The 59,296-nt window shown below is 43.7% G+C and overlaps 1 protein-coding gene across 1 annotated transcript; it reads left to right on the top strand.

The window, feature by feature from the left end:
• Nucleotides 1–7,639: 7,639 nt before the first annotated feature.
• On the top strand, nucleotides 7,640–51,105 carry ITIH6 (inter-alpha-trypsin inhibitor heavy chain family member 6). The gene is made up of 13 exons (XM_032757011.2): nucleotides 7,640–7,786; nucleotides 8,799–8,953; nucleotides 13,796–13,906; nucleotides 14,748–14,995; nucleotides 17,179–17,348; nucleotides 31,666–31,782; nucleotides 40,098–40,269; nucleotides 41,030–43,063; nucleotides 44,911–45,003; nucleotides 46,053–46,088; nucleotides 46,254–46,367; nucleotides 48,639–49,016; nucleotides 49,915–51,105. The coding sequence occupies exons 1-13, from the start codon at nucleotides 7,685–7,687 to the stop codon at nucleotides 50,124–50,126; spliced, it is 3,942 nt and encodes a 1,313-aa protein (XP_032612902.1). The 5' UTR covers nucleotides 7,640–7,684; the 3' UTR covers nucleotides 50,127–51,105.
• The last annotated feature ends 8,191 nt before the right edge of the window (nucleotides 51,106–59,296 follow it).

The raw sequence follows: 59,296 nt of genomic DNA, 5'->3' as shown, positions 1-59,296 counted from the left end.
GCAGATAGTGAGAAGTGATTGAATCGAGGAGATAGTAAAGAAGTAAAAAGTAACTGGACTTGAGTAACTGGATTGTGAAGAGAAGGGCAAGGAGGAGGGGAGTGTCAAAGGGAACTCTTGGTGATCTGATTTGAGAGATTGTGTGAATGGTAACCCCTTTCACTGAGATCAGGAATACTGAAGGAAGAGCGGGTTTGAGGAGCAGGTTAGACGAGAGCTGAACATTGCTTTTGAGGCACCTGTGGCATGTCTAGGTGGAAATGTACCACAGGCAGTTGAATATACACGTCTGAAGCTCAGAGAAGTGGTCTAGGCTGAGGTTATAGATCTAGGAGTCATTAGTACATAAATAGTTCTTGAATTCATGAGAAAGGGTAACAGCACCCTGGTGAATGCATAGTGCTAGAAGAGACATGGGCCCACGGAAGAGCCCTGCAGCCCAACAGCATCTTTGGTATAGGTGGAGGAAAAGAAACTCATGAAAGAGGCTGATAAGGAGTGACCAAAGAGGCAGAGAGAAAAACAAGAGAGGGCCGGGCATGGTGGCTCACATCTGTAATCCCAGCACTTTGGGAGGCCAGGTGGGCGGATCACCTGAGGTCAGGAGTTCAGGACAAGCCTGGTCAACACGGTGAAACCCCATCTCTACTAAAAATACAAAAAATTAGCTGGGTGTGGTGGACCACACTTGTAGTCTCAGCTACTGGGGAAGCTGAGGCAGGAGAATCGCTTGAATCCGGGAGATAGAGGTTGCAGTGAGCCGAGATTGTGCCACTGCACTCCAGCCTGGGTGACAGAGTGAGACACCATCAAAAAAACAAACAAACAAACAAACAAAAAACAGGAGAAAGGAGTGTCACAAAAGTAAGGGAAGAGATTGTTTCAAAAGGAAGGAGGAGTCAAGGTCAATAGTGATGAATGCTGCCAAGAATCAAGAAAAGTAAGACTTGAAAAAATGTCCGGGGATTTTGATGATCAAGTGGTGGTCTCTGGTGACCTTGGAAGGAATAGTTTCAGTGCACATGTTTGTGGCATAGCTTGCTAATTGCTTACCCTGATATCCATCCTCCTCTTCTTCCTTAGTAATAAGCCATCTGATTTTTAGCTAGATACATAGCCTCCCAGAATAAAGGCCATGAGGACTAGGGTCACACTCTAAGGATACTGGATTAGTAAACTAAGAAGAACCTGGATCCGTAACAATTTCATGAAGCCAACGTGAACTGCCTACCTCTGGATTTCTTTTAGGTGCGGCAAATAGATGTATGTCTTATTTAAGCCATTGTTATTTCAGAGTCTATTCCATGCAGCAGTTTCCTGATTGCAGTGAGTTGAGATATGAATAGCAGTTGAGGTATACATGACAATGGGTATGGAATGCTTTCCCAAGAAACGCCTGAGCTTGATTTCAAGGCTTTCCCAAAATCCAGCCCTGACTGCTTTTCCAGCCCTTTTCCTGCTGTTTTTCTGAGAGTACTAGATATAGTTGCCTATATTCCACCTAAACAGAACACTTCACTATTACCAGATATGCCCTGCCTTCTCTTGCCTAGGAGCCTTTGTTATGCAATTTTGTCCCCATGGGGAACACCCTCTGCTACAACTACCCTTCTGGTATATCTACGCTCGGTTACAACCACCAACATTTTAAGTTTCACAATGTTTTAGGTCCCAGTTGTGGTCTTTGGGATCCTAGGGTAACTTAAAGGAATACAGAGTCAGAACATTAGGAGATATTATTGGATTCAGGAAGTCAGGAAAAATCTCAGTCCAAATCCATCAGAGAGGCATTCCCAAAGATTGTCAAACCCAAACTTCCCCAGACCCCTCTCAATTCCACCACCTTCATAACATAATACCATTAACACCCTTATCTTATGACCTGGGGATCAGAGGATAGGTGGCAACCTTATCGGGGGAGAAAAGACAAATTGGTTCTTAATCTTTACCCTTTGACCAGAGAGATTTCCTCCCAGCTTCTCCTTGTGAACTCTTGGAATCTTGATCTTCAGCATCCACCCATAAACTCTGATGAACCTAGGTCACTGGGTCTCAGGCCCATTTCTAGCACCCATAGATCAGTAGAGAAATATCTGAGACCATATAGATCCTACATATCAACTAAGAGGAAAGATGAAAGGCTGTTATCATCAGGCAGCTCTGTTCTGGAGATAAGGAAAGGCAGGCTAAGGATTGCTTAGTGCAGAATGTGGAGACGGAACTGTCTAGTCCCACAGGCATCCAAGACTCCAGACTCCTGAAGCTCAAATGGAAAGCCCAGAATATCCCCACCACCAATCCTATCCTAGTACATTTACCTTCTCCCAAACTATACAGAATCCGTATCTCTGAATTTTGGAAAATTTGGGAGAGGGTAGCAAAGGTTTCCTTTTAATAAAAGGCTGCCTGTCACTTCTTTAGTCATTTAAACCATGCAGCTCAGCATAGAAATCAACTTTAAATTGGACATCAGACTTTCTTGTTCTTCAGATTTCCATAACCATTCCCACCATTGGGAACGGCCTAATAATTGTTCCTTCTCCTACGGTCCATGCCCCACCCCTGTTGGACCCTTTCTGTCCCCCAACATGCTGGCAACTTCTCTCCTTTCCATTTCCAGGCTTCTATATCCTCTCTCACTCTCTCTCTCTCTCCCCCTCACCTCCCCCAGGGTCTCACTCCGTCACTCTGGTTGAAGTGCAGTGGTGTGATCCCAGCTCACTGCAACCTCCACCTCCTGGGCTCAAGTGATCCTCCCACCTCAGCCTCCAGAAGTAGCTGAGACTACAAGCACATGCCACCACGCCCTACTAATTTTTGGGGTTTTGTTTGTTTGTTTGTATTTTTGGTAGAGATGGGGTTTCACCATGTTGCCCAGGCTGGTCCCAAATTCTTGGACTCAGGCGATTCACCCGCCTCAGCCTCCCAAATTGTTGGGATTACAGGCATGAGCCACCATACCTGGCCTATGTCTTCTTTCTTGAGATGCTGGTGAAATCTCATTTTTTCCCCTTTTATATGTAGGGCAATTTAGTTAACTTTGTTTCACTCTAAGCCCTAAGGGTTACCTTTCCACAGCAAAAATGACATTTTGTCAAACAAAAGACAAATTTCCCATAGATGAGGAAACCTGCTACCCACTTTTGGACTAACCCTCATTCTCCCCTGTTCTCTGTATATTGAGTCCTTCCTCAGCACAAGCTTGTGAGCTATGATTAGGCCATTCAACAGAAAATGAGCACCAACTATGTATTAGACACCTCTACAGAGGTGACCCTTGCTCTTAAGGGGTTTATTTTTATACTGTGTGAACATTAGCCTCATTTCACAGATGGCAATATTAAAAGTGAGAGAGGTAACTTGCCCAAGGCAAGGCGACCAATGAGTGGCACAGAGAGGACTTGAACCCAAGTCAGTGGAATATCAAATACCAAAGACTTAACCACTACACTATACTTTGTCCAATGATTTAAGTCCCAGAATATCCTTTCCAACACTCTTCACAGACATATGCTAGGCACATTACAGTGTGTTTTTCATCTATGGAGGCATGTCCAACTGAATATCCATATGCCCATTTAGATATTGTCATAAGTGTCATAGGAAATATAACTATTTCATTGTTTTGAGATCAACATGCAGTTTTTAACATTTGATTTTTATGAATTTCATGCTTGTACATGACAACAAATGGAACAGTACAGAAGATCATATGATAAAAACGAATAGTCCCCTGCCTCAACCCTCCCCATCTCCATCCCACCCCCTCAAAGCCAACTTTTAACAGATTTTAGTTTTAGCTCTACTGTTGGTTCCCTTTACAACTCTAGATAATATGTATATAATGTTTCTTTTTTCAAAAAAATTAGACAATATCCTATTGACTCCCAGAGATGGCAGTAAGGATTTTGTTTATGTACTGTGCCTCACTTTTCCCTCTACTCCCCTGCAATGGTTAACACCGACGTTCTTTTTTTGTTTTTGGTTAATTTTATCACTTGAAAAAAATATACTGAGACCTCTATTTTGTATTCCATCCATTTTGACAGATAATTTTGATTCCCCATTTTTTAAGACAAGGATATTATGGCTACAACCCTCCTCCTGCCCATTCAGTGTCCCACGTTATCAGTTTTATCTTTCCTTTTACATTGCCCTGGTTATTAACGTTTACATTCTGTTCTGCTGCCACAATCAGATCTTCCCTGCTTTGTCTCCCCAGGTTGACTCTATGACCTGAAACCCAATAAACAGCATTCACATTATCATGGCTATGTAAATATTTTTCAAAATCTAGCCAAGTAGTGAGCCTGGAATACACTTCCTTCTCTTCAAGTTCAATGTCACAATCTTTGGGCCTCTCAGAGGAGAATGTTTCTAGCATCAAGGTCAAATGGACTCTTTCTTATACTCTTATCAGCTGCTCATAATCATATAACATTTTATTTTGCTTTGTATTTGGCCAAGACTTTCTTGAATAATTACACACACACACACACACACACACACACACACACACACACACACAGTTTCTAAAAGCCTTTCTTTTTTCCTTGAATTATATGCTTTTATTGTATTCACTCATTCAACAAGTATTTTTTGAGTGTCTGCTACGTGCCAGGTACTGTTCTAGGAGATTAAGCTAGGGCAGTGAAGAAGACAGACAGCAATCCTTAGCCCCCATAGAGCTGATTCTAGTAAGGGAGAGAGAAAAGATAATAAGATAAATCAGTAAAATGTATCCAAATTAAAATGTGTGATAAGTGCTATGGAGAAAAATTTCAGTTTTAAATAGGGTGGTCATAACAATGTTTTATATATTTCAAAATAGCTAGAAAAGGTAAGTTGAAATGTTCCCAACACATAGAAATGATAAATACTCAAGGCAACGGATACCCTAAATACTCTGACTTGATTATTACACATTCTATGCATGTAACAAAATATCAACGTATCCCATAAATTTGTACAAATATTATGTATCGATAACAAAAAAATTAAAAAATAAGTAAATAGGTTGGTCAGGGAAATACTGAAAAGGTAGCATGTGGGCAAATAAGGTGAGAGAACTAGCCAAGTGGATACTTGGTGAGAAAACATTCCAAGCAGAAAGAACAGTCATTGCAAAGGCCATGGGACAGGATCATGCCTGGCATTTTTTTCCCATGCCTGGCACTTTTGAAGAACATAATGGCCAGAGTTGCTAGAGTGATGGAGGAAGGCAGGAAGGGAAGTAATAGGAAATGGGGTCAAATGGGTAATGAGGGCTTGCCTCACCGACCCCTCTCACATAGGGCCATGTAAGCCACAAGCAGGATCCACAGGAGAGTTTTGAGCAAAAAGGGGACAGGATCTGACTTGGGTTTCAAAAGGATCCCTCTGGTTGTTGTAAAAATATACTGGTGGGAGGCAGAAAAGGGGATGATGAAGGCTGAAGCAGGAGGACCAGTAAGGAGGCTGCTGCAGTCATTGCTTGAATTGGATTCACTCTTTCCTGGATTCACTGTTCTGGGCACCTGTCTGGAGATCCTTCTTCAGGTGTAGGAAATTATTATAACTTCTAATATATCTAATTTTTTGAGACAGGGTCTCACTCTGTCTCCTAAGCTGGAGTACAGTGGCACAATCATGGCTCACTGTAACCTCAAACTCCTGGGCTCAAGCAATCCTCCCGCCTCTGCTTCCCAAGTAGCTGGGATTTACAGATGACAGCCATCACGATTGGCTATTTCTTTTTACTTTTTTTTGTAGAGTCAGGGTCTCACTGTGTTAGCCAGGCTGATCTCAAACTCCTGGCCTCAAGCGATCCTCCCGCCTCAACCTCCCAAAGTGCTGGGATTACAGATGTGAGCCAACACTTCTGGCCTAATATGTTTTCAATAAAGTTTCCTTCATTGTTTTGTTTTCTCTATCTAGAACTCCTATCATTTGAATGTCTAATTTGCTAGATTAATCCCTCTCTCTTAAATTTTCTCTCACATTTTCTGTTGCCTTGGCTTTTTTGCCCTGCATTCTGGGAGATTTCCTCATTTCCCGGTCCTGGGAAATTTATTATTTCAGTAACTTATTTTTAATTTCTAAGGAATCTCTGTTTTCTCTGATTGTTCCTGTTTTACGGCATCTAGTTCTTGTTTTATGCATGTTATATCTTCTTGAATCTTATTCAGAATAGTATCAATTTTTCCCCTGAAGTTCTCTTTTGTTTCCCAGATCCTCAAATTGCTCTAGGGTCAGTTGTTCTATTTGTTTCTTTTAGTATTTTGCTTTCATGCTACAGGCTTCCTTAATTTGCTTGAGGCTCCTTGGCTACTCATTCATATTTAAGAGAAAAGGACTGGGTAGCTGATGGGAGTTTTCTCTGTGGCTGTATAAGCAGAGCTGTTCTCTAGCTAGGACTCTCCCTCGTGAGGAAATCCTGAGAGGAAACCTGGTGCGGACTTGTGGGAGGTGGCAACTGACAGGTTTTGGGACCCACAGATGCCAGAATGAGAAGACTTTGTTGTGATGCCAAATGCCCTAGGACAAATCTGAGTGTTCCTGGGGCAGTTTGTAAAATGTCATCAGAGATTTTGCCCCTGAGAGTAAGTACTGGAGCTGTCTGTGCTCCCTGCGTGGATAGGTGGAGGTGGGAGGGCCGGGGCGGCAGGATTCTGACTGAGGCTGATAGTCCTTGTGCAGACCTTCAAGTACTTTCCTTTTTCTCAGCCCCATTCCTCACTCCTACCCTCCACAAGACCTGCAGATCCTGAGTCCAGAGCACCTCAGCTCCGCCCTTCTCCCTCCACTCAGGTCTCTGAGGACAGGGAGCTTTCCAGACTTTTGATCTCTGTCATGCCTCATCCTGCCCTCCTCCTAGCAGCTATTTACTGATCACTTACCATGTGCCAAGCATTCTAAAAGTACAAACTCACTTAATCTTCATAAGAACTTTATGAAGTAGGTGCTATTACTATTCTTATTTTATAGATGAAGAAACTGAGGCTACAGAGAGGTTAATTAACTTGCTCAATATTATACAGTCAGTAAGTGGCAGAACTGAGATTCAACCCAGGTGGTCTGAGTCTAGAGCCTGTATTTTGAAACCACTGTGTTATATTCTTTCTCAGTCCTGCCCCAGCCTGTCTTGGCCTCTGGCTATTCTAGAGATTGTAAGTCTTATTATGTCTATGGGATCCCTAAATTGTTATGGGATCCTGAGTAAGTCCCTCCCGGCACTAGGCTAAAGTCAATACCAGGGAAGACCAGTATTGGGGGCTTGCCTTGCCAATCCGTCTCTCATCGCCACTACCTTTTTAAGATGATCAATGCTAAGTGACCTTTCTCCGGCCCCAGTTACTGGGCTCCTGTGGATGTTTATAGGAAAGAAAAACCCCACCCTGAGCCAACACAGCAAACAGACAGACCCAGCACTCTGGTATGTTTAGTTTCCATTCATCTTACAGCTGGATGAGGGGAAAAAAGGAAGCATGGAACTGGCCCTTCTCCAGGCAAGATGCCAGCCCCAGCTCCTGGACAATCCTGGCTTGTGTGAGCCTCAATGCCACATTCAGAGCCTTCCCCACCCTTCAGGATGGTCCCTCCCTCTCAAGAGAAGGGGTACCTGGAGGTTTAAAAGAGCAAGGGTTTGGAGATCGGGCTCAGATCTTCTGGATGTGAACAACAGATCCAGGCCAGAGGTGGCATCATGTCTGGGTGGAGGTACCTCATCTGTGTCAGCTTTTTGCTGACCATTCTTCTTGAACTGACATACCAGGGACCCCCTGTCCCCGCTTCATCAAGCACAAAGGTCAGTTCTGGAATGAGGGAACAAAGCTTGGGGATTTGTGATAAAATTAGCTTCTTGGGGGAAATTTGGGAAGGTTATTCAGTGTGTTTCTTCAGTCCTATGACTGAGAAGCTAGAGCCAGAGAAAAGTGGTACTATTTGCTGAGCACATGTCAGGTGCTGCACCAGGGGTCCCAGAATTATTATTTCATTTAGTCCTCACAGCATCTCTGTGAGCTGGGCTATATTATTATCCCCATTATAGAGAAGAGAAAACAGAGGTTCCAAGGTTAAGACACAGTTAGGAAGTGGCAGAACCGTCTGATCTCAAATTGTCCTCATTTCCCACTGCCCCACACTGGGAAGGAACTAGCTCTGTGTCACATATGGGTAGATAGAGGGACCATTGTCTCAAGAAAGGAGAGGAAGAAGATAGATATTGTACTTGCTGTGTGCCCTCATCATGGATGCCAGATACTTACCATGCTTGCAGTGCATGATTGTGCTTATAAGTGCAATTCTTTACACCTGAGATCCTAAAGAAGAAAAAAATCAATATTTATCACAGTGCCTTGGACAGAGTAGGATTCAATGAATGGCGGCTGCTCTGCTATATTCTAAAGCCTTGCTACTCAAAGTGAAATCTGTGGACTAGCAGCAGCATCATCCCATGGGAGCTTTTTAGAAAGATAAAATCTCAGCCCTCGCCCTAGTCTTGCTGAATCAGAATCTTCATGTTAACAAGCTTTCCAGGAGATTCATGTGCACATCAAAGTTAGAGAAGTGCTTGTCCAGAGAGGTCCCTTGATCTCTAATCTTCTGTGAGTCTTGGGTTCTGAGACTTGATAAAGCTTGCTGAAGTAATCAGGCAGATCCTCCAAATGGATGACAGAGGCTGTTTTCCCTCTCTAGGCCTTAGTTTATCCACCTGTATATTTTGAGGCCTGTGTAGGAATCTTGGGTTCCCAAATACTAGCCCATCTAGGCTGAGGACATAGTCTACCTAAAACACCTCCTCCTGTCTTCTCTCTCAGCTGTTAATGACAAGCTATTCTATGCGCTCCACGGTGGTGTCTCGCTATGCCCACACCTTGGTCACCTCTGTCCTGTTTAATCCACATGCTGAAGCCCATGAAGCCATCTTTGACCTGGATCTGCCTCATCTTGCCTTTATCTCCAATTTCACTATGTAAGTCTGCTTCCAAAGTCACCACTTCATTCATTTGTGCATATATTTGTTCATTCTTGTGCTTATTCTGTCAGCAGAGCATAGTGATTAAGAGAATGCACTCTGAGATCAGACTTCTTGAGTCTGAATCCTGGCTCTGCCAATTTGGGACCCAGGGCAACTTACTTCATTTCTGGGAGTCTCATTTTACACATCTACAAAATGGGGATAAAATTAGAACCCACTTTCTTTTTTTCTTTCTTTCTTTTTTTTTTTCATTTTTTTTTTTTTTTTTTGACATGGAGTCTCGCTCTGTTGTGCAGGCTGGAGTGCAGTGGCACAATCTCAGCTCACTGCAACCTCCGCCTCCCAGGTTCAAGCGATTCTCCTGCCTCAGCTTCCCAAGTAGCTGGGACTACAGGCGCATGCCACCACGCCCAGCTAATTTTTTGTACTTCTAGTAGAGACAGGGTTTCACAGTGTTAGCCAGGATGGTCTCCATCTCCGACCTCGTGATCCGCCCACCTCAGCCTCCCAAAGTGCTGGGATTACAGGCGTGAGCCACCGCACCCGGCCAGAACTCACTTTCAAGGATTAAATGAACTAATATACATGGAAACATATGCTAAAATTAGCTCCAGGCACATATTAAGTAGTTGATAATATTAGCTTTATTGCTTTTTAAACGAACATTTCCTGGTGCTGAGTGTGTGACTTACACTGTGCTGAGTCCAACAGAAAGAGGAAGATGAACTGCATATAGTCCCTAGTCTCAGAGACTTCACAATTTAAGGGGGGATATAAAAAAGGAAACTGGCCCAGCACAGTGACTCACACCTGTAATCCCAGAGCTTCGGGAGGCTGAAGTGGGAGGATTGCTTGAGGCCAGGAGTTCAAGACTAGCCTAGGCAATATAGGGAGAACCCATCTCTAGAAAAAAAATGAAAATTAGCAGGGTGTGGTGGTGCATGCCTATCGTCTCAGCTACTCAGAAGACTGAGGCAGGAGGATTGCTTGAACATGGGAGGTTGAGGCTGCACTGTGCTATGATCTCTGCACTCCAGCTTGGGTGACAGAGTGAGACTGCCTCTAAAAAAGAGCATTGGGTTGGGAAGCAGTGAGTAGATTACTTTAATAAAGTATGCTGGGGAAAAAGAGAAGTCTGAATGTGGAATGGTTGGAATGGTGAGGTGGACCAGAAGACAATGGTGAGTTTCCTATTCCCAGGCTGGTGGAGAAAACCTCAGAGAGATAACACCTAAACTGAGGCTTGAAATAGGACATCTTCACCAGGCAACCAGGGTGAGGGCAGGACTGGAGGAATCCAGGAAAAAGGAATAAAGGCACAAATGTTCCCTCAATTAGGGGAACTGCAAGTACTTCTGTGTCACTGTACTGTCAGGGACAGACAAGAGGTAGAAGAGTGGTAAAAAAAAAAAAAAAATGAGAGGTGAGAGGCAGAGAAAGACTAGGCTGTGGAGGACTTCCAATGTTAGAGCACCTCCTTGGGTCTCACTTAATGGTCTCCAAACCATCTTATGTGTTTGCACACCTATCAGGAAAAACTTGATCCTATACTCCCAAAACATGTATACTTATTCATTTATGCATTATATGAATATACTGCTGAGCAAATATATTAGGTACATTATGAAGCATATAAATATTAATCCCTAAAGGATAAGGAAAAAGCCCTAAAATAGAGTATGAATATTATTTTTCCACTCCCTCTCGATTTGTCTCCAGCATCCCCTGTGACATGTGCACCCCTCTTTAGAAATAAGCGTGGGCCATAATAAGGAGACGTGGCAAGGTTTTAAGCAAGGAGAGGTGATTGTGAAGTGGTAGTAGACTGGAGGGGCCAGCTAGGTGGCCAGGAGCTGAGTAGGCAAACAGGGGCAGAATGTGTTTCAGGGGACAGCAAGTAGTTAAATTTGACTGGAGTGGAGGGGCAGGGAAGAGAGGTATGGAGAGAAAGTTGGAGTGGATGAGTGGGCCTAGAGAATAGGGGGCTGAAGTGGATGAGTGGGGGTTGGAGTGGATGAGTGGGGGTTGGAGTGGATGAGTGGGCCTAGAGAATAGGGCCACGTAGGGGATGCTGAAGGTGGGAGCAGGACAGTGGTGGTGGATCTGAGAGACTATCGAGGGAGAAACAACCTGATTGTAGTGGAGAGTAAGTAAATATAGATGGTGTTTACCTTTTTTCGGCTTGTTAGACCTGGTAGATGACAGTACCCTGTTGAGGTGATAAACAAGGGAGCTGGAGCAGATAAAGGGAAAGCTTAGTGGGGCCTCAGTAGCCAGTATCACACTTTAGTATGAATTACAAAAAGGCCCCTGGATTTGGGTAGAGGGACTATCAGATTTACCAGATAAGTGAGCCCAGCACAAATAGAATATCCACCCTTGTTCAGCCCCGCTTGTCCCTGGGGTGGGCCTAGGCTGTGCCATCAAGAGCCTCCTGGCACTTCCCCTGGAGAAGGATTGGGTTAGAGGAGAGGACTGGTATGGAGTCAGAGCCAAGGAATTTGGGGGAGAAGTGCTGAGGCAGTCAAGGAGGGCTCCCTGAAAGCAGGATTTTCACATGGGTAAGATTTGAAGGGACAAAGATCATTGCATGTTGGGACCCAGGGGAATCAAGGACCAAAAAGAGCAGGTGTGGGTTTGGAGTATGGGGGTCTAACCAGAGAAGCTGGCAGTCAAATGATGTAAGGGCCAAGTAGTCAGGCAGAATTTGGATTTTTGCTTCAATTGAAAAAAACACCAACAGATTTTTTTTTTAAAAAATTAAGCAAAGCTGGCTGGAGGAAATGTTCTTGGGCAGACTCTGTGGAAAGTATGCTGGCTGGAGGCAGCACACACACAGAGGCCCCAGTGTCCTGCTGCCAGACCAGCTCCACCCTACCCCCCTCACCCCCCAGGAGACCTTGGGGAGGTGCCAGCTCGGCCCACCCCCACACTAGCCCAGCCACAGCAACACTCTGTTTCAGCTGCCTAGAAACACTTCTTCCCTGAGTGGTCTCTTCTGCCACCAGCCTATCCTCCCCCAGTGTTCCTGGAAGCTGCTGCCTTGGTCAAGCAACTTTCCTGATACCTGTGCCTCAGTTACTCCACTTGTAAAATGGAAACTGTTGTACTTGCGTCCTACAGAGTTGCACTAACTTTCTCTAGGACACCCAACTATCACACCTCAAAGGCCAGCTCTGATCCATCCTTCCCCTTTTCAAGATTTGTCCAAGACTCTCCATTCTCCATGGCAAAAAGTCTTTGCTGCTGTATGAGCTCATTGAGTCTTGTGTTCAAAGCCCCCTATTCTCTAGGGCCACTCATCCACTCCAACTTTCTCTCCATACCTCCCTTCCCTGCCCCTCCACTCCAGTCAAATTTAACTACTTGCTGTCCCCTGAAACACATTCTGTGTTTTCCTGCTGTCTGTCCAGGATGTCCACTCCACAAATAATTGTTGAGTACCTCCTCTGTGCCAAGCCATATTCCAGGCACCAGGGGTACAGCAGCAAATAAAGTGGTAAGAAGTCAGTCAGATTGTGGATGTCTTCTAAAGATGGAGCTGAAAATCCCTGATGGATTGGATGTGGATTCTGAAACAAAGAGGAGAATCCAACATGACTCTAAGATTTTTAGCTGAGCAACTATGTCCTGAAACAAAGATACCAGAGGAGGAACAGATTTGGGAGGGGAGAGTTGTCAGGAGCTCAGTTTTGGATATGTTCAGCTTCAGGTGTCTATGGAATATTCTAGTGGAGATGCCAAGTAAGAAATTGGATGGGTCTAGAGTTCAGGGCACAAGTCCACACTGGAGATACAGATTTGGGAGGCATCTGTATATAAATGGTATTTAAGGCCATGGTGCTAAATGACATCACCTAGAGAGCCAATGTAGAAAGAGTAGAGGACAGAAGGGGAGAGGGAGGGAGGGGAGAGGATAAAAGGTTGACAACAGAGCCTTGGAGTGTTCCAAAGATTTGGAGGTTAGGAAGAGAAAGAGCCAACAGAGGAAACTGAGAAGGCATGGCCAGTGAGGATTATTTATCCATATCCTCCCTGTCTTTCAGGCCTAGCTTCAAGGCTACCTTCTCTAGGACCCTTTCCTGAAGACCTGGGCAAAAGTGTTCTCTCCCTTCTTTGAGCTTCTTTTCACTTTATTACCTTCCTTAGAGAAATGCGGAAAATGGGGGTAAGCAAGTCTGCTTGTAACTCATCAGTCTCTGAGCTCCCTGAGGACAAGGCCTCCTCCCTAGTCAGGCCCAGAAGACTTTGCAACAATTTGCACACTTCTTTCACAATTTTTACCACTTATACCACCCATAGTATTTACTTAATATATTTTTATATTAATATGGCCATATTATATACCCAATATATTTTTTCAATAGATATACTTTCTGAGATGATCTGAGTTAGCTTTATTCTGAGCAACAATATCTATGAGATCATGGGTTTAATGTGCTAGTTGTAATTTAATAAACATTACTGTAAATACATAACAATTATAATAAAAATATTCGGTTATATCGTACCTAAAATTATGTTGTGTGCCAAAAGGTAGAATTCATTCAACACTTTGGGAAACACAAAACTCTAACACCAGATCCACCATATGCTGTGTGGACTCTATTTCCCCATCTGACAAATGGAGATAATGATAACTACTTCACTCTGTTATCTCCCTCTCCTTTCCTCTTCTTCTCTTCTTGCCGCTCACACTGGGGCTTTATGGCACTGTGTTGTTCTTTCTCTTTCCCTATCTCTATCCTCCTCTTTCTACCTCATGTGTCTCTTTCTCTGTCTCTGACCAACTATTTTCTCTGTCTCTGCTGTCCCTCCTCTTTCCTGCCCCATTAGGACCATCAACAATAAAGTCTACATTGCAGAAGTCAAAGAGAAGCACCAGGCAAAGAAAATCTATGAAGAAGCCCATCAGCAGGGAAAGACAGCTGCTCACGTAGGCATCAGGTAAGACCCCATCCAGTCCAAAACATGACTTAATCATCTTAGCTGTGTGCTTAGGGGAGATGCACGTTCTCTCTGGTCCTCAGTCTCCATCTCTGCAGAGTGGGGACATGACCTCTACTTCATAGGATTATGTGAAGATGATGTGAGTTAATGAATATCAAAGCCTGTAACAGGGTGGGTGTTCAATAAATGGAAGTTTACTTCCCCATTTCCACTTTTCTACTGTCAGCAGATTGTGGCTTATTTAAGAACTGGCACCTTCCAGGAAGGTTACATGCAAGTGAGATTTTTCTAAATTGAATTTTGTTTCCTGAGTTCCATTCAGCGGGCAGAAATGTATTGTCTTCCTTCAGTGTTTCCTCCCAGCTTCCAAGAGAGTTTCATGGAGCGAAAACTTTAGCTTTGGCTCCAGCAAACTGAGTTACTGCCATATGAACAAGCTCCTTCGAAAGCATAGGGGAGAGGATAGTGGGAGGGTCTATTTGAAGGGGCTGAGGCATTGTATGTAAATTGAAAACTCTTTTGTAAAATGAATCATTAGACCCTAGTTGGTCTGTTCTATATTCAGATCTTCATGGACAAATTTCCCTTAAGGGTGGACGACCTGTGAGATAATTTCTCAAGCAGAATATTTAGGAGGCTGAATGAGGGAGGAAGGGAGAGAGAGATTGATAAGTGGATGCATGGATGACGGACCATGGGCCAGTGACTCAGTTGAACCAGAAGCCTAGTCAGGTCGGCTGGGACCAGGGTTGGGGGGAGCAAAACTAGGTCATCTAACAGCCCCTGTACTCCTCAGAAGATCCCTTTCTCTTCCCACCATCCTCCCTTTCCTACCCAGGGACCGGGAATCAGAGAAGTTCCGCATCTCCACCAGCCTGGCAGCAGGCACAGAGGTGACTTTTTCCCTGGCCTATGAGGAACTGCTTCAGCGGCACCAGGGCCAGTACCAGCTGGTGGTGAGCCTGAGGCCCGGCCAATTGGTGAAGAGGCTGAGTGTAGAGGTTACAGTGTCAGAAAGGACAGGCATCTCCTATGTGCACATACCACCCCTGAGGACCAGCCGTCTGCGCACCAATGCCCATGCAAGTATGTGGGCAGCACTACGGGTCACCCATCAGACTGGCCTTCACTGAATGAAAACCTTATCGATTCCACTGGGTTTCCCTCTAGTGCCACTTCTGCTCTGTATTCACTGCCAAGTTCCTTCCTAATTCAGTGAGAAGAGGGCATGTTTGAAGGTGAAAATATTTGGATTTTAACCTTGGCCTGGTCCTTACAGGCTGTATGACCTGGCACATTAGAAACTTCCCAGACTCTTGATTTCCCTAAAAAAAAAAATCAGTGATAAGGGAGGGTTTGTTGGGTGGGCTAATGAAATTAAATCGTATGTTAACCATGCTGAAGGCTGTAGAAGCCACACTGGCCAAATCATGCTTTTCCCTGAATCCCCACTGAGAATGGCAGGACAGTGAGCACACAGCAAGTGCAGGCTCCCTGGAGGACACCATCTCAGGCCCTGGAGGGAAGAGAAGCATCTTGCCTCAGAGGTTTGCTTCAAATTTCACCCAGAGGTTTTGGAAGGCCAGACTGGCTACATCAGAATCACAACATGGGCTCCTAGAAATGCAGATTCCTGGAGCTCAGCCTTCAGGGTCTGGTTCAGTAGCATGGGGGTGGGGCCCAGGAAGCTGTGTCGTCAACCAGTCTCAGGCAACATTGACGTCCAGCCAGGTTGGAGAATCACAGAGCTGGCCTGTTCACCTCATCTGAGAGATGAGAGGACAGACGCAGAGAAATCCCTGGCTCATGTGGCAGCCCCTCCAAAGCTGTTTAGCATTGGAGGTCCCAACTCATTCGACTCTGTTGACCCAGAGAGGCACTGGGTGGACAGTGGATGTAACAGACACAGACAGACACACAGACTGGATTCAAATCCCAGTGCTGACACTCCCCTAATGTGGGACGATCAAAGCCAGTCACTCCATTGCTCGACTTCACTTTTCCCATCTGTAAAATGGACGAGATGCCATCTACAGCTCAGGACCACTGTGAGACTTTGAGAGAATTCCTCCCTCCCAACTATGTGGTGCAGAGAAGATTGCACGATCATTCTACTCGTTAGCATTAGGTGGCACTCACTGAGATGCAGGTATGGCTCCAAACGCTTTACATGAATGGCCTCATTTATTTCCCACAAGCACTGCCTATGAAGTAGGAGCTGTGGTCATGCCTGTGCTGTAGATGAGGAGCCAGAGGCTTAGAGAGAATGAGTCGCTTGTCCAGGGACACACAGCAGCAGCTGGAACCTGGGCCCACAGGCCATCTGAGTCCCTGCAGCCTGCATGCACTCTTCAGCCCTAAGCTATAAATGGCAGGTCCCTCCCCCATTCTCCTTAAAGGTTAAAACAGAGGGTAGGACCAATCCTGTGGGGGAGAAAACAGAACAAAGAGCTCTGAGAGGAAGGAAGCCAAGGGAATGTATGTGAGCAGGCGCCTCAGAGAGTATGGGGCTCAGTGTGCCCCTGAGCTTCCTGACAGCTGTGGCAGGAAGGAGGGGGAGCAGAATTCCCAAGTTTCCATTTTCTGGATAAAAAGGAGGCACAGTGACATTTCTAAATGGACATTTGTCTTGGATTCCAGAGGAGTTGATCTTGTGGCCAGCTCAGCAAACATCTGGGACTAGAGATTCATCTGTGATTTCATGAGACTCTAAAAGGCTTGTTCACACACATGATGCCCACAGTCAGAAGGAAGAGAGGGAAGAAGAAATATGAAATCCGATCCAGAGGACAACCTTGCTAGGCTGCTGTTTCCCACAGCAGTGAGGGGATGGGAGGAGACCTAGACCTTGTCTGTGTGTCTGTCTGTCTCCTGGACACACACTCACTGCACTGCCTCTCTGGGAGGAGGCACTGGCTGCTGGTGTACCTCTGGACATGCCACGCCTCCAAAGACTTGGCCCCAGGTTGCATGGAAAATGAGGCAGGGTGAGGTTGCCAGTGAGGGCCACATTGCCAGGGCCTGGGAGCTGATGGCCGGGTTGAGTCTGTCCAGCTGGGCTCAGTGGAGGATGCAGAGAGGAGCCGGCTGTGGGACTGGGAGAGGAGCGTGAGGCAGGTAGAAAGATGTAGGCAGGAGGCACCAGAGGTTTGGGGAGGAGTTAGACTTCTCACCCTCCCCAGACAGCACCCTTTGTGCTGCCCTTTCCCTGATTCTTCTGTCTTGCGAGTCCTCTGTACCACCCTGCCTGATTCTCCCCACCCATACAGGTGAGGTGGATTCACCCCCATCCGCCAGGATCGAGAAGGGAGAGACCTGTGTCCGAATCACCTACTGCCCGACATTGCAAGATCAGTCGTCCATCTCTGGCTCAGGCATCATGGCTGACTTCCTGGTTCAGTACGATGTGGTCATGGAGGACATCATTGGAGACGTGCAGGTGAGGGGGCCTGGGGAAGGGGAGAGAGGATGGGCTCTGGAGTCAGACAGGCCTGAGCAATGCTCGGGCCTCTCCAGCTGTTCACTCCAGTTTCCCTAGGGATAAGCGAGAGCTAGCGAATAAGGATAGGCTGACGTGAAAAGACACATGGCTTCAACCTTGGGAGGCACATCGAATCCCCCAAAGGGTTGGAGACCTGGAACTGTCTCCAGTGAATCAAGTGCCCAAAGGACCCATCCCTAACTGAATCAAGTCATAGCCTACCCGAAAACAGTCCTTCTGCAAAGTAAACCCTTGGCCACTAACTGGGCACCCATGCTCATGGACTCTCACGTGTTCTGCAGCTCCTATACTCTCCTGTGTTGTCTTGGGCTTCCTTGCTCTCTCTCGGCTTTTAACAATCCTTATTGCTTCAGTGGAGCCATCTGCCTAAACAGGGAGCCCTTCAATTCTGAGTTTCCACATTCATGAAGAAAGAGCAGAGGTCCCACGCTCCGTCAGATGGGAAAGCACAGAGCACTGATCCCAAGGCCCTGGCTTGAGCACAAGGATGGCGGTGCAGCCTGAGACATCTGGTCCCACCCTGCCTCTCCCACCACAGAACTCTCAACCCCAGCACACAAACCACCCTGCAGCTGCCCCACACTATATCACACCTTTCTCCAAAACACCCGAGCCTGCCTCTCCTCTGTGTGAGCATTTGCTCATGGTGGCCGCTGCCCTGAGAATGACTTCCTCCTTGCTCCACTGCTCGGCATCCTCGTGTTCCTGAAACACTGCCAAAACACCTCCTCCTTGATGACTCCAGTCCACCAACAATTTGTTTGTCTGCCCTGGACTAAAAGTGACCTATGGTTAAACCTTTTCTCATGCAACATTCATTCATTCATATGCTGAATCAATATGTGAACTAGGCCAGTCATGTACTCATTGACTCTGACAACTCAGAAGTGAGTCAGACACAGCCACTCATCTCCCTCTGCCATCACCCCATCCTGAAGCACCCAGATACACAGAGCCTTGACGGTCATCAAATGTTCTAGGTGCTGTGTTTAAGTGTGTCATGGATTCTGCGGAGGTGCCAGTGGAGGAGGGTTTCAGGGCCATCATCCTAAAGGAGTTGGAATTTAAGTAAGCATGAGAAAAATGAATTGGATATATCTGCAAGTCAGTCGATCAGGTGAAGGGAAAGACATGCAGAGAGAAGGAACAGCATGTGCAGAGGCACAGAGGTGTGGCTCAGTCTGTTGTGCAGAGGGAATAAAAGTTATTCTCCTGCCAGGATAGGAGCCAAGGGTACCTTGCCAGCAGGTGGCAGCAGGGGCTTTAACCTGGTGTTCTGTCATGTGGGTGTGTTTAGCTCATGGAGGCATTCCTCTGCTAGTTTATTCTTTACCATTAACACAGCTGCCTGCAGTTGAAATACAGATGGAAGGCATTGACCAGTACAACCAGGAACTCCCATGCACCGTGAGCCCTTACCCCTCCTGACACCCTGCCAGGAACACTCAGTTCATCTCCCACTTCCTACTTGAGTGTGCCCTTCGTTCAAAGCCCAGCACATCATCAGATCATCCACCCCGCTGGGGCTCACTGGGCACCTAATCTGTGTCATACCTTGTGTTGGCCAATGTTGGGAACCCGGAAGGGTATCACACACACAGCCTACTTATCGTCTCTGAGTGAGATGCAGAAACCCAATACTGACACTAAGGTAGAAGTGCCCTTTCCATGACACACAAGGTAAGATGGAAGCCATAATGAAGAGGAAAGGCAGTTCCAGAAGGCTCCCTGAAGGTGACCGAGGCTGACCTGTGTGTTACGGTATGAATAAAAGTGGGCCATGGGAGGGGGTCTGTGGGAGGGAAAGGCATTCCGACAAAGTGGGGGCTGCAAGAAAAAAGAAACAGGCTAAAATTCACCAAACATGTGTATGGAATTGCAAATAGCTTGGCTTTCTGGAGCAGAGATTTGAGATGAAAAACCCAAAGAGCCACAAAGAAGGCTGGAGAGTCCCGCAGGGCAACGAAAGGAACATGGATTTGTCCTGTAGGTGACCAGGGAGCCATGAGATAAAATGACATTGTGAGGTCGTGTTTACAGGGTCCCAGCCACTGCCTCCAAGCAGCATGGATGGGAGAGGTCGCAGTAGAAGAAGGAAACCTGAGACGAATGAGGCCTGAGCTTGGGCTTTGTCAGTTAGGGATGAAGAGGAGGGTGGCCTGGAGAAGTATCCAGCAGAGAAAAGCAACAGGAGACTGATTGGCTGCGGGGAATGGGGGCCACCCGAGAATTGAAGGCAACACTCAGATTTGCCTCCAGAGTGACCATGTGGATGATGGTGCCCCTGACCAGGAAGGCATAAAAGGGCCACGTGGGGGCAGGACAACGAATTCACTGCTTGGGCAGGATGCAACAGAGGCTTCTTGAAACATCCTGGGGCACATGTCCAACAGTGAGTGTGCACCCACTGGTGAGGGGCAACTGTGGGAGCCCTAGACGGGAGAAGAGATGCAGAGTGATTGATAGGGGTTCTGTGGTAGAAGCCAAGTGACAGACGGAGGTCACCCAGGGAGCATGTGTGGAGCCAGAAGGGAAAATCCCTGAAGGCAAAGCTAAGGTGAAGCAGCCCAATCCAGCAGCTATGGATACCCTCAGCTGCTCCATCAACTGCACACAGCCTGTCCAGAGCACCAGTCCCCAGCAGTTCACTCCATTGAGCTGCACCAGCAAAATCATTTTCTTTTCATGCTTTGACCTGACAAATATTGGGAAGCACTGCGAAGGGAGTGGGCAGACAGAGGCGGTAGGAGAATAAGGAGAGTTCACTGTCGCAGATGGCAGGGGAAACGACTTTTGAAGACAGCAGAAGTCATCCATGTTCAACTGTGACATTCATGGGCGGGGAAGGCAGTCCCAAGAGACTCAAAATACAAACATTGGGTTTGTTTTTTAGTAAAGTTGTTACTTTTAATTTTTGAGGGTACACAGTAGGTGTATATATTTACGGGTTAAGTGAGATGTTTTGGTATAGGCATGCAATCCGTAATAATCGCATCACAGGGTACCGATTCCCTCAAGCATTTATCCCTGTGTTATAAACAATCCATTTATACTCTTTTACTTATTTTTAAATGTACAATTAAATTATTATTGACTATAGTCACCCTGTCGTGCTATCAAATACTAAGTCTTATCCATTATTTCTCACTTTTCTTTGTACCCATTAACCATCCCTGCCTTCCCCCTCCCCATCTCCCCACTACCCCACTCCCCCCAGCCTCTGGTAACCACTCTTCTACTCTCTATCTCCATGAGTTCAACTGCTTTCATTTTTTAGATCCCATTGATGAGTGATCTAAAAAATGCGAGATTTGTCTTTCTGTGCCTGACTTTTTTCATGTAACATAATGATCTCCAGTTCCATTCATGTTGCTGCAAATGACAGGATCTCATTCTTTTTTGTGGCTAAATAGTACTCCATTGTGTATATGTACCACATTTTCTTTATCCATTCATCTGTTGATGAACACTTAGGTTGTTTCCAAGTCTTGGCTATTGTGAACAGCACTGTAAGAAAAAGGAGGGTACAGACATCTCTTGGATACACTGATTTTCTTTATTTTGAGTATATATCCAGAAGTGGAATGGCCGGATTGTATGATGAAGCTCTAATTTTTAGTTTATTGAGGAGCCTCCAAACTGTTCTCCATATGGTTCTACTAATTTACATTCCCACCAACAGTGTATGGGGGTCCCTTTTCTCCACATCCTTACCAGCATTTCTTATTGCCTGTCTCTGGGATGGAAGCCATTTTAGCTGAGGTGAGATGATATCTCATTGTAGTTTTTGACTTTCACTTCTCTGATGATCAGTGATGTTGAGCACCTTTTCATATGTCTGTTTGCCATTTGTATGTCTTCTTTTGAGAAATATCTATTCAAATCTTTTGCCCTTTTTTTATTGGATTTTTAGACTTTTTTCCTATGGAGTTGTTTGAGCTCCTTATATATTCTGGTTATTAATCCCTTGTGAAATGGGTAGTTTGCAAATATTTTGTCCCATTCTGTGGGTTGTCTCTTCACTTTGTTTACCATTTCCCTTGCAGTGTAGAAGCTTTTTAACTTGATGTGATCCCATTTGTCCACTTTTACTATGGTTGCTTGTGCTTATTGGGCATTATTCAAGAAATTTTTGCCCGGACTAATGCCCTGGAGATTTTCCCAAGGTTTTCTCATAGTATTAATAGTATCATAGTTTGAGGTCTGAGATTGAAGTCTTTAATCAATTTTGATTTGATTTTTGTATATGGTGAGAGAGAGGTCTAGTTTCATTATTCTGCATATGGATATCCAGTTTTCCCAGCACCATTTATTGAGGAGACTGTTCTTTCCCCAATGTATGTTCTTGGCACCTGTGTTGAAAATCAGTTCACTATAGATTAGTGTATTTGTTTCTGGGTTCTCTATTCCTTTCCATCGGTCTATGTGTCTGTTTCTATCCCAGTACCAATCTGTTTTTGTTGCTATAGCTCTGCCGTATAATTTGAAGTCAGATAATGTGATTCCTCCAGTTTTGTTCTTCTGGCTTAGGATAGCTTTGGTTATTCTGGGTCTTTTCTGGTTCCATTTAGATTTTAGGATTGTTTTTTCAATGTCTGTGAAGAATATCATTGCGATTTTGATAGGGATTGCTTTGAATCTGTAGACTGCTTTGGGTAGTATGGACATTTTAACAATATTGATTCTTCCAATCCATGAACATGGAATATCTTTCCATTTTTTAGTGTCCTCTTCGATTTCCTTTAACAGTGTTTTATACTTTTCATTATAGAGATGTTTCCCTTCTTTGGTTAAGTTAATTCCTAGTATTTAATTTTGTTTGTGGCTATTATAAATGGGGTTTCTTTTTAATTTTCTTTTTCAGATTGTTCACTGTTGGCATATAGAAATGCTACTGATTTTATTTTGTTGATTTTGTATCCTGCAACTTTCCTGCATTTGTTTATCAGTTCTAATATATTTTGTGGGATCTTTAGGGTTTTCCAAGTATAAGATCATATCATCTGCAAACAAAGATAATTTGACTTATTTGTTTCCAATTCAGATGCCCTTTATTTCTTTCTCTTGTCTGATCGCTCTAGGTAGGCCTTCCAGTACTTTGTGGAATAACAGTGGTGAAAGTGAGCATCCATGTCATGCTCCAGTCCTTAGGGGAAAGGCTTTCAGTTTTTCCCCATTCAGTATGATACTAGTTGTGGGTCTGTCATATATGGCTTTTATTATGTTGAGGTATGTTCCTTCTATCCCCAGTGTTTTGAAGGTTTTTGTCATGAAGAAATGAGTTTTTTTAAATGCTTTTTCAGCATTGATTGAAATGATCATATGGTTTCTGTCCTTCATTCAGTTGATATAATGTATCACATTGATTGCTTTGCATATGTTGACCCATCCTTGCATCCCAGGGATAAATCCCACTTGGTCATGATGATCTTTTGAGTGTGTTATTGAGTTAAGTTTGTTAGTATTTTGTTGAGGACATGCGCATCCATATTCATCAGAGTCGTTGGCCTATAGTTTTCATTTTTTGATGTGTCTTTGTCTAGTTTTGGTATCAGGGCAATACTGACCATGTAGAATGAGTTTGGAAGTATTCCATCCTCCTCTATTTTTTGTAATAATTTGAGTAGGATTTGTATTAGTTCTTCTTTAACTGTTTGGTAGAATTCAGTGGTGAAGTCATCAGGTCCTGGGCCTTTCTTTACTGGGAGATTTTTTTATCATGGCTTTGCTCTTGTTGCGTGTTATTGTTCTGTTCATGTTTGAATTTCTTCATGCTTCAGTCATGGTTAGGTTGTATGTGTCTAGGAATTTGTCCATTTCTTCTAGATTTTCTTTTTGTTAATTTAACTTTTAAGTTCAAGGGTACACATACAGGTTTGTTATATAGGTAAATGTTTGTTATATAGGTAAATATAGGTGACAACCCCATGTTGTCACTCCAGTATTAAGCCTGGTACCCATTCATTATTTTTATTTAATTATTATTATTATTATTATTTTGAGACAGAGTTTTGCTCTTGTTGCCCAGGCTGGAGTGCAATGGCACAATCTCGGCTCACCACAACCTCGGTCTCCTGCGTTCAAGCGATTCTCCTGCCTCAGCCTCTTGAGTAGCTGGGATTACAGGCATGCACCACCACGCCCTGCTAATTTTGTATTTTTAGTAGAGGTCTGCTTTCTCCATGTTGGTAAGGCTGATCTCGAACTCCTGACCTCAGGTGATCTGCCTGTCTCAGTTTCTGAAAGTGCTGGGATTACAGGCATGAGCCACTGCGTCCAACCCCATTAGTTATTTTTCCTGATTCTCGCTCTCCTACCACCCTCTAGAGGGTGCTCTGACAGGCCCCAGTGTGTGTTGTTCCATGTGTCCATGTATTCTCATTATTTAGCTCCCACTCATAATTGAGGACAGGCAGTATTTGGTTTTCTGTTCCTGTGTTAGTTTGCTAAGGATAATGGCCTCCAGCTTCTTCTCTGTTCCTGTTAAAAACATAATCTCATTGTTTTTAATGGTTGCATACTATTTCATGGTGTATATGTACCATATTTTCTTATCCAGTCTATCATTGATGGACATTTAGGTTGATTCCAAGTCTTTGCTATTGTATATAGTGCTGCAATGGACATACATATGCATGTGTCTTTATAATAGAAAAACTTACAATCCTTTGATTATATACCCAGTAATGGGATTGCTGGGTCAAATGCTATTTCTGATTTTAGGTTTTTGAGGAATTGCAACACTGTCTTCCATAGTGGTTGAACCAATTTATGCTTTCACCAACAGTGCTTAAGCATTCCCTTTTCTCTGCAATCTTGCCTGCATCTGTTGTTTTTGGACTTTTTAATAGTAGCCATTCTGACTGGTTGTGAGATGGTATCTCATTGTGGTTTTGATTTGTGTTTCTCTAATGATCAACGATGTTGAGCTTTTTTTCATATGGTTGTTAGCCGCATGTATGTCTTCTTTTGAGAAGTGTCTGTTCATGCCTTTCCTTACTTTTTAACGTGGCTGCTTGGTTTTTTTCTTGTAAATTTGTTTAAGTTCCTTATAGATGCTGCATATTAGACCTTTGCCAGATGCATAGTTTGCAAACATTTTCTTATGTCTGTTCACTCTGTTGATGGTTTTCTTTGCTATGTAGAAGCTGTTTAGTTTAATTGGATCCCACTTGTCTATTTTTGCTTTTGTTGCAACTGCTTTTGGCGTCTTCATCATGAAATCTTTGCCCTTTCCTATGTCCAGAATGCTATTGCCTAGGTTGTCTTCCAGGGTTTTTATAGTTTCGGGTTTTACGTTTAAGTTTTTAAACCATCTTGAGTTAATTTTTGTATATGGTATGAGGAAGGGGTCCAGTTTCATTTTTCTGCAAATGGCTTGCCTGTTATCCCACCACCATTTACTGAATAGGAAACTCTTTCCTCATTGCTTATTTTTGTCAGGTTTGTTGAAAATCAGATAGTTGTAGGTGTGTGGCCTTATTTCCGGGTTCTCTAGCCTCTTCTAGATTTTCTAACTTATTGGCATATAATTGCTCATAGTAGGCATTAATGATCCTTTGAATTTCTGCAGTATCACTTTGTAATGTCTACTTTCTCATCTCTCATTTTATTTATTTGGCTCTTCTCTTTTTTAACTAGTCTGGGTAAAGGTTTGTCAATTTTGTTAAACTTAAAAAAAAAACTCTTTTTGTTTCCTTGATCTTTTTTATTGTTTTCGTCATTTCAATTTCTTTATTTGTGCTCTAATCTTTATTATTTGTTTCCTTCTACTAATTTAGGGTTTGGTTTGCTCTTGCTTTTCTAGTTCCTTAAGATGCATCATTATGTTGTTTACATTTTTCTTCTTATTTGATGTAGGCACTTACAGCTATAAAGTTCCCTCTGAGAACTGCTTTTGCTGTATCTTATAGGTTTTGGTATGTTGTCTTTACATTGTCATCTGTTTTGAGAAGTTTTTCAATTTCTTTCTGAATTTCTTCATTGACCCACTGTTCATTCAGGAGCATGTTGTTTAATTTCCATGTATTTCTATATCTTCCAAAGTTCCTTTTGTTATTGATTTCTAGTGTTATTCCATTGTGGTCAGAGAAGATGCTTGATGGTATTTCAATTGTTTTGAATTTTGAGTCTTGCTTTGTGACCTGATATATGGTCTATCTTTGAGAATGAACAATGTGCTGAAGAAAAGAATGCATATTCTGCAGCCATTGGATGAAATGTTCTGTAAATATCTATTAGGTTTCTGATCTATAGTGCAGATTAAGTCTGATGTTTCCTTGTTGATTTTCTGCCTGGAAGATGTTCAGTGACAAATGTGGGGTCTTGAGGACTCTAGCGATTATCATGTTGGAGTCTATCTCTCCCTTTAGCTCTAATAATATTTACTTTACATATCTTGGTTCTCCAGTGTTGGGTACATATATTTTCACAATTGTTATATCCTCTTGCCAAATCGACCCCTTTATCATTATATTGCTACCTTCTTTGTCTCTTCTTATAGATTTTGTCTCTGTATGGCTTCTCCTCATCTTTTTTGTTTGTTTGTTTCCACTGGCATGGAATATCATCTTCCATCTCTTTATTTGTAGTCTATGTGTGTCTTATAGATGAAACGTTTTTCTTATAGGCAACAGATCAGTGGGTCTTATTTTTTTTAATCCATTCAGCCACTCTATGTCTTTTGATTGGAGAGTTAAGCCCATTTACATTCGATGTGATTATTGACAAGTAAGGACTTACTCCTGCCATTTTGTTATTGGTTTTCTTATTTTTTTGTGGTCTGCTCGTCCTTCTTCTTTTTTCCTTCCTGTCTTCCTTTTAGCAAGATTATTTTCTTTGGTAATATGGTTTAGTTTCTTACTTTTTTATTTTCTGTGTATCTGTTGTATGTTTTTTGTTTTGAGGTTACCATGAGGCCTGTAAATACTATCTTATTAACCATTATTTTAAGCTGATTACAACTTAACACTGTTTGCACTAACAAACAAAAAGAAAATGAATAAAAACTCTATGCCTTAACTTCATCCTCTTGCTTTTTATTTCTTTGTTGTTTCTATTTGTAACTTCTTGTGCTATGTCTTGAAAAGTTGTTTAGTTAGTACTTTTGATTAGGTCATCATTTAGTATTTCTACTTAAGCATGAGAGTGGTTTATACACCACTGTTACGGTGTTATAATATTTTGTGTTTTTCTGTGTAGTTACTATTACCAGTAAGTTTTGTACCTTCGGACGATTATTTATTGCTCAGTAACATCCTTTACTGTCTGATTCAAGTACTCCCTTTAGCATTTCTTGCAGGACAGGTCTGGCAATGATGAAATCCCTCAGCTCTTTTTTTGTCTGGGAAACTCTTTATTTCTCTTTCACATTTGAGGGATATTTTCTCCAGATATACTATTCTAGGGTAAAAGTAGTTTTTTCCTTCAGCATTTTAAATATGTCATGACAGTCTCTCAGCCTTAAAGGTTTCCACTGAAAAGTCTGCTGACAGAAATATTGGAGATGTATTGTCTGTTATTTGTTTCTCTTCTCTTGCTGCTTTTAGGATCCTTTCTTTATCCTTGACCTTTGGGAGTTTGATTATAAAATTCCTCAAAGTAGTCTTTTTTGGGTAAAATCTGCTTGGTGTTCTGGCACCTTATTGTATCTGGATATTGATACCTTTCTCTCGGTTTGGAAAGTTCTCTGTTATTATCCCTCTGAATAAACTTTCTACCCCTATCTCTTTCTCTATCTCCTCATTAGGGCCACTAACTCTTAGATTTGCCTATCTGTGGCTATTTTCTAGATCATGTAGGCATGCTTCATTGCTTCTTATTCTTTTTTCTTTTGTCTCCTCTGACTGTTTATTTTCAAATAGCCTATCTTGTAATTCACTAATTGTTTCTTCTGCTTGAACAATTCTGCTTTTAAAAAATTCAAGTGCAGGCCAGGTGCAGTGGCTCATGCCTTTAAACCCAGCACTTTGGGATGCTGAGATGGGTGGATCACTTGAAGTCAGGACTTTGAGATCAGCCTGGACAACATAGTGAAACCTTGTCTCTACTAAAAATACAAAAATTAGCCAGGCATGGTGGCGCATGCCTGTAATCCCAGCTACTCGGGAGGCTGAGGCGGGAGAATCGCTTGAACCCAGGAGGCAGAGGTTGTAGTGAGCCAACATCGTGCCACTGCACTCCAGCCTGGGTGACAGAGGGAGACTCTGTCAAAAAAAAAAAAAAAAAAAAAGACTCTGGTGCATTCTTCAGTATGTCAATTGCATTTTCCAGAATTTCTGCTTGATTCTTTTAAATTATTGCAATCTCATTGCAATCTCTTTGTTACTTTCATCTGATAGAATTCTGAATGCCTTCTCTGTGTTATCTCAAATTTCTTTGAGTTTCCTCAACACAGCTATTTTGAATTCTCTGTCTGAAAGGCCACATATCTCTGTTTCTTCAGAATTGGTCCCTGGTGACTTATTTAGTTTATTTGGTAATATCATATATTTTCCTGGAGTGTCTTGATACTTTTAGGTGTTCTTCTGTGTCTGGGCATTGAAGAGTTAAGTATTTATTATAGTCTTCACAGTCTGAGCTTGCTTGTACCTGTCCTTCTTGGGAAGGCTTTCCAGATATTTAAATGTACGTACATGTTGTGATCTAAGCTGCATCTGCTTTAGGGGGCACCCCAAGCCTTGTAATGCTGTGGTTCTTGCAGACTCATAGAAGTATTGTCTTGATGGTCTTGGACAATATCTGGGAGAATTATTTCCATTACCAGGCAGACTAATTCGCTTTCCTTACTTTCTCCCAAACGGACTTCTCTCTCTCTCTCTGTTGTGAGCCACCTGAAGCAGGGGGTGTATTGACACAAGCACTCCTGTGGCCACCACCTATGACTGCGTTGGATCAGATTTGAAGCCAGCACAGTACTGGGTCTCACCCAAGGCCTGCTGTAACCACATCCTGGCTTCCGCCTATGTTCACTCAAGACCCTGGGGCTGTACAATCAGAAAGTGTCAAAAACAACCAGGCCTGTGTCCTTCACTTTGGGATAGTGAGTTCCTTCAGGCCCTAGGTGGATCCAGAGGTGCCATCCAGGAGCCAGAGACTAGAGTCAAACTCCTTAGAATTCTACCTGGTGTTCTATTGTCCTGCTGGTAAACTGGCAGTCAGACCACAAAATACACTTCTTCTCATGCTTCCTTTCCCTTTTCAAAGGCAGAAGAGCCTCACCTCATGGCCACTGCCACCACAGGCTCACAAGGAGTACTGACAAACAACCACCGATGTTCCCTTAAGGCCCAAAGTTTCTTCAGTCAGTTTGTGGCATATGCTACTTATCCTTAGCCTCACCTTTCAGGGAAGTAGGCTCTTCTCTGGCCTAGGGCAGGCCCAGAAGTTGGATTCTAGGCCATCTAAGAGCCCATGCCTAGAATCTAGGACCTCAAGAGCCTGCTTGGTGCTCTACACCCTTGTGGCCAAGCTGGTACTTAAGCTTCAAGACAATGTCCGATTTACTTTCTCCTCTGCTTTTGTAAAACATAAGCGCTCTCTCCCAATAGCCACTGCAGCTTGGAATGTGCATCACCTAAAGCCAGCAAGTCTCACAGTCTCACCCAAGGCCCTCGATGTAGTACCTGGGCATTATTGCTGGTTATTCGGGGCCCAAGTGCTCTTCATTTAGCAGGTGAAGAATGCAGCCAGAACTGGGTCCTTCCCTTCAAGGCAGCAGGTTTCCTTCTGGCCCAGGGTGTGTCTAGAAATGTGGTTTCGGAGTTAGGGCCTGGAAAGGGGGCCTCACGACTCTTATTGGTGCCCTATCCTGCTGCATCTGAGCTGGTATACAAGAGGCAAGACGAAGTCTTTTCCACTCTTCCCTCTCCTGTCTTCAAGCAGAATGAAGGGGTCTCTTTTGGAGCCATAAGCTGTGGAGCCTGGGGTTAGAGGAGGGGTGATGCTAGCACTCACTTAGCTGCCCTAGCTGCTGTCTCGGTAGGTTGTGTGCCCCCTAAGTCCACTGTCTCTGGGCCCAGTTCAGCACTAGGCCCCTACTAGGAGTTGCAGTCCTTGTGTCTAGGCTGTCTTTCAAGTTTATTTAGAGCCCTAGAGCACTTTAGTCCATGGTGGTGAGGCTTGCAGGAACTCAAGTGCCAACTGCTGACATGCTGACATGGGTAATTCATGTGTAGCTAGGGCTGTTTGAGTGCTCCCTCCATATTCAGGCATCAGCCGAGTTTGGTTCAGTTTTCTTTTGTTTGTTTTTTGTTTTTTACCGCTCTAAGAGGGCAACACTGAGGTCAATGCCTCACAATAGCTGCGCTCTCCCTCCCCCAACACACAGAAATGCTCTTGCACACCGTGCCTCCTCTGCTGGGGGCAGAGTTGGAGGGTGGGGTAGGTGTGGTGTTGGCAATTCAAGACTGTTCTTTCTACCACTTCAGTGCCTCTTTCATTGATATGAAGTTAAAACCAGGTACTGAGCTTTTGGTTCTTTTGAAGGTGCTTATTTGTGTGTAGATGGTTGCTAAACTGGTGTCCTTCCTGGGGGACGACGATCAGTGGAGCTTTTTATTCCACCATCTTGCTTCACCCCTCTTCCAGCCATTGAGTTTGGAGGCAAGCTAGTCATGGTTGCCTTTAGTGAGGGAAGTGTCTATGCGGGGTGGGCACGGTAGCCAGTCTGTGGTGGTCCCCAGGAGTCATCTGCATTTGAGCCCATTGAGGGTGCCCACTTTCTCAGCCTGTGATGCTTCAGGGAAAAAAGAGGCTAGAGAGAAGTTTGGGAGTGGACTGGGGACAAGAGCTAGTCTTAGTGCATGGAAAAGACAAAAAAAATTCTATATTTCAAGAAGACCCAGTGGGGTACATGTTAAATGGGGTTGGAGAGAGGGGACCTGAGGAGTACTGGAGGGGCTGGGCACTTGGAGTGCATGGGGTCCAAGGCAGGACCTCTTCGTCCTTAGGCTGAGGGAGGAGGCGCATGGTGATGTGGACCCTATAGAAAGGTGGGGTGGGCAGTCAAAGTGTCCCTGGCTCCGTGCTCTTAATTCTCTTCCTGAGTCAGGTGGGTAGGATGGAATGACTGCTAAAGTGACTGGGAAAGGCTGGTGAGCAAGGTCCTGCCCTTGAGTTATGTGATAGGAAGTGGGGGCCCTGGTGGGCGTGGAATCGGGGAAAGGTAGGCATGGTTTTCCCAGGAGCGCTCACCGGCCCAGGTATGGGAGGTGTGCAGAGGCCACTGGGTTCTGCTGTTGGCTTGGGCAGTTGTAGTGTGGGTGACACAGGCCTTTTTGAACTGTACCAGAGTGCCAGGATTAGCAGAGACAGAGGCTGCAATTGCACATGAGAATTAATTCAAAGCCTGGGGTGGAGGGGGAAGAGCAGATGTCTTCCCATCTCTTCTTTCGTCTTGAGAGGGAAGAGGTAGTGTACAGCCTAATGGTCAGAGAGTGCCTGAAGGGCAGAGAGGAGCAAAAGCCTGTGGCCCTGGGCAGAGCCTGCTTCAGCTTCAGGGTAGCACAGACCCTCAGCCAGCGCAGACATCCCTGAGCTGAGCTGAGACTGGTCCTGAGGGGCCCTCCCAGACCCCATCCCCTCCCCTTCCCTCCCCTTCCCTCAGCTGTCCCAGCCCAGAGGCTCTGCAGAGGGAGGAATGGAGTGGGGGAGGGGAGTCAGCAGCCAATCACATCCAGGACAGCCCAAGGCATCTGTACCTGGTGTAACCAATCCCCTCTGAATAAACAGCTCACTGCCTAGGTTCCCTCCTCCTCTCCCTGCTCTGCCCAGCAACAGCAGAAAGGAGGTTTTAGGAGGAGAGGGAGGCCCTGCAACTCCCAGCCCCTGGCAGCAAAGAGCTGGGCCCCAGGCTCACTCTATACAGGGAGGTTAAAACAATACTTGGAGTTCCTGCAGCCCAGGCAAAATATCCCTAGGGACCCTCAAGGCTGTACAAGCCCAACTCTCTCACAGACAGGAACTCACATATTACAGAGATCCTGATCCTTGGAGTCCTGGGCTACAAGCCAGTCTCATTCCCTCCGCAGCTCTGGGGGAGGCCCCGGGATGAAGGTCTGAATAGCTGAGACACGGTTCTGGTGAAGGAGATGGACAGTGAGCAAACAGTCACACACAGTTCTGTTTAGAAACAGTGAGAAGTCCTGGGGAACAAAGCACAGTGTTATGCAGGAAAATAAGAGGGGACCTGATTTAGATTGGCTTTCACTGTCCTTCTTGGTTTTACTTTTTTTTTTTTTTTTTTTTGGTCCAGATTTACGATGACTATTTCATTCACTACTTTGCCCCCAGAGGCCTTCCACCTATGGAGAAGAATGTGGTTTTTGTTATTGACGTAAGCGGCTCCATGTTTGGTACCAAGATGGAACAGGTAACAAGGATCCTGGAAACCTTTCTTAGTCCTAGTATCAGAAGACCCAGAAAGCAGAGAGCGTGGTAACAATGGGGCTCTGGGAGAAGAGATTCCACCATCCCATGACCCTTGAGTCTTACAGGCTTGGGCCTACCCTAGGGTCCTGGTATCTTACCTAACAGGAGCCTGTGGACCTGGAGCCACAGAGTCCTAAGAACATTGACACATTGGTCACTGTGAAACCATTGAGACCCTCAACCACAAAAGCCCAGGGTCATATAGGACCCTCAAGCTAGAGCACCCTGGGATCCTAGAATCCAGAAGCAAGAAAACCTTAGGTCAGAAAGACTCTGAGTTTTCCTGAGGCCACAAGGTTTTAGGTCTTTGTTATTTTTTTTTTTTTACTTTAAAGGCCTAATAGTATAGAGTACTAGCATTATAGAATTAGAAACCGTAGAGTCAGGAGCCATATCGATTTTAATTTTGTTGCACTTCTACCACTGTGCCCATGGGTCAGAGTTCTGAGGCCGTAGACCAAGCAGGCTTTGACTTTAGCCCCTGAATCCATAAAGTTCTGCAGGCAGCATTTCATACCATAATACCCTGGAGCTTTTTGTACCGGTGTCTTGCAATTGTATAGCTTTTGCTCCTTAATCTTTCAATCACAGAGCCCTTGGGACCTAAGGCTGAGTTTGTTTTACCAGAGTTGAGCAACCTGAGGAAAAATGGGTAGTAACCCAAGCCAGCTCCCCAGCCCCAGTGTAGGGGGAGGGATCTCCCCAAATCCAGCCCTTTCTAGCCTTCTTGTCTCACTGAGGAGGGGTAAAATCTCAGAAGTCCTTGTGAAGTTTCTATCTCAGGGACACCAATTCACTAAAAGACTGAGACCTCCTCATAAGAGTATAGAATGCTTCCTCTCACTCCACACATTATCACCACATCAACTGGGCTCCTCGGCAATAACGGAAAGTTACAGCTGATAGAACTACAAGCCCAAACCCTATATAAGAAAATGTTCCTAGGGAAAAGCAAAGACAACAGAAGCAACAAAAATACGGACACTAGAAGGGAAGCTGAGGTAGGTGGATCACTTGAGCCCAGGAGTTTGAGACCAGCCTAGGCAACATGGCAAAACCTTGTCTCTACTAAAAATACAAAAATTAGCCACGTGTGGTGATGCGTACCTGTAGTCCCAGCTACTCGGGAGGCTGCATTTGGAAAATGGCTTGAGCCCAGCGAGTGGAGCTTGCAGTGAGCCAAGATCACACCACTGCTCTCAGGCTGGGGCAACAGAGCAAGACCCTGTCAAAAAAAAAAGTAGTAATTTTAGCCTCTGACAACTAAAACTGCTCCAAACAGGAAACATTACCTAACTCATAGCCAGATAAACTTAAAACCCCACACTGAATGTCGTTTAGTTTATTTCCTTTTACCTGATACATCATGTCTGGCTTTCAGCCTAAAATGAGAAGGCATGCTAAAAGGAGAAAAACACTGTCTGAAGAGAGTAAACACACATCACAGCCAGACTTCAATATGTCAGATATGTTGAAATTATCAAACAATTTTATTTTTGATTGAAATATTTTTTTCCAACTTTTATTTTAGGTTCAGTGGATACATGAGCAGGTTTGTTACATGGGTAAATTTAGTATTGCAGGTGTTTGGTGTACAGATTATTTTGTCACCCTGGTAATAAGCACAGTATGTAATACATCATTTTTCTTTTTTTTTTTTTTTTTTTTTTTTTTGAGACAGAGTCTCGCTCTGTCGCCCAGGCTGGAGTGCAGTGGCGCGATCTCGGCTCACTGCAAGCTCCGCATCCCGGGTTCACGCCATTCTCCTGCCTCAGCCTCTCCGAGTAGCTGGGACTACAGGCGCCCGCCACCACGCCCGGCTAATTTTTTGTATTTTTAGTAGAGACGGGGTTTCACTGTGGTCTCGATCTCCTGACCTCGTGATCCGCCCGCCTCGGCCTCCCAAAGTGCTGGGATTACAAGCGTGAGCCACCGCGCCCGGCCTACATCATTTTTCAACGTTCACCCTTCTCTGACCTTCCACCCTCAAGTAGGCCCCAGTGTCTCTTGTCCCCTTCTTTGTGTACATGTGTGTTCAATGTTTAGCTCCCACTGATAAGTGAGAATATGTAGCACTGGTTTTCTGCTCCTGCATTAATTCACTTAGGATGATTGCCTCCAGTTCCTATCCCTGTTCCTGCAAAGGACAGGATTTCATTCTTTTTTATGGCTGCATAGTATTTCATGGTGTATATGTACCACATTTTCTTTATCCAGTCCACTATTGATGGGCATTTAGGTTGATTCCATGTCTTTGCTATTGTGAATTGTGCTGCAATGAACGTACATGTGCATGTGTCTTTATGGTAGAACGACTTACATTCCTTTGGGTATATACCCAGTAATGGGTTTGCTGGGCCAAATGGTATTTCTGTTTTTAGATCTTTGAGGAATTGCCACAGTGTCTTCCACAATGGCTGTACTAATTTACACTCCCACCAACAGTGTATAAGGGTTCCCTTTTCTCTACAACCTTGCCAGCATCTGTCATTGTTGTTTTTTTTTAACTATTTAATAATAGCCATTCTGACTGGTGTGAGATGGTATCTCATTGTGGTTGTGATTTCCATTTCTCTAATGATCAGTGATGTTAAGTATTTTTTTCATATGCTCGTTGTCCACATGTATGTCTTCTTTTCAGAAGTATCTGTTCATGTCCTTTGCCAATTTTTTAATGGGTCAAACCAAGAATTTTAAAACCCATGATTAATATGCTATGGGCACTAATGGATAGAGTGCACCACATATAAGGACAACACATGGTAATGTAAGCAGAGACATGAAAACTCTAGGAAAATAAAAAGGAAATGCTGGATATTAGAAATACTGTAACAGGAATGAAGAATCCCTTTGATTCACTCATCAGTAGACTGGACATGGTTGGGTAAAGAACCAATGACCATGAAGATACATTCATAGAAATTCCTGAAGCTAAAAAACAAAAATAAAAAAGAATTTTAAGAAACACTCTAGAATATCCAAGAATTGTGGAACAATTTTAAAAGTGTTACATATGCATCATGGAAATAATAGATGGAGAAGAAAGAGAGAAAGGAACAGAAGAAATACTTGAAGTAATAATAGATACAAATTTTCCAAAATAAATTATGCACACCAAACCTCAGGTCCAAAAGCTTAGGAGAACACAAAGCAGGATAAATACTAAACCATCTACACCTAGGCATATCACATTCAGACAGCAGAAAAAATCTTTTAAAAAGCCAGAGGAAAATTTACCTTACCTATAGAGGAGCAAGGATATAAACTATATCAGACTTTTCTTCAGAAACCATGGGAGCAAGAAGAAAGTGGAGTGAAATATTACAAGTGTTAAAGGAAAAAACCCACCAGCCTAGAATTCTGTATACATCAAAATTATTCTTCCAAAGTGAAAAAAAATACTTTCTCAAACAAACAAAAATTTTGGGAATTGTCACCAATAAACCTGCTTTGCAAGAAATGTTAAAAGAAGTTCTACATAGAGGAAGAAAATGGTATATCTCAGATAGTTGGATCTACATAAAGAAAGGAAAAGTGTTAGAGAAGGAATAAATGAAGGTAAAATAAAATAGTTTTCTTATTAACTGACCTAACAGATAATATTTTTTCAAAATAACAATGTATTTAGTGAATGTAGCTTAGGAATAAGTGAAATTAATGATAGTAATATTGTATAGGATGGGAGGGAAAAATTGGGAATACTCTGTTACAAGGTACTTGCACTATGCATAAAGCTGTATAGTGTTATTTGAAAGTGGATTTGGGTTGGTTGTAAATGTATACTGCAAACTCTAGGGGAACTGCTAAAAGCTTTTAAGTCTAATGCATATGCTAAGAGATAAGATAAAACGGGATCATGTAAAATGCCCAATTAAAACTAGAGAGGCCAGAAAATAAGTGGAAGACATAAGAATAAAGAATTTTAAAAGAATAGAAAATATTTACAACTATGGCAAATATTAATCCAACTATGTCAGTAACGACTGTAATCATAAATGGTTTAAATATACCAATTAAAAGACAGAGACTCTCAGTGTGGATAATAAAATAAGACCCAATTGTAGGTTGTTTATAAGAAAACCACTTTAAATATAAAGATGCAGATAAATCAAAAGCAAAGGGATAGAGAAAGATATACCATGCTAACACAAATTAAAGAAAGCTGGCTGGGGTAGCTGTATTAGTTTTGGACAAAATAGACTTCAAAGCAAGGAAATTTTCAGCAATAAACAGTTGCATTATATGATATAACAATAAAACAAATATAATGGCAAAGGGGAAATTCTCCAAGAAGACAAACAATCGTTAATGTGCATGCAACGAACAACAACATACCAAAATATATGAAGTAAAAACTGATGAAACTGGAAGGTAAAAATACATGAATCCACTATTATAATTAGAGACTCCATCATCCTTTTATCAGTAATTGACAGATTCAGCAGGCAGAAAATCAGTAAGGACATAGTTGAACTGAACACAACCATCAATTAACTGGATCGAATTGACATTTCTAGAATATTTTATTCAACAACATTACACATTCTTCTCAAGCAGATTACACATTCTTCTCAAGCTCACATGGAACATTTACCAAGATGGACCATATCCTTGGCCTTAAAACATACCTTAACAAATTTAAAATAATATAAATCATACCAAGTATGCTCTCAAATCAAATGGAATTAAACTAGAATTCAATTACAGAAAGATAGCTAGGAAATCTCAAAGTAATTGGAGATTTAACAGCACACTTCTACAAACAGTCTATTCCTGGTCAACAAGAGGTTCTGACTTCTAGGACCTCATAGGCTCTCACTTTTCTACTGCTGTTCTCAGGAAAGGCAATCCTATTAAGTCTCTTCCCTCTCAATGGAAACAAGAGTATGATGCTTAGCTCCCTGTCCCAGAATATACGACCTATCCCCAGAGCTCTCCCTATGGCAGGAAAGACTCTAATCCACTTAGAAGCATTCAAGATATTTCCTATCAGTTTAAGGTATAGAGAAAGGTGGGTCTCAAGTGTCCTTCCTGTGGTCTCTGAAATCCATATATATATAAAGGATTGAAAGCATAATAGTGTGCTTAGGGTCACTGGATTTAAAACCTCCCAAATGTGGATTTGAATCCCTTGTCCATCAATGACTAGCTGTGTGACCTTAAGCAAGTAACCACCTCTCTAAGTCTCAGTGTCATCACCTGTAAAATGAGGATAGTATTAGTACCTTCTTCATTGTGTTGCTGTGATAATTAAGTGAGCTGATGCATCGAAAGGATTTAGCACACTGCCTGGAACATAGCAAGTGTCCTGTAAATGATATCTAATAGTAGATACTATATACTCTATTCCCTGAATCTTCTATGGGCCTAGCCTTATGCTAGTATTGCCGTGGAGAAGGGAGACAAGAAGCAGCAGCATTATAAGCCCTTCTCTGAAAGGGTTCAATATTTGGATAGAAAGTAAAAATATTTCATGTAAAACAGTCAGTTAACAGACTGGGACAGGGAATATCTAAGCGAGAAGGGCAGGAGTCAGGGTTGGCAACTTAAGGAAGAACTTTCCAGAGAAGGAGCAACTGAAAGAACAGTAAAGATGTGAATAAATAGAGGGAAGTTGGAGAGTATGCTATCTAAAGAGCACAAAAGAGCAAAGTGTATGGAGTTAAACTGGAACCTGAGTTTTCTAGGGCTGGTGAGACTAGCCTGGAAGAAGTGGAGGGTGAGGCAGAAGAGCAGATTACAGCAGAACCAAAGCATGCAAAGTCATTGAAAGGCAGCTATAAAGACCTGGGATCCTGTTTGCAGATGACATGACTGTATATCTAGAAAACCCCATCGTCTCAGCGCAAAATCTCCTTAAGCTGATAAGCAACTTCAGCAAAGTCTCAGGATACAAAATCAGTGTGCAAAAATCACAAGCATTCTTATACACCAATAACAGACAAACAGCCAAATCATGAGTGAACTCCCATTCACAACTGCTTCAAAGAGAGCAAAATACCTAGGAATCCAACTTACAAGTGATGTGAAGGACCTCTTCAAGGAGAACTACAAACCACTGTTCAATGAAATAAAAGGGGACACAAACAAATGGAAGAACATTCCATGCTCATGGATAGGAAGAATCAATATGGTGAAAATGGTCATACTGCCCAAGGTAATTTACAGATTGAATGCCATCCCTATCAAGCTACCAAGGACTTTCTTCACAGAATTGGAAAAACTACTTTAAAGTTCATATGGAACCAAAAAAGAGCCCGCATTGCCAAGTCAATCCTAAGCCAAAAGAACAAAGCTCGAGGCATCACGCTACCTGACTTCAAACTATACTACAAGGCTACAGTAACCAAAACAGCATGGTACTGGTACCACAACAGAAATATAGACCAATGGAACAGAACAGAGCCCTCAGAAATAATACCACACATCTACAACCATCTGATCTTTGACAAACCTGATGAAAACAAGCAATGGGGGAAGGATTCCCTATTTAATAAATGGTGCTGGGAAAACTGGCTAGCCATATGTAGAAAGCTGAAACTGGATCCCTTCCTTACACCTTATACAAAAATTAATTCAAGATGGATGAAAGACTTACATGTTAAACCTAAAACCATAAAAACCCTAGAAGAAAATCTAGGCAATACCATTCAGGACATAGGCATGGGCAAGGGCTTCATGTCTAAAACACCAAAAGCAATGGCAACAAAAGCCAAAATTGACAAATGGGATCTAATTAAACTCAAGAGCTTCTGCACAGCAAAAGAAACTACCATCAGAGTGAACAGGCAACCTGCAGAATGGGAGAAAATTTTTGCAATCTACTCATCTGACAAAGGGCTAATATCCAGAATCTACAATGAACTCAAACAAATTTACAAGAAAAAAACAAACAACCCCATCAAAAAGTGGGCGAAGGATATGAACAAACACTTCTCAAAAGAAGACATTTATGCAGCCAACAGACATATGAAAAAATGCTCATCATCACTGGCCATCAGAGAAATGCAAATCAAAATCACAATGAGATACCATCTCACACCAGTTAGAATGGCGATCATTAAAAAGTCAGGAAACAACAGGTGCTGGAGAGAATGTGGAGAAATAGGAACACTTTTACACTGTTGGTGGGACTGGAAACTAGTTCAACTATTGTGGAAGACAGTGTGGCAATTCCTCAGGGATCTAGGACTAGAAATACCATTTGACCCAGCCATCCCATTACTGGATATATACCCAAAGGATTATAAATCATGCTGCTATAAAGACACATGCACACGTATGTTTATTGTGGCACTATTCACAATAGCAAAGACTTGGAACCAACCCAGATGTCCAACAATGATAGACTGGATTAAGAAAATGTGGCACATATACACCATGGAATACTATGCAGCCATAATAAATAATGAGTTCATGTCCTTTGTAGGGACATGGATGAAGCTGGAAACCATCATTCTCAGCAAACTATCTCAAGGACAAAAAACCAAACACCACATGTTCTCACTCATAGGTGGGAATTGAATAATGAGAACACTTGGACACAGGAAGGGGAACATCACACACTGGGGCCTGCTGTAGCGTAGGGGGAGGGGGGAAGGATAGCATTAGGAGATATACCTAATGTAAATGATGAGTTAATGGGTGCAGCACACCAACATGGCACATGTATACATATGTAACAAACCTACACACTGTGTACACGTACCCTAGAACTTAAAGTATAATAATAAAAAAAAAAAGACCTGGGATCATAAAGGTCCTAAACATCATTGAATCCTGGGTCATGGAGCCCAGGAACCATATAGCAAATGAATTCTAGAGCTCTAAAAACATGGAGCTTGAACCTTTTAGACGACCAGTGTCCAATATGACTTTCGTGATGATGGAAATGATCTAAAATTCTGTGCTATCTAATACAGTAGCCACTGGCAACATGTGGCTATTGAACTCTTGAAATGTGGCTACTGCAAGTAAAGAATTAAATGTTTGAATTTTTCTTTAATTTTAGCTAGTTTATATTCAAATATAAGTAGCTATATGTGACTATTAGCTCCCATATTAAACAGTGTAGTTCTATGCCTTGGAACCCATAGAGTCTTTTCACCTGAGAATCCTAGATTCACAGAGTCCTGCATTCAGAGGGTCTTAAAACCATATAACACTTAGATGTTAATGCCTTGTGTAGAAAAAGCCTTTCAATCTCATAGACCTCAAGTCTTGTCCCATTCTCTTCATTTCATCCATATCCCACAGACTAAAAAGGCCATGAATGTGATCCTCAGTGACCTTAAAGCCAATGACTACTTCAACATCATCTCCTTTTCTGACACAGTTAATGTCTGGAAAGCTGGAGGCTCAATCCAGGCCACCATCCAGAATGTCCACAGTGCCAAGGACTACCTGCATTGCATGGAAGCGGATGGCTGTAAGTGTTAGATCTACCCACCCAAATGGGCAGGCTGTGGTGATATGGGAAACTCCTGAAACCCTCTCTTCATTCCCCCATTCTCCTCAATTCTCACAGTGCCTGAAATATCAAGACTACATTTCACACAAATATGGTCCTTTGTCCTCTGTGTTCTCTCATCACCCTTTCCTTGTAGAAAGAGCGCAGCTGATTCTCCATGTATCTTAGGGCACATTTCTTTTTGGCCTCAGTTTCCTCCTCTTTAAAGCAAACACTTGAGAGAATTTGCTAAACTTTCTTTAAATCAATAATCTAGATATTTATTTCCAAGCATTTGAGGAAGCTGTTGCCCTGATTCTAGCTTTTAAGCAATCGTCTCTGACAACTACTGAAGTCTCCTCTACCCACTGCCTCCTGTCAACTCTGTCCTTTCTTCCCCTGTAGCAAGAAGGTTGGCGGGGGTGGGGGTGCTAGCTTTGGGAGCCTGCCAGTCTGGCTCAGGAATGAGACATCTCCCCCCTCGACCCTGCACCACCAAGGAAACAGACAAAGAACAATGTGAGACAGAGAGTGATAAAAGCCAAGGACATATGGGCCCCAATGTCAGATCTCAGCAAGTCTGGGTGGGAGTGGAGAAGTTAGGAAGGAGAAACAGTGGATACAGCCTGAGCAAAGATAAGGAGCTGTAAGCCTGGGAGGTTGGTGAGGTGCCCAGTGTGTCTGCAATGGGGGTAGAAGTGACCAGAGAAGATGGTCTCACAATCTATTCCCCAATTAGGGACAGACATCAACTCAGCTCTGCTGGCAGCTGCTTCAGTGCTGAACCATAGCAACCAGGAGCCTGGGAGGGGCCCCAGTGTGGGGAGGATCCCTCTTATCATCTTCCTGACGGATGGGGAGCCTACGGCCGGTGTGACGACCCCCAGTGTGATCCTCTCCAATGTCCGTCAGGCGCTAGGCCACAGGGTATCCCTTTTCAGCTTGGCCTTTGGGGATGATGCTGACTTTACACTGCTGCGCCGCCTGTCCCTGGAAAACCGGGGAACAGCCCAGCGCATATATGAGGACACTGATGCAGCCCTACAGCTGGAGGGCCTCTATGAGGAGATCTCCATGCCTCTGCTGGCAGATGTGCGTCTGAACTACCTGGGTGGCTTGGTTGGGGCCTCTCCTTGGGCCGTTTTCCCCAACTACTTTGGTGGCTCTGAGCTGGTGGTGGCAGGACAGGTGCAGCCAGGCAAACAGGAACTGGGCATCCACCTGGCAGCCCGTGGCCCCAAGGATCAGCTTCTTGTGGCCCACCACAGTGAAGGGGCCACCAACAACAGCCAGAAGGCCTTTGGTTGCCCAGGGGAGCCAGCCCCCAATGTGGCCCACTTCATCCGCCGCCTCTGGGCCTATGTCACCATTGGAGAGCTGCTGGATGCACGCTTCCAAGCTCGTGACACCACCACTCGCCACCTGCTGGCTGCCAAAGTCCTCAACCTGTCCCTTGAATACAACTTTGTCACACCTCTGACTTCACTGGTCATGGTGCAACCCAAAGAGGCCAGTGAGGAGACCAGGAGACAGACCTCCACCTCTGCTGGGCCAGACACCATCATGCTCTCATCCAGCAGCAGGCATGGCCCAGGGGTAAGCACAGCTCAGCCATCCTTGGTGCCCAAGGTCATCTCCCCCAAATCAAGGCCTGTGAAACCAAAGTTCTACTTATCCTCAACTACTACTGCCTCTACCAAGAAGATGCTAAGTTCCAAAGAGTTGGAGCCATTGGGAGAGAGCCCTCATACCCTGTCAACGCCCACATACCCAAAGGCCAAAATTCCAGCACAACAGGATTCTGGCACCTTGGCCCAGCCAACTCTCAGTACAAAACCTACCATTCTTGTGCCCTCAAATTCTGGTACTCTGTTGCCTCTGAAGCCCAGCTCTCTATCACACCAGAATCCTGATATATTACTCATGAACTCCAGGACACAAGTCCCACCTGTGCAACCTGGCATCCCAGCCTCACCCAAAGCTGACACTGTGAAATGTGTTACTCCACTGCATTCCAAACCTGGTGCTCCATCGCACCCTCAACTTGGGGCACTCACATCACAGTCACCTAAAGGCCTGCCACAGTCAATACCTGGAGTCTCTACACTTCAGGTTCCCAAGTACCCACCACACACCAGACCTAGGGTTCCTGCTCCCAAGACCCGAAACAACATGCCACACCCGGGGCCTGGAATCCTCTTGTCCAAGACCCCTAAAATCTCATTATCTCTTAAACCGAGTGCCCCACCACACCAAATTTCCACAAGCATATCACTTTCCAAGCCTGAGACCCCAAACCCCCATATGCCCCAAACCCCACTACCTCCTAGACCTGACAGACCAAGGCCCCCACTTCCTGAGAGCCTAAGCACATTCCCAAATACAATCTCAAGTTCTACAGGTCCCAGCAGTACCACAACCACCTCTGTCCTTGGAGAACCCCTCCCCATGCCCTTTACTCCCACTCTGCCCCCTGGAAGGTTCTGGCATCAGTATGACCTGCTCCCGGGTCCCCAGAGGACCAGGCAAGTTCTGGGACCATCTAGGCCAGGAGTTCCAACAATGAGCCTACTCAACAGCTCCAGGCCTACACCAGAAGGCAGCCCTCCAAACCTGCCAATCTTGCTGCCTTCTAGCATCCTCCCTGAGGCCATCAGTCTGCTCCTTCTCCCTGAGGAGCTAGAGCTGCTGTCTGAATCAATGGTGGAATCCAAGTACGTGGAGTCCTTGAACCCACCAGCTTTCTATACCTTCCTCACTCCTGATGAAGATGGTGAGTGTTGTGGGTAAGAGGTCGAGCCATGAGGGTGAGATATGAATGGACAGTACCAGGAGCTGGGAATCTACAAGGCTTATGCAGACTCCAGTGATGGGAAAGCTGCTTCCTTGCTTGCTTGCTTGCTTTGGGACTTTGGACCAGTTACTTAACTTCTCTGGGCCTCAGTATACATGCACGGAATTAGAGGCCTTGGGAGAGGAGGAGTGTTGAGACTGGGAAGGCTGAACAGAAACAAATTGGCCAAGGGTTAGCTTTGACATTTGTTTTGTTGGACGAAAGAATTGCTGATGCTTCCCAAGCAGAGGAGGAATGCATCATTGGACGAGGCGGGTCTTATTGGTTTTTCTGTGCTCTGTGAATAGTCCTGCTTAATGACAGGGGTAGAAGAATTGGGGAAGATAATTAAAATTATCTTTAACTTCCCAAAAAATTATGAAATAATACGTTAACATTTGTGAGCTCTTCCTATGCGCAAGTACTGCTCTACATACTGTACTCGTCCCTCATTTAATCCTCACAAGAAACATCTTTCTTTCTTGACATCTTAATCTTACATATGAGGAGAATGAAGCACAGAGAGGTAAAATAAGTTTCTCAATGTCACACAGCTAATCAGAGAGTTGAACTCATACAATCTGGTCACAGAATGAATGTGATTCACCACTCCAGTATCCTGCCTTCCTAAGAGAAGGAGTGACATTTCCTAGGTGACCTTATAGGGCAGGATTAGAACCCACTGAGGGTGCCTAAGTCACAGGGATGCAAATTTGGGTATGACATCCTCTACATGCCTCTCTCCTCAGACACCCCTCCAATATCCTATCCATCCTCAGTTATTGACAATGCTACCTCTAATATATTTACCAAATCCATCCACTTCCCACCACCCCAAGTGTCACTGTGCTACAGCAGACCACCATTGTGTCTCACCTAGAAAACTGTTCCAGGCTCCTCACTGGTTTCCCTCCTTCCTCTCCTGTCCTGCTACAGGCCAGTCTCTCCCAGCAGCCAAAGGGATCCTTTAAAGACACAAATCACTTCATGCCCCTTCCCTACTTAAAATCCCTCAAGGGTTTCCCATCGTACTTAGAATGAAGTTAAAAGTCCTCTTCGTGGCCAGCAGGCTCTGTGTGATCTGCTCCCTACCCCCATTCCTCTATGACCTCACCCTCTCCCACCCATTCTCTGAACTCCAGCCCCAGTGGTCTCTAGTTTGCTCCTCCAATGAACACCCTACCCCATCTCCACTCAGGGACTTTTTTCAAGCTCCTGTCTCTGCTTCATAATCATCTGACCAGCTTTGTCCTACCCCTTCCTGCTGCCCTCATCCATTCCATTGCCCTTCAAACTCCAGCTCATGCCTTAGATCTCAGCTCGGGTCTCCTTACCCACCCTTCCCCAAGCAGGCCACTTCAGGTCTCTGTTTAACTCCCACAGTCACCTCATTATTTTTTTCTAATAGCAGTTATCACCATTTGTGATAAATTATGATTTCATTCATGTCTGCCACCCCCTACTAAACTATGAGCTCCACCAGGTCAGAAACTATGTCTCTATTTTTCACCACCATATACCTGATACCTAAGCAATGCCTGAATGAACGAATGAATGAATGAATCAATCAATCAATCAATGGACAAATGAATGTATAAATGCTGTAAGGAAGAACTTTGAACATATCTGAGCTTGAAAGATTAAGAGGCTGTGGAGAGCATAAGGTCCCAGTCCTGGAGATGGGCAGGTCAGCCTGCAGAGCCAGTGAGGGCTCTCCTTGTCAGAAGGATTGTGAGCCTTTGCCCCGGGAATTTGAAGGGTTTTCTTATTTCTTTTGTGCTTGGCAGGAAGTCCAAACTGGGATGGCAATTCTGAGGAGATCCTGGGAGGAGCTGGAGGCAGCATGGAATCTCAAGGAAGTTCTGTGGGGTTAGCAAAAGGTGAGCAAGGAGCTCCCCTGACAAAGATCCCCTGGGCCTTCATTTCCATTCCATTAGAATTCTTATTGACATTGTGGGAGACCAGAGGGAGGTAATGTATTAGTTTTCTATTGTTGTGTAACATTTATCACAAATTTAGTAGCTTAAAACAACACCAATTAATAATCTCACAGTTCTGTAAGTCAGTAGTCTAGAAATAGCTTAGTTAGATTCTCTCTTCAGGGTCTCACAAGACTGAAATCAAGGTGTCTGTCACACTGAGCTCTCATCCTCTTCCACACTCATTCACGTTGTTAGCAGAATTTAGTTATTTGTGTTGCTGGGACTGAGGTCCCTGTTTTCTTGCTGGCTGTTGGCTGGAGGATTGCTCTCAGCTGCTAGAGGTACCTGGGGCCACTCTCAGTACCTAGAAATCTCCTGTATTCCTTGCCATGTGGTCTCCCTCCATCTTCAAAGGCAGCCATGGAGCATTCCCCTAATGCCAAACCCTTCTCACACTTTAAATTTCTCTGACTCCTCTGTCTCTGACCTCTAGATGCAAATTTTAAGGGCTTACATGATTAGGTCAGGCCCACCTGGATAATATACCCTTCATAAGTTCAATAGGGTCACATGAAATAACCTATTTCTGGGAGGATATTTCATCATATTCACAGCTCTGGAGATTTTGCAGAGTGTGTACACTAAGGGATCCTGGGGGCCATCTTAGAATTCTACCTACCACAGGCAGAGAGCAAGAGAAAAGAGCATTTGGGCTGGCCTTGAAGGATAACCAGAAATTCATCCTTGGTAGTTAAGGGAAAGGAAAACATTCCAGGTGGCAGGAAAAACAGGAGTAAAGGGTCACTAGGAAGAGAAGGTAGGACACTCATAACAATAGTTTGGTTGGGCTAGAGCACAAAGACTGGAGAGCTAGGCAGGGACTAGATTTCAGAAAAGCCTTAAATGCTGAACACAGGAATTTGGCCCTTATCTGGGAGGAGGTCCCAGAATTCCTAGGAATGTGATAGATTAGTCCCTTCCCAACACAGTCTCTCTCTCCTTTGCAGGCACATTGCCTAGCATCTTCACCTTCTCCTCCTCAGGTAAGCCAGTCACCCCCATGGCTCCCCTGTTTGAGTACAGGGCAGCTTGTGCACTGGGACTGGGGCTGGGGAAATAGACATAACCTCTTCCCTGTCCCTCCTCTCTCTTTCCCTCTCCCTTCCATTTATTCCTTTAACTTTAGAGTTGTATCTTCTGCCTTGCAGTGGACGGGGACCCCCACTTTGTGATCCAAATCCCACACTCAGAAGAGAAGATCTGCTTCACACTAAATGGGCACCCTGGGGACTTGCTGCAGCTCATAGAGGACCCAAAGGCAGGTAAGGGCCCCAAGAACTCCATCACCATACACCACAGCTGGATATATCCACGTCAATACCCCTAGACATTTGTGGGTTAATACCCCAGAAACATAGCAATGTACCTCACTAACACACGGTAACACACAAGAACACACCAAGACATACACAAAAACACACATGAATACACTCAAACACCAAGATACTCACATACACACACAAAAGGGCATAGAGTAAACTCACATAAATATGATGGAACTTCAAAAAGTTTGTGGTAAAATGGAATTAAATGATAAAAAATTAAAAACGTAAACATTGTTTCTCAACATAAGCTTCATCAAGTACAAGATAAGCAATGATAGCAGCCATTTAGTCCATCCCTAAAGAACTGAGGGTCCTGGGAATTTGACCATGTTAATGCAGTATTTTATACATTATTTAAAAATGAAGAAAACTGGGTGCCATTTAAAGATTTTTTAAGATTAGGAAACAAAAATAAGTCAGAAGGAGCCAAATCAGGACTGTAAGGTCAATGCCTAATGATTTCTCATCAAAACTCTTGAAAAATTGCCGTTGTTTGATGAGAGAAATGAGCAGAAGCATTGTCATGGTGGAGAATTCTCTGGTGAGGCTTTCCCAGGCATTTTTCTACTAAAGTTTTGGCTAACCTTCTCAAAACATTCTCATAATAAGCAGATATTATCGTGCTTTGACCCTCCAGAACATCAACTAGTAAAATGTCTTGAGCATCTCCCAAAACCAGTTGCCATGACCTTTGTTCTTGACATGTCTGCTTTTGCTTTGAATGAACCACTTCTACCTCTTGGTAGCCATTGCTTTGATTGTGCTTTTGTCTTCAGGATCATACTGATAAAGCCATGTTTCATTTTCTGTTATACTTCTTTGAGGGAATGCTTTAGGATCTTGATCCCACTTGTTTAAAGTTTTCATTGAAAGCTCTGCTCTTGTCTGCAGGTGATCTGGGTGCAATGGTTTTGGCACCTGTCGAGTTGAAAGTTTACTCAACTTTAATTTTTCCGTCAGAATTGTGTAAGCTGAACCAATTGAGATGTCTATGGTGTTGGCTATTGTTTCTGCTGTTAATTGCCAGTTCTCTTCAATTAGAGCACGAACAAGATGAATTTTTCCTCGCAAATTGATGTAGATGGTCTGCCACTGCAGGCTTCTTCATCTTCAACATTGTCTCATCCCTTCTTAAAACGAGTTATCCATTTGTAAACTGCTGCTTTCTTTAGGACATTGTGCTTATAAACTTTTCATAAAATGCCAATAATTTTACCATTCTTGCACCCAAGCTTCACCATAAATTGTTCTTCCTTCAATTTTAGCAGAGTTCATGCTGCTCTGATAGGGGCTCTTTTCAAACCGATGTCTTGTCCTTCTTAATGCTTCAAACTAGATCTGGTTCATCCGTGTTGTTACAAATTAGTATGAGTTTATTTTGGTGCAAAAAATTTTGAAATTCATGCATAGTTTTTCATAAAATGCATTTTCCATGAACTTTTTGAAGTCTTCTCATACACACCATGGTGTACATATTTTGACACTCCTTTCACCCACAAATATGCAAATATGCACCTAGACACATGGTAACACACAACACATGCCCAGATATACACAATGGCATGCACATTAACACACTCGGGCATACAAGCACTGAATACCCCCAGGTTAATCCCAATTTCCAGGAATTCAACACATACAGGCAGCAAACATACTCTGCTACACTAGTTATATGAAATACACTGATGCATGGAAATACCCGCCAAGCCAAACAATGACACTAATCCAGATGCACACACACTGACACTCCAGATACACATCAGTACAGACCAACACATAACCAGGTACACACAACATACACTATTGCACCAAGACATATAACACCAACATATCCAAAGGCACATACATAAACATACAAGCAAAAATACACACTCTAACATACCACCTTCTCCAAACATGCAGATGTACTGATATGCCCAGAGTTACTCATATGAACATAACCAAACACACATATTACACACTCAGAGGCAAACACACATATATATGCAAACAACCACACTGGGGTAAGCATGTGCATACATACTACATGCCCCCACCCCACACACTGCTCAGGAAGGAGCAGCCAGGTGGGCCTTGGTAGAAGTAGTTCTCTCAGGAGCTGGCCCTCTAGCCACAAATCTGCACTACTTCATCTGCCCATGCTGTGGGTGACCATGTAAATGACCATGCAAAAGCCCCCGCTCCAGGCCCACACTCCCCTCCCTCCAGGGCTGCATGTGAGTGGGAAGCTGCTTGGCGCACCACCAAGGCCGGGCCACAAGGACCAGACTCGCACCTACTTCCAGATCATCACAGTCACTACAGACAAACCCCGGGCCTACACTATCACCATCAGCCGCAGTTCTATATCTTTGCGAGGCGAGGGTACCTTGCGCCTGTCCTGGGACCGACCTGCCCTGCTGAAGAGGCCCCAGCTAGAGCTCTATGTGGCTGCTGCAGCCCGCCTTACCCTCCGCCTTGGGCCCTACCTTGAGTTCCTAGTCCTCCGACACCGCTACAGACATCCTAGTACCCTGCAACTACCCCACCTGGGGTTCTACGTGGCCAATGGCTCAGGTCTCAGCCCCTCAGCCCGTGGCCTGATAGGTAAGTGCAGCTGAGGCTGAGGGGGCCAGGGAGCACCAGCCACCAAAAAGACTCTGCCAGGGTGAAAGGCACCTATATCCCCAACCGGGAAGAGGAATCAGAAACAGGCTCTTCCCTTGGGGAGCTCCTCATCTTGGGAGAGGACAGACCCAGATATGGATAGTGAACACAGGAGGGGATCATTGCTGGACAGAAAGCTGCCCAGGGAGCTAGAGAAAACCAGAGTGGGGGAACTTGCCCAGCCTCAGAGCTCAAGAAAGACTTCCTGGAGGAGGTAGACACACCCACGCTGAGTCTGAAAGGCTAAACAAGAGTGTGGAGGAAAGGAACGGAAGTTGGAGGAAATAGAGTTGAGTGGTCACAGTTGAATGCCAGGATGAGGAATTGGGCTTTATCCTGAAAGCAATGAGGAGCCATGAAGGGTTATAAGCAGAGGAGAGACACAGTCATATCTGGGTGTTACAAAGATCCCTCTGGAGACTGCTATGAAGGGAGGTTGCAGGAAGCCAGGCTGTAGGTCAGGAGACACTGGCAGAACCTGAGGCAGAGGCTCACATCAAAGAGTGACAGTGGGTTGAACAGATATTTTTACCTCCTCTGGGCTTCCTCCCTCCTCTTGTCTCCTTCTTTCTAATCATCCCTGTCTTCTCCTCCAAGCCCGGCTGTCCCCCTTTCTCTGCCATCTCATCCACTTTGGCTCCCTACTTCCATATTACACTCCAGCCCCATCTGGCTCCTGCACAGTTCCCACAATGCCCAGCCTCTTCCCTCTGGTCCTTTGCTGCCCCTCCTTCTTCCTCCTTTAAATCCCTCTGGATTTCCTGCTGAGCCTCCTTGCAGATCTCTGAGCAGGGACTTAGGCCACCTCCCTGACTAGCACTGCATCTCTCTCCCTCAGGGCAGTTCCAGCACGCAGACATCCAACTGGTGACAGGACCTATGGGGCCATGCTTACGAAGGCACCATGGCCCAGATGTGCCTGTGATTCTAGGCAAGAGGCTGCTGAAGGACTCACCAAGGCTGCTGCCCCGCTGGGCTTCCTGCTGGCTGGTGAAGCGCTCTCATGTAGAGCTGCTTCTGGGCCACCCCTACCTCTCCTATGTCCTGTGATGGCTTCTGAATTCCAGAGCCAGGAGACCTGAATTTGGGAGATCCAGAAACCAGGGCATGGGGTGAGCCAGGGACAGAGACCCAAGGACATGGAAGCACACACAGGGACACACAGACTCACGCATGTTCTAAGGAACACATATACAAGGGTATACAAACACATAGGCACGCAGAGACATAGAGTCAGGGACTCCTGCATCTTCATGGTCCTTCATGTCTCCAGTCTCACTCCCTCCAAATCCATGCTCCACACCAGCCCTACAAGTCACTTTTGTAAAACAAAAAAATGATCAGTAGTTCTGCTCACAGCTTTCCCTAACTCCTATGGCATATTTAAGGCTCTCAGAGTTTCCCTAACAAACCATGCTCACTCCTACCACTGGACCATTGCATGTGCTTTTCCTTCTGCATGAGACACTCTTCCTTTGTTCCTGTAGGTGAATGTAATTCATCCTTCAAGTCCCAGTTGTTACCTCTTCTAGGAGGCCTTTCCTGATGCCTGCCCTAGATTGAGTTTGGTCCTGTCCTCTGGGTTTCTATAGCCCACCCCTACCCCTCCACGCTCACAGTACTTATACTGTGTAGTAATCATCTGTTTACTTGTCTGGATCCTGACTTAGACTGTGAGATCTTTGAGGGCAAGGACCTTTTCTGAATCATCTATGTATCCCCAGTGCCTCTCACATAATAGGTGCTTAGTAAATATTTGTTAAAAGAATTAATTAATTAATTAACAAAAAAGTATCCCATAACATAGCAATAGACACACATATATACATACTGACAACCAAAGACACAGGATCACACCCAGAAAAACAGTGACAAGGGCACAGATATGGATGGGGAATAGGGGGACAGACACTTATGGAAACACAGGAATCACAAAACAAACATGGACATAGGGGTATGGAGACATAAAAAGATGGGGACAGGGAGCCAGAATGGCAGAATCAGGGACATAAACTCAGAGAAAAAGGAACAGATGCTCTCTGGCTGCACCTCTGTGTCTTTGTGGTTTTCAGTTACTGTCCCTGTCACAAAGAGGCAAAGAGTAAAAAAGGTCACTTAGGTACAGACACATAATGAGTAATGTAAAGACACTGATACATAACTATATACAAACTAAGAGATAGATAAACATAGAGATTCAGACACAGGAGCAGAGGTATCAAGACACACAGAGACATGGGGACATAGGTAACCAAGGAGACACTGACCAGGACCACAGTCCAAGACACCAAGGTCAGAGGGGTAGAAACTCAGAGATACACTGACATGCTGATTTGCAGACATGAGGCAGAGAATAGGAGAAGAACAGAGAAACACAGGGCCAGAGATATATAAAGATGTAGAAACAGAGATGTTACACAGACTCAGGCTTGGTGACAAAGATAGGGATATAGGCAAAGGAATACACTAAGAGTGAGACAGGGGCACAGACTCATATGTTCACAGATCCACAGATAAAGACATGGAGACTCAGACACTTGAATAGTTACAAGAAAAGAGATAAGGTTCAGGCCAGAGACATAAGGAGAGGCAAGATGCAGACCCAGGTAAAATGGGGACATTGTGACATAGTGAGAGGGACATTGGGAATTCAGAGACGGAGAACCCAGAACAAGTAAGACATAGGGATGTGAACCCACAAACACAGTCATATGGACACAGGCTAGACACAGAGACAGAAACACAGGGACATGTCTGGTAAGATAGAAACAGGAACAAGGAAACCTAAACACATAGATCAGACAGACAGAATATAAGCAAATGGGCATAAACATGTGACAAAGAAGTATATCCAGAGAAGCAAGGATGCAAAGACACAGAACCAACATGCACCTGGCAACACCAGAAAAAGTTACACACAAATAGACAACCAAGGCCACAACAGAAGGCATGGGAACAGGGAATCAGACCCAGGTACACAGAGATAGTGGCTTAAAGATAAAAAGATATGGAACCAGACACCAGATGCAAACAGAGAGGCAGGAACACAGAGGAGGTGAGCCTGACCAAAACAAAACTAGGGGCAGAGTGACACAGAAAGAGAAACAGACGCAGAAAGACACCCTGACAAACAGACTCATAGAAATGTCAACAGTCATGGGAACCCAGAGAAAAAGACACAGGAACTGAAAAAGAGAGAGACTGAATCACAGAACAACTTAAAACACAACCACAGTAACATAAAGAAACAATAATACAGAGATATTGACAAAAGCTGGGGAAAACAGATGGAGAGGAGGATAAATACAGAAACACAGAGACACAGACATGGAAAGCAAAGTTCCAGAAATGCACAGACTTGGGGACTCACTAACACAGGGCATATGGAAAGAGGCATATGCAGATGTATGAACATGCAGACCCTGGAACACAGAGCCTCAGAGACACCCAGACAGAAGAACACAGAGGGAGGCAGTGTAAGATGGCGGAATAGAAGGCTCCACCTATCATCCCCCCGCCTTCCCCGCAAGGACACCGATTAAACAACTATCTACACAAAAAAAGCAACTTCTTAAGAACAAAAAATCAGGTGAGCACTCACAGTATCTGGTTTTAACTTCATATCACTGAAAGAGGCACTGAAGAGGTAGGAAAAACAGTCTTGACTCACCGACACCACCTCCCCATCCCCTAGGGGAGTGGCTGAGGGCTGTGGAGAGAGAATCTGGCTACTTGGGAGAGGGAAAGCACAGCAACTGAAGTGAGGCATTGAACTCAGTGCTGCCCTGTCATAGCAGAAAGCAAAATAACGAACTCAGCTGACGCCTGCATACAGAGGGAACATTTAAACCAGCCCTAGCCAGAGGGGAATTGCCCATCCCAGCAGTTGAAATTTGAGTTCCCACAAGCCACACCATCTTGGGCCAAAGTGTTTTGGGGCCCCAAATAAACATGAAAGGCAGTCTAGGACACAAGTACTGCAACTCCTAAGCAAGTCCTAGTGCTAAACTGGGCTCTGAAACAGTGGACTGAGGAGGGGAGGGCACTCAACTGACAGAGACATTAGGCAGGGTGGCAAAGGGAGTACTGGCACAACACCTCCACTAACCCCAGGCTGCACAGCTGGCAGCTACAAAAGAGACTTCTTCCTTCCACTTGAGGAGAGAAGAGGGAAGAGTGGGGAGGACTTTGTCTTGCATCTTGGATACCACCTAAGCTACAATGGGACAGGGTACTGGTCAGAGTTGTGAGGCCCCCTTTCTAGGCCCCAGTTCCCAGAAACATTTCTAGACACACCCTGGGCCAGAAGGGAACCTGCTGCATTGAAGGGAAGGGCCCAATTGTGGCAGGATTCCTTGCCTGCTAACTGAAGAGCCCTTGGTCCCTGAATAACTAACAGTGATGCCCAGGTACTACGTCAAGAGCCTTAGGTGAGACTCTGAGATTTGCTGGCTTCAGATGAGACTTAACACATTCCCAGCTGTAATGGCTATGGGGCAAGACTCTTTCCATTAAAGTGGAAGGAAAAGTGAAGGGGACTTTGCCTTGCACCTTAGGTACCAGCTCAACCTTGCAGGGTAGAGCATGAAGAGGGCTCTTAGGGTTACCAATTCCAGGTATTGGATCTTGGATGGCATTTCTGGACCTGCCTTAGGCCAGAGGAGAGCCCACTGCCCCAAATGGTGAGTCCCAGGCCAGGCAACATCCAACACACACTGACTGAAGAGCCCTTGATTCTTAAGGGAACATCAGTGGTAGCCTGGCAGTACTCCCTGTGAGCCTGTGGTGGCAGTGGGCATGGGGCGAGGCTCCTCTGCCTTTAGAAAAGTAAGGGAAGATTGGGAAGGACTGTGCCTTGTGGATTTTCATCTCAGCCACGGTACAATAGAACATCAGGTAGATTTCTAAGGTTTTTGACTCCAGTACCTGGTACCTGGGTGGCATCCCTGGACCTATTCGGGGCCTGAGGGAACTCACTGCCCTGAAGGGAAGGACATAAGCCTGACTGACTTTGCCACCTGCTGATTATAGAGCCCCAGGGTCTTGAGCAAACATAGGTGGTAGCCAAAGAGTGCTTATGCCAAGACTTGGGTGAGGCCCAGTGCTGTGCTGGCTTCAAGTCTGACACAGTGCAATTTTAATAGTGGTGGCCACAGAGGTGCTTGTTTCACTCCACCCAGAACTCCAGGTGGCTCATAACAGAAAGACTTGTTTGTTTGGGAGAAAGAGAGAGAAGAGAAAAAAGAGTCTCTGCCTGGAAATCCAAAGTATTCTTCCAGATCTTGTCCAAGACCATCAAGACAATACCTCTACAAGTCTGCAAGAACCACAGCATTACTGGGCTTTGGTTGCCCCTAATGCAGATACAGCTTAGATCACAACACCCAAATCTTTTCTAATATCTGGAAAGCCTTCCCAAGAAGGATGGGTACAAACAGGCCCAGACTGTGAAGACCAGACTAAATACCTAACTCTTCAATGCCCAAACACAGGCAAACATCCACAAGTCTCAAGACCATCGAGAAAAGCATGACCTGACCAAATGAACTAAATAAGGCACCAGGGACCAATCCTGGAGAAATAGAGATATGTGACCTTTCATACATTAAAGAAATGTGATATCAAAGATAATTCAAAATAGCTGTGTTAAGGAAACTCAAAGAACTTCAAGCTAATGCAGAGAAGGAATTCAGAATTTGAAGAGATTGAAATAATTTAAAAGAATGAAACAAATTCTGGGGTTGAAAAATGCAATTGATATACTGAAGAATGCATCGGAGTCTTTTAATAGCAGAAATGATCAAGCAGAAGACAGAATTAATGAGCTTCAAGACAAGCTATTTGAAAATTCACAGTCAAAGAAAAAAGAATAAAAAACAATGAAGCATGCCTGCAGGATCTAGAAAATAGCTTTAATAGAGCAAATCTAAGAGTTATTAGCCTTAAAGAGGAAGTAGAGAAAGAGATAGGGGTCGAAAGTTTATTCAAAGGGATAATAACAGAGAACTTCCCAAACCTAGAGAAAGATATCAACATTCAAGTACAAAAAGATTATAGAACACCAAGCAGATTTCACCCAAAGAAGACTACCTCAAGGTATTTAATAATCAAACTCCCAAAGGTCAAGGTTAAAGAAAGCATCCTAAAAGCAGCAAAACAAATAACAGACGATGAATCTCCAATGTGTCTGACAACAGACTTTTCAGTGGAAACCATAAAGGCCAAGAGAGAGTGGCATAGCATATTAAAATGTGAAAGGAAAAATACTTTTACCCTAGAAAAGTAAATCTCATGAAAATATCCTTCAAACATGTAGGAGAAATAAAGACTTTCCCAGACAAACAAAAGCTGAAGGATTTCATCAATAACAGACTCATCCTATAAGAAGTACTAAAGGGAGTACTTCAATCAGAAAGACAAGGATATGACTGAGCAATAAATAATCACCTGAAGATACACAGAAAAACACAGAATATAACACTGTAACTGTGGTGTGTAAACTACTATTATCCTAAGTAGAAAGACTAAATGATGAACCAATCAAAAATACTAACTACAACAACTTTCCAAGACATAGTACAATAAGACCTAAATAGTAACAACAAAAAATTAGAAAATGAGGAGATGAAGTTAAGGCATAAAGTCTTTAATAATTTTCCTTATGCCTGTTTGTTTGTGCAAACAGGGTTGTTATCAGTTTAAAATAATGGGTTATAAGAAAGTATTTGAAAGCCTCATGGTAACCTCAAACTGAAAAACATGCAACAGACACACAAAAAATAAAAAAGCAGGTGACTAAATCATATCTTTTTTTTTTTTTTTTGATACTGAGTCTCACTCTGTCACCCAGGCTGGAGTGCAGTGGCGCGATCTCAGCTCACTGCAAGCTCTGCCTCCTGGGTTGATGCCATTCCCCTGCCTCAGCCTCCCGAATAGCTGGGACCACAGGCGCCCACCACCACACTCAGCTAAATTTTTGTATTTTTAGTAGAGACGGGGTTTCACTGTGTTAACCAGGATGGTCTTGAGCTCCTGAACTCATGATCCACCCGCCTCGGCCTCCCAAAGTGCTGGGATTACAGGCATGAGCCACTGCGCCTGGCAAAATCATATCCTTATAGAAAATCATCTTCACTAAAAGGAAGACAGGAAGGAGAAAGAAGAGAAGACCACACACACACACACACACACACACAAAACCCAGGGTTATAAGATAGCATTTACAAGCTTCATGGTAACCTCAAAGCAAAAAAATATGACAGATACACAAAAAACAAGAAAATAAGAAACTAAATCATATCACCAAAGAAAATCACCTTTGCTAAAAGAAAGAATGGAAAAAAGAAGGAAAAGCAGACCACAAAAAAATAGGAAAACCAATAACAAAATGCCAGGAGCAAGTCTTTACTTATCAATAATAACATTGAATGCAAATGGGCTAAATGTTCCAATCAAAAGACATAGAATGGCTGAATAGATTAGAAAAAAAAAAACAAGATCCATTGATCTGGTGCCTACAAGGAACACGCTTCACCTATAAAGACACACATAGACTGCAAATAAAGGGATGGAAAAAGATATTCCATGACAATGGAAACCAAAAAAGAGTAGGAGTAGTTGTACTTGTATCAGAAGAAAATCGATTCCAAGGCAAAAACTATAAGAAAAGACAAAGAGTTTCACTATATAATGATAAAAGGGTCAATAAGCAAGAGGATATGACAATTTTAAATATATATGCACCCAACAATGGAATACCCAGATATATAAAGTAAATATTATTACAAGCAAAGAGAGAGATATACCCCAATAGAATAACAGGTGGAGACTTCAACATCCCACTTTTAATATTGGACAGATCTTCCAGACAGAAAATTAACAAACTCAGACTTAATTTGCACTATAGAGTAAGTGGACCTGATACATATTTACAGAATATTTCATCCAATGGCTGCAGAGTACACATTATTTTCCTTAGCACCTGGATCATTTTCAAGGAAAGACCATATGTTAGGTCACAAAACAAGTCTTAAAACATTAAAAAACTGAAATAACATCAAGGGTCTTATTTGACCACAATGAAGTAAAACTATTCATTTCTAAATCAATAAGAGAAATTTTGGCAACTATAGAAATACATGGAAATTAAACAATATGCTCCTGAATGACCAATGGGTCAATGAAGAAATTAAGAAGGAAATTAAAAATTTTCTTGAAAGAAAAGATAATGGGAACACAACATCCCAAAACGTATGGGACACAGCAAAGGCTGTACTCAGAGGGAACTTTATAGTTATAAATGCCTACATTAAAGATGAAGAAAAGCTTAAACAACCTAACGATGCATCTGAAGGAACTAGAAAAGCAAGAGCAAACCAAACCCAAAATTAGTAAAAGAAAAGAAATAATGAAGATCAGAGAAGAAATAAAGGAAATTGAAATGAATAAAACAATACAAAAGATCAATTAAACAAAAAGTTGTTTTTTTTTGAAAACTTCAACAAAATTAACAAACATTTAGCCAGACTAAGAAAAAAGAGAGAGGATCCAAATAAATAAAATAAAAGGAGAAAAAAAGAGACATTACAAAATGATACTGCAGAAATTCAAAGGATCATTAGTGGCTACTATGAGCAGCTATATGCCAATAAATTGGAAAATCTAGAAGAAATGGACAAATTCCTAGACACATACGACCTACAAAGATTGAACCATGAAGAAATCCAAACGTGAACAAACCAGTAACTATTAACAGGATCAAACAAAAAGTCTCCCAGTAAAGAAAAGCCTGGCCAGGCGTGGTGGCTCACACCTATAATCCCAGCACTTTGGGAGGCCGAGGTGGGCAGATCATGAGGTCAGATCGAGATCATCCTGGCTAACAAGGTGAAACCCTGTCTCTACTAAAAATACAAAAATTAGCCTACTCAAATTATTCCAAAAAAATAGAGGAGGAGGGAATACTTCCAAGCTCATTCTATGAGGCCAGTATTGCCCTGATATCAAAACCAGACAAAAACACATCAAAAAAAAAAAAGAAATAAAGAAAGAAAACTATAGGCCAACAACTCTGATGAGTATGGATGCAAAAACCCTCAACAAAATATTAGTAAACTGCCAGGTGTGGTGGCTTACACCTGTAATCCCAGCACTTTGGGAGGCCGAGGTGGGTGGATCATGAGGTCAGTAGATCGAGACCATCCTGGCTAACACAGTGAAACCCTGTCTCTACTAAAAATACAAAAAATTAGCCAGGCATGGTGGCAGGCAACTGTAGTCCCCTCTACTCAGGAGGCTGAGGCAGGAGAATGGCATGAACCCGGGAGGCAGAGCTTGCAGTGAGCTGAGACTGTGCCACTGCACTCCAGCCTGGGCAACAGAGCAAGACTCCATCTCAAAAACAAAATAGTAAACTGAATTCAACAACACATTGAAAAGATCATTCATCATCACCAAGTAGAATTTATCCCAGGGATGCAAGTATGGTTCAACGTATGCAAATCAATCAATGTGATGCATTATTATCAACCAAATGAAGGACAAAACCATATCATCATTTCAATTGATGTTGAAAAAGCACTTGATAAAACTCAACATTCCTTCATGAGAAAAACCCTCCAAAAACTGGTTATAGAAGGCACATACCTCCACACAATAAAAGCTATATATGGCAGACCCACAGCTAGTATCATACTAAATGGGGAAAAACTGAAAGCCTTTCCTCTAAATTCTGAAACACAACAAGCATGCCCACTTTCACCACTGTTACACAATAGAGTACTGGAAGTCCCAGCTAGAGCAATTAGACAGGAGAGAGAAATAAAACGTATCCAAATGGGAAAGGAAGAAGTCAAATTACCCTTGTTTGCAGATGATAGGATTTTATATTTGGAGAAACCTAAAGACTCCACAAGAAAAGTATTAGAAATGATAAATTCAGTAAATTTTCAGAATAAAAGCCAACATACAAAAATTAGTAGCGTTTTTATATGGCAATTGCAAACAATCTGAAAAAGAAATTAGGATAATAATCCCATTTACAGTAGCTACAAATAAAATACCTAGGAATTAAGTTAACTAAAGAAGTGAAAGATCTCTGCAATGAAAACTGTAAAACATTGATGTAAGATATTGAAGAAGTTATTTAAAAATGGAAAGATATTCCATGTTAACAGGTTGGAAGACTCGATATTTTTAAAATGTCCATACTACTCAAAGCA

The sequence above is a fragment of the Hylobates moloch genome, unplaced genomic scaffold (assembly GCF_009828535.3).
Source record: "Hylobates moloch isolate HMO894 unplaced genomic scaffold, HMol_V3 SCAFFOLD_7, whole genome shotgun sequence".
Classification (NCBI taxonomy): Eukaryota; Metazoa; Chordata; class Mammalia; order Primates; family Hylobatidae; genus Hylobates; species Hylobates moloch.
This window is presented reverse-complemented; position numbering and strand designations above follow the sequence as displayed.

What these genes read in the sequence shown, in the direction of transcription:
- ITIH6 (XM_032757011.2), top strand. Translation starts at nt 7,685, where the DNA reads ATGTCTGGGTGGAGGTACCTCATCTGTGTCAGCTTTTTGCTGACCATT. An exon ending in CCGCTTCATCAAGCACAAAG is followed by an intron (nt 7,787 to 8,798) that starts GTCAGTTCTGGA and finishes CTTCTCTCTCAG; the next exon opens with CTGTTAATGACAAGCTATTC. An exon ending in CATAGAGGACCCAAAGGCAG is followed by an intron (nt 46,368 to 48,638) that starts GTAAGGGCCCCA and finishes CCCTCCCTCCAG; the next exon opens with GGCTGCATGTGAGTGGGAAG.